The sequence below is a fragment of the Panthera leo genome, chromosome C2 (assembly GCF_018350215.1).
Source record: "Panthera leo isolate Ple1 chromosome C2, P.leo_Ple1_pat1.1, whole genome shotgun sequence".
Classification (NCBI taxonomy): Eukaryota; Metazoa; Chordata; class Mammalia; order Carnivora; family Felidae; genus Panthera; species Panthera leo.
In genome coordinates this window covers 142418262-142479209 of record NC_056687.1, presented here as the reverse complement: position 1 = coordinate 142479209, position 60948 = coordinate 142418262, and the positions used below count along the sequence as shown (strand labels likewise).

Genomic DNA, 60948 nt, shown 5'->3' with positions numbered 1-60948 from the left:
CTTCCCAGAAAGGATAACCCCAGGTTCTCCTTACCTTTTAGGTGTCTCTCACCAACATCCTCCCCAAATCACCTTTCCTAACTCACTAAGGACGATTTCCTTCCCATTTCCAATGCTCCCTACATACTGCCATATGGCTATAATCAAACTAGCATTTGCATGGTGAACTCAAGTGTGACCATCTAAAGGCTGAGACCATGTGTTGGATCTTCAACTCCCTAGCACCATACCAGACAAAAGGTGCTCAATAAATGTCTTAGGATGAGAAAGGAAAGAGCATTTTCTAAGCACCTAAGATACGACAGGCTCCGTGTTTGATTTGGGGGAGGTGCAGGACAGGAAGGGAAAGTAAGCAGCCTATGACTTACATCTGGGAGAGTGATAAAAATAATGAGAGGATGGGCAGAGATATTATAATAATAAATCATGCATACCGAAAAGTCAAATAAGCCAGAAAGTCCTCAAGTCTTGGGTAAAATTTAATAAATCACGGAAAGGAAAGCAAACTAAGGGTAATATTAAGGAAATCAGAACTTTGACTCCAAATGACTCCCCCTCCCTCAGTGAATGAAAGGCCCCTGGAGTTCTCACCATTAAAGCCTCCTGGCATCTTTGAGGATGGCCATGATAATCAAGCATCTAGCATAGGGGCTGGATTAGAAAATGTACATGTTCCATAACAGGGGAATCCTAGTAATCATTTCTCAATGATCTGTGGAGATATTGAAAGGAATTCTTAAGCAGATGGTTTTATACCTATAGAATTTAATCATAGGTCCCAGCAAAATCATTCTCTTATTCTCTGTAGCATTGAAGTCTGACTTTTAGTGGGTAGTGTTGGGAGGTGAAGCAGGACAAACAAGTAGCAGACAGGAAATTATAACGAAACTTGAAGACTATATTACGGAGTTAATATTTTATCAGGAACCACTAAAGAGTTTTGAACAAAGTATATCACAGTCACATTTGCAGGCTAGGAGTCTGACGCTGTATGCAGGATGGATGGGCAGTGTAGAGGGGTGGGGATAGGGAGAGCATTTAGGACTCTAGGACAATATTCAAGGTGAGAAATATCAGTGTTTAGAATCAAGACAATAGAAGGGTGGATGGGGAGACATGTGCCTCTAGAAGGAGACAATTCTAAGGTCTAAGTTAAGTCATCTAATGCTATCTAAGTGACACATTATATGATGGACTCCAATTTCCCCTTCCACGTGCTAACTCAGTGGGGTGTCCCTAGCCCATCAAGATTTCTATGGCCAACAGAACCCCAGCCCCACTGTGACAAGTGCAGTTGGCTGCCCAACCAACTTTTCCTCCCCACCATTCTTACAACAGAGCCCATAACTCACTGTGGGAGCTGCAAACCTGCTTTCCCAGCAGACTTTGCAGTGAAGGATTAACATCACACATGGCTGCAGTCACTGGAAACTAAGGGGAAGCTTGGTGCCAGGAATTTTTTAGTGAAGGCCTTTTTCCCTATAAAAAAAGAATAACAAGAGGAGAAATATCCCTCTTCTTCTACGGATCATGCCCTTTGTCATGCCTGTGTGTGACGCCTAGAACTGTGGCAACCATCCTGAGACCATGAGAGAAAAGTGTGAAGACAGAAGCCATTATGTCAAGGATCGGAGAAGAAGAATGGAAAGAACCTGGTTCTTTATTGAAGTCATTTGAGCTTTTTAAACCCACCCTGAAACCACATGTCTCCAAACTTCTGTTATATGAAATAATACAAAGCCTAGTTTTAAAAGTTCTTGCTACTCAGAGGGTGGTCAGTGGACCAAGTCTCTCAATGTAAACTGGAACCTGTTATAACCAGAGAATTCTGTTGTAACCACAGAATCTTGGGCACTAGCCCAGAAAACCTGAATCAGAATCTGCATTTTAACCAGATCCCCAGTGTCAGTTTAAGCTCCTTTTCATTGAGTATTGTGTTACTTTCCTTGAAGCATCCTAATTAATATATCATTACATACAGCTCCCCCTATAACTAGAAGCAATTGTGTTTTGTCCTGTTATTCCACAATACTTGACCACCTCTCTGCCACAGCATGCCTTTTATTTTGTCATATATACGTAGTAGAGTTAGAACTATCTGTGGCAGTCTGATCGATACAACGTCATAAATTCCTTAAGAGAAGGCCCTATATCCTACTGGCCTTTCTACTCCCCCTTCTGCCCAGCATTAAACTCCGTGAAAGCAAATATTCAAGTATTTATTGAATGAAAGAATAAAAAGAGTAATAATTTCTTTGTAATTCTTCTTGCCAATGAGAATTTTAGAACCTCCAGTAGATAGACAAAATGGACTCAGAGGTATGCTCATGATCTGCCTCGGGCTATAAATGTATTTTGTTTTCTTATTCAACCATTTTTCCAGGTAGAGCCATGCTCAACAGAGCTCTTCAGAGGCAAAATGCTCCATAAGTCTGGTTTTTTCCTCATGGTGGGCCACATCCTTGCCGTCTTTCTAAAGCTTAATTGCCTTATTGTCATTGGAATAATGGAAGTCATCCCAGGGTTGGCCCTGTCCAAGTCGCCAGATGCAGCCCTCTGGGGACCACTTTTTCCATATGCTGATTAATTTATAGTAATCAATGCCATAAATTAATCCACCATTTAGCATCGAACGTTGACCACTGAATATGGCCAGGAAAGAAATTCCTGGCCATCTAGAAATCAGGAAAAGCCAAAAAGAGGCAGGCACATTTAGCTGACTCTGCTTTCCTTAAAAGGTTCTGGCGGTGGCCAAGCTTAGAGAAGCTAGAAGGCAGGGATAAATGTAGAAAATTGATTTATCTTTTTCATTTAATAAAAAGCATCCATAGATTCTATAAAGTAGAAACTCTGCATATAGGTCACCCAAATAGAGGACGCACACGGGGAATAGATTTTAGCCTTCTCACAACACATACAACAAATAGAGAGCCATGTGGTTTGACTTTCTGGTTTTTCCATGATTTTGTAAACACACCTTCACAGCCCACTGCATATCGGCATGCTGGCCTCCCCCCTCAATATCTGGCAAAACGGCAGTCACTGTAGGTGTAGTGAGCAAAACCCAAGACCTAAGGCAAAGAGGCTTAGGATCTGGTCCCAACTCCATACCAGTTAAAGGTAAGAGGTGAGCCTATCCCAGCCTGTTGGTGCAAATGAGTGCCATCCGTTTGATTATGGACACTCCTCAATCCCAAATTTTAGGGTGGATAAGAAAAACCATATACTTATTTAAGGGAAATAGTTTCACAAAATTCACGGAGGTTGTATGAGATCATTTAGAAGAGGTCGTACTAAATTTTTCCATCTGTTCCAACAATTTCATTTATTTACTGACAGCCCTAATTGGGCAAAGGAGGGGAAGACGTGATGTAGCAAAATAATCCCTAGCAGTGCCTGCCATAATTCAACATTGTCCACTGAAAGCTAAACTTTATTGGACCAAATTGCCCAATAAGGCCCACAGAAAACCACACATGGACAGCTGTGGTTTTAAGTCCCCAATTGACTTTGCAAATAGGAAAATTGCAGAAGCTATTTCAGAATCTGGGAATGCTTATTAGCAAATTTTGCCTGTTCAAATTATGGCCTAGATTGAGAAAATCAGTCTTATAATTGTTGGGGGCATTTTTTCACTCCCAGAAGAAAAACTAATTTTATGTTTATATTAATAAGATTTTTTGAGACACTGTTCATTTGAAATTGAGTGGAAGTTAATTCCCCAGAAAGGAGTTGGTTAACCAATTTATAGACTTACCAATTTGGGTTAACAGACATCGTACTCATACTTCTGATAAATGCACAGCAAGAAACAGAGCCCTGAGCAGTTAGTGGCTTGCCCAAGGTCACTCAATTAGAGGCAGAGCTAGGACCACAGCCTCATTACCTCTTTTAGAGCAGTGGTACTCAACTGGTGGTAATTTTGCCCCCCTAAGAGACACTGAATAAGGTTTGGATACATTTTTGGTTTCACACTAGGAAGAAAGTATTACTCACATCTAGTGAATCGAGCACAGGAATCCTAGTACACATCCTATAACGCACAAAATGGCTCCCCAGCATAGTAGTGATGAGGCTAAGAAACCCAGGGGTGCAAGTATCAATTAAATAATAAGGCTTGCATACACACACACACACACACACACATGCAAACACAGAAATGACTAGAAGATAAGATAGCTAGCTACATTACTTCTAATACTTCTTTATAAGCAAAACGGGAACAGAAATGACAACAGAAAACCTTCGACTTTTCCATAACTTCTCCTCTTTCACCCATCTTACTTCCAACACCAGCCCATCCTGCCAGCTCCTCTTTCAAACAATATTCCCAAAAGCAACGGCTTTGGGCCACCTCCACTGATACCTCCCAGACCTGCCACCATTCTCTTTCCCCGGGTCTACTTCAACAGCGTTATCAATGATTTATCTTCAACCTTCCACCTGTTCAATCTGCTTTCTGCTCGGCAGTCACGGTAACCTTAACAAAGCAAACCTGATGGTGTCACTTCTTGTCGTAAAGCTTAGTCTCCACTGGGACTAATTCCACACATAGCCCAGTGTGCTACTGGAAATAAGTAGGGACGTATGTTGGCTTGTCCTAGTAAGTGGGGAGCTACTAGCCTTTAGCACCTGGGGGGCGGAGGAAACGTATTGCCCCATAACAGGAGGGCTGTGAAGAACTGACTCACCCAAACTGTTGAGCGCCTCTGGTAAGATCCTGTGGCCTCACTGCCTCACCCGCTCGACAGGTCACTCTTGGTGCTCTAGCCAGCGCACTTGCCATTGCTGGAAACTTCCAGGTGTGTTCCATTCTCAGGGATCTGTCACTAGCTGCTCCCTGCCTGAAAAACACCGCCCAACATATCCATAGGTCTCGTTCCCTTGCTTCATCCAGGTCTCCACTAAATTGTCATCTGATCAGAGAAACATCACATCATAATCTTATCTAACTTAGCATCCTCCTCACTAAGGTGAGGAGTTATTCTAATCGATGTTTCTTTCTTTCACTTACCAACGTCCGACACCATTGTACGATGTATATTTTTCAGTCTCTTCTGTTTCCTCTCTGTCTCCCCTTTAGTAAGTGAGGTCCAAGAGGGCAGGAGGTTTTGTCTGTTTTGCTCCTCTTTGTATCTTCAAGAGCCTAGAACAGCACCTGGCACACAGAAGGCATTAGACAACATCTGAGAAATGAATAAATGAATGTATGTCTTTACTTAGCCAAAAACTATCCCTCTAGAAATGTGTGATCAGAATAGAGAGAAAAATCATACATTTCCCCTTAATTTGATGGCTGTATATATTTTTAAAAACCTAACATTACTGGGGAAAAAAAAAACAAGCCTGCGTTCACCAAGGACTGCTTGGAAAATTATACTTAGGAAGCCGTCTTAACTGTTATTTTAACTATTTGGTCACCATAATCTGTCTTTGTGGACTGACTGGTATAAATAGGTTGAGCTATTTCTCAAGAACTTCAGGAATCACGGAAGAAAAAAGACCTATTCAATAAGATATCCTTGATAGCCTTATTAAGGGATGCAAAGATTCATGGGCTATTTTGTGCTGATGATCTTAAATGTATGAATTCAACAGGAATGGTGAAGTAGGAATCCCTCCCCACTAACTTTGATGGGAGCTGGGTGCCAGACAAAACCGCGATTGCCCTGAAGCCTAGTTTCCAGCCAAGAAACAAATGCTCCCCTCAGGGAGAAGGAGGAGTTTGGAGAGACAGTCCTTTGATGGGTAGGCAGAACTCGGCTTCCTCTCTCTGATCAGTTTCTGAGCTCTGACTAGCCCCCCCCCCCCCCCGCCCCCTCCCCGGGCTAAAGAACAACAGGAATGTAGCAAAGCAAGGAGGATGTTATAGGAGAAGTACCTACAATACTCATCACCATTTGAATTTGCTGACCCTGTGTGTTTTGGTCATGTTCCATAGGCCCAGAGCCCCAGTGGGTATTTCTGTGTAAGTGATTTATTGGGTGCTCCTCTCAGGAGAAGGGCAATATAGGAAGCCAGACAAATTAGGGAAAGAAATCTAAGCAAGGATGTCATTTTTGGCTGGAATTTAGCTTCAGTCTGATCCCCTGGGCAGATGTGGAATACGAAGTGTACCAAGGAGTTGATCCTCCTGAGGCAAGGGGACCTGATTTTCATAACCCTTTGTCGGTCAGTCTTGGGCCTTGGAGTGCTCAACAGGGTGGGGCATGAGCCCCCTGGGGGCAGCTGTGCACCCTGGCCAGACAACAATCACAGAGGCTGAGAGTGGGGTGCCCCTATCCCACGAGGGAGATTTAGATGAGACACCAAGAGCATTTGCTTTATGTCTGCCAGAGTCCAAAAGAGACATGAATCACAGTTAAAAAAAAAAAAAAAAACAACCCCAAAGCACTTCTCCAAGTATCACTGCCTGGCACAGCATAATTCATAGTGGCCTTGAGAATCATGTCTGGCATCTTGAGTTCCCTTCGGAGGGAACTCTGCTAACGTAGGGCAATGTGGACACGGTATTTGCAATGCCGAATAACAAACATCTCCTTTTCTCCTTGAAATGTTCCAAGCATTTTACAAACAGCCATATTAATGAGTCTCAGACAACAGTGGAAGAGGTTAAGAAGAGATGTTAAAACGTTGAACTTCAGGATTTAAAACAGGAATTCATTTTATCAGCAACGTTGAGTAATCATCAACTGAAACCACTGCAGCGAGTCCTTTAGAAATGTTATTTGCATATATTTTCTTTTCACTTATTTTCCTTAAACCAACAAAAATACCTCCGAAGCAGCATGGTCTAGTCCAGGGTTCTCAATCTTAGCACTATTTACATGTGGGGACAGATCATTTGGGGTTGTTCGGTGCCTTTTAGGATGTCTACCAGCATCCCGGCCTCTACCTACTAGAGAAGTCAGTGGCACCACTGATCCCCCTCCAGACCCCACGAGGCCAAATGTGTCCTAGGGGCAAAATTGCCCTCCCCACCCCTCCCCCTGGGAGAACCACTGGTAAAGCCAAAGAGACTCAGGATAATAATCTTTGGAATCACAGGAGGGCCATAGACTATGTGTCTTGAGCTAGCTTTTTAAAAAAGTTATCGTAAATCTTGGTTCAATCATACGTGAAGGGAGGACAATACCTGGCTTACAGGACCTGCTATAATGATTTCAATGAAGCACAGCAGTGTGGCCTGGAACCCGCCACACTGGTCAGTATGTGTGTTGAGTTCTCGTCCCCCCACTTCCGGAGTAAAATACTTCCAAAAGTGCTCTGCATTCTCACGTAAAAAGTGAAGGAAGGAACACTTTGTACAAATTAGGACACAGAGTATGGTTGCGTTCCAAAGATCTGAGGTTGGTAGAGGAAAAACTAATTGGAAAAGATGTCATTCCCACTTGTCCCGTTCAGTTTTTACTGAATATTCTTTGGCGAAAGCATATTGGAGATTTAAATAGGCACTTACCATAACTAACCTTTTCTAGGGGGCGCCTGGATGGCTCATTGGGTTAAGCATCTGACTTCGGCTCAAGTCGTGATCTTGTGGTTTGTGACTCTGAGCTCCGCGTTGGGCTCTGTGCTGACAGCTCAGAGCCTGGAGCCTGCTGTGGATTCTGTGGGTGTCTCTCTCTCTGCGCCTCCCCAATCACACTCTGTCTCTCTCTCCTTCAAAATAAATAAACATTAAAGAAAATAATAACTAACCTTTTCTCGATGCTTGAATGTATACCAGATAGTATTCTAAGAACATTTTGTGGATTATCTACTAAATAGATATGAGCATATCTGCTCAATTCGTAGCTGAGAAGTAGGAGAAGAGAAAGATGAAGTGATTTCCCCAAAATAACAGCAAATGGTGGCTCTGGAATTTACACTGAAGAGGTCTGTTGGAAAGTGGAAGAGCCAGGTCAGCATCAACAAGGCCAGTTGGTGGTTTGAGAAGGGTAATACGGCAAGAAGGGCGTCCATAATAAGTTGCCAACCCTTTGTTGACCTGTCTCTCAAGTCAGTCCCGCAGGCACACTTCTTCCTTAAATTAAGAACTTCGAGGCCCTAAGCATGGAAGGGTTGCTGCCACAAACCATATGCAATTCAAATTAAAATAATAAACAATATGAAATTAGGAAATCCCAAGAAAGTACTCATTTTTCCCATGATGAATATCTTGATGTTTTTTTTTGAAGCATTTAATATCACATTTTTTGAAAAATATTTTCCCCATGTTTAGCTTGTCTGTTGTGGGTATAGTACTGATCACTCTGAGTTTCTTCATCCTCCTGCAAATGTTTCAATATTGAATCAGTGATCTTGACCTTGACCTTGGACTGGAACACTTCGCTTTACTCTCCTAACCTTGGTTAGACCCCTTCATTGCTACCCTCCACGTTCCTTTTGAGCTAGGGCAGACACCAGTAGAATTTGTTTTTAAAGGGCCAGATAGTAAATGTATTAGGCTGTGTGGGCCATGGGGTGGGTCTCAGTCACAGATAGTCAGTTCTGCCACTGTAGTTCAAAAGCAGCCATGGGGCGCCTGGGTGGCTCAGTCGATTAAGCATCCAACTTCAGCTCAGGTCATGATCTTGAGGTTTGTGGGTTTGAACCCTGCATTGGGCTCTGTGCTGACAGCTCAGAGCCTGGAGCCTACTTCGGATTGTGTGTCCCTCTCTCTCTGCCCCTCCTCTGATCATGCTCTGTCTCTCAAAAATAAATAAACGTTAAAAAAATTTTAGAAAAAGCAGCCACAGATAGTAAATAAACAAACTGACATGGCTCTGTTCCAGTAATGTTATACATACACACACACACACACACATACACACACACACACACACACACACACACAAAAGCAATGGTCCAGATTTGGCCCAGGGGCCATAGTTTGCCAATCTCTGATTAAGGATCCTGTTTTGCAACATTGTGCAAAATTATATAATAAAAATAACAAGGCTTATGGGCAAAAATGGAATTAGGAGAACAATAGTCAAAAACCTCATCACATATGTCTCAAAAACACATAGAAAATGATGCCGACCTAATTCATGCAGTGTCACAATTTATACATGTTAAATGGTTAAGCAATACACACACAGTAGCACAAATGCTACAATAAATATTGAAAAATACCTGACGTTTGCCTGGAGAAAGATGCTTTGGAACCATCACACTTGGTGAGTGATTGTGAAGTGGTAGAAGGAGCGTCATGAGATGATTCGGAAAGTTGTAACACTAGACGTGGATAGGTGTAACTCCGGACACATGCGATTCAGCCCAAGGTAGCTGGTAGATGTGTGAGGCGGGGGGGGGGGGGGGGGGGGGGGGGGGGGCGGGGATCCCTTTGTGGCTTGGTTCAGCTGGGTACGGTTTTCTGCATTCGCCGAGTGCTTCTCGTGGCTGAAATCACACATGAGCAAACACAAAATTCTTGTTTCGCTCAAATTGCTCCTTAATCTATTACTATCACTGGAACAAAGTCAGATGTCTCGCAGGCACCTCAGTGCCAACACGTCCTACCCTAAGGCGTCCAACTGCTTTCCTTCGCCAAGTCTTGCTTTCTCCATAAACCTGCTGACGCCATCAACAGCTATCCAACTGCCTTGAACAAAAACTTTGACGTGATCTTCAGCTACTTCTGTCTCACTCACTACATTCAACTAGGCATCAACTCTTGTCGGTGTTACCCGATAAATATGTCTCAAATTCATCTTCTGTTTCCATTGTGTACTTGTTCACACTTACATCTTTTCATCTCTTGCCAGAACTCTCACAAGAGTCTTTTTTTTTTCTTCCATTCCCATCTCCCTACACCTGACCTTCTGTGTATTCTGCGCAACCATCATAGTGATCTTCCCTGGAGCAAGGCTTTCTAAGAGTAAGGGCCTCGAATTTCAGTCCTTACTTTGCCCTGCTATCTGTATGATCTTGAGTAACTTACTTAACCTTTCTACCCCCTCAGCTTCCTCATCTAGAAAATGGGAATGATAATAAGTCTTGTGTCATAGGATTGATGTGAGGATGAAGCGTTTAGCAGACTGTCCGGTATACCATCATTATTATATGTGCTCAGCAAATGGCAGTTCTGATCGATACCATTATTCTAGTCGTTAATGTCACTGGTATCGTCATTATTGTCACCATCAGGATAGCATCATGCTGGGAGCATCTCCCCAAGCTGTAAAACTGGGCTTTTACCCTTTTTGTCATTCATTTGAACTCAATGCAAAGGAAGTGACATTTATTTAGTGACTACTGCATCCAAAACAGCATCAGGATGGATACTAAGTTGAATGTTACCACCTAGGCTGAAAGAACATCGTATTAATATCTTTAATTTAGAGCAGATTGTCATGATGGCTATGTATAAAATGCAAAGGGAATATAGGCAAAGAGAGATTCTGGTGGAGGATTTGGGAAGCCTTTGGGGGAGATGATAGGATTTGACTGGTCCTGAAGGATGGGAAGGGTCTTGAGAGGCAGTTATGAGGGATACGTTCTCCTTTAGAACCATCCAGTGTTGGGTGTGGCCATAAGAGGGAGGGTTTTGAAAGGGCAGGTCATCCACTGCAGCTGCCCTATGGATGAGGAGGGAGGAAATGGGATACAACGCGGATCGCTGATGGACTGGGTGGCGGGGAGGGGTCGGCAGGTACTGCTCAGTGGACTTCCAAGTGAAGTCCACGTCCACTCATTCATTTTCATTTCCACCATTAGGAAGTAGACTAAGGTGAAACATTCTCTGGGGATAAGGCATTCCTGGTGGAGGAAGGCACAGGCCAAACCTCAGTGGTGGGGATGTGCTGTGACTCTTTGTAAGTTGCTGCCAAACTGGAGTGACTTGAGCGCAAGGTCCAGGGGTAGAAAAAGAGTATCTAGGAATAGGAAATATTATTATCTTTGTGATTTATTCGGCCTTTTAGAAGGAAGAGTAAATGCTGAGAAGACGACGTCACGCCTAGCTCTCTCCAAGCCAGGTGAGCCAGGACCATCCTATGACAACGAGTTTCCAGAGGATAACGGTGTTGAGCTGACCTTGTGAGCTGCCCACGCCCACCCCAGTGAGTGTGCCCCAGCCTGAGAGCAGCCCCTATATCTTGCTTCCACCAGTTTTATGCTGAGCTCACCAGAAATGTCAGCCCCAGTTTTCACTCACTGGAGTCCTTCTCAGTTGAGGCTCAACTCTAAGCATTCCTGAAAATGTGTTTGACATCAGCAACTGGACTTCTAGTCTCTGACGTGTGCTTGCCCCATGGATGATGTTTGCAATAGCACATGTGGGAGAGACCTACAGAGGACAGGTTGTTCACCCCGAGAGCCTGGGGAACACTCTGTGTGGGTCACACAGGTGTCAGTGTAGGGGCAGACAGGCTCTGGAAAACAAGTCTCTGGTAGTACGGCCCAAGAGCACTGCCCTTTTCCAGAACTTGCTCAAATTACTTTCTGAAACAACTGGAGATATGTGGCTAAATACTGACCAAATTCATCATCCTCAGGGTGCCCGGGGGGCTCACTAGGTTATGATTTTGGCTCAGGTCATGATCTCACGGTCCTGGGATCCAGCTCCTAGCTGGGCTTCAAGCTGAGGATAAAGCCTTCTTGGGATTCTCTCTCTCCCCCTCTCTCTGTCCCGCCCCGCTTGTGGGCCTGCTCACGCTCTCTCTTTCAAAATAAATAAATAAAACTTAAAAAAAATCATTATTCTCTAATTCCTAACTTCGGTAAGCCAGAGCTATAATAAATAGTAACCAGGCACTGAAATATGACAGCGAAGAGACATACTGGCAACGTTGCTTCCTCACACTGGAGAGAGAAGCAGACACCGCTCCTGACAGGGGCTTGGTAGATAACCACCACCCAGCATTTGAACCCCTGTGCAGAGATAATTCTGAGGTGCCCTGCACTGTCTCCAGAGTTCCCAGAAGGGCAAGTTTTTCACAGCCGGGCCCTGATTGAGAAAGCGCCCTCTACTGGCTGCCTCACTTCCCCACTTGGCCCGTCCTTGCTTTCTGGTATCTTCTGCCAGGTAAACTGCTTGCCCTCAAGCTCTTCTCACGTCTTCCAAGGGAATCCACCTCGGCCAGGAAACTTGTTAAGGGTAGAGGGAAGCTTTTATTGAAAACTTAATGGGAGCCGGTTCTCTGCCTGACACTTGCTTTTGTATCCACATTCTTTACCCCCTCGGCACTCATGGAGATTGCTCACCACAAATTCCTTCCACGCTCTGCCCAGCGCTGGACTTTTCCAGCCATAGGAGTGCTCTGCTACAAACTGGACTCGACTCAGGGCTGACACAGAATTAATGCTCCTGAAGCAGCCCTCAACCACTAAAAGATGGCGGCCAGTCCCACATGCCGAGGGCGACACAGCTTTCAGGTATGTCTCACCCTATTTCCCCAAGGTCCCCACAGGCTTGAGTCTCCAATGCCCACGGCAGTGACCCGACCACTAACACGCACTTTGACAGCTGCCTTTCCTTCCCTCTCCCACTTCTTGGGTCCCTACAGTACCTCCTAAGACCACCTCCCTGATACACACTTGCCAGAGGATCTGCTTCTGGGGGAGGCCGGCACAAGACAACACACACCGGATGCTGATAAACAACCGAGTGTCATAATGTACTACTAGTAATGATTATTCATTTTTCTAAGTGCTTTCCACATATTACCTCATATCATTCTCACATCACCATAATGATCTGGGTGTTAATATCACCCTCATTTATAGATGAGGAAAGCAAGGCATAAGACATTGATTATGATGAGGGAAACAAAGGCAAGAAAAACGTAGTTTAAATTAAATTCCCTTAGAGCCTGCAGCCCACTGATAGAGGCCAGAGACCTGTAGTGTGGAACACTCATCAAGAAGTTTATGGCTGCCTTAATGCCTTAATGTTTACATTTCCTTAAAAACTAAAAGCAACCTCATCTTGACAATAGCTAAATCCTCAGGGTCCTGTGAGACTCTGGTTTTTGGCATCCAGAAATTCCTTGGATACCTACGTTGTCTATACCTTTCCCCCCTCCACAAACTTAAAAGTATATAATCAGTCACTCCTCACAACCCAATACAGCTCTTCCTGCCCACGGGTGCTGCCCCTGTGCTTTAATAAAATCACCCTTTTGCACCAAAGATGTCTCAATAATTCTTAGCCGTTTGCTCATGAATCCCACTTCAAATTTCAACAGTTATGAGGACATAATTGCCCAAGGACACATGACTGGTTAGTAGAGCACCAGGTCAGGCAGCCTGGTCACATTTTCACACAAGGAACCTAGGCTCAGAGAGCTTAGTCAACCTGCCGAAGGTCACACAGATGGCAAGTGACAAGGCTGAGATCAGAACCCATGCCTGCCTGGGGCCAGTGCACTTCCTTGGCCAATTAACAAAAATCCTCCTGGAGGTCCCTGCATGCATTCAGTCTTCCACTTGATTCTCTGAAGGCACAGGCCTGGACATTTCACCTGGAGCCCCATCTGGTGGTACTCTGCCTCATTCCATTCCACAGTCTTGCTCTGAGAAAGATGTGAACCTAATGAGGTAGGGGAGGAGGGAACCCCCAAGCCACCATGTAGCCTGAAGCTACCCCAGCTTTCACCTGGATGCTTTCCAAAATGTGAAACTGCTTCACAAGAATTTGCTTCTTACACGTTTCTGATCCTTGATCCTACTCGAACAGCTGGCGTTTGATGAATGTATTGTTCTTCCAAAACAAGGGGAAAAAGAATAAGGTTTGGGCTTTGAGAGAACATCAAAGCCTTCGGTTTTCAGAATTCATCTCTAAGTCGCCCCTAAATCAGTAGCCACATCAGTAAGAAGACAGCACTAAAGAATCAAACACATTGTAGTGGGATGCCTGGTTCAAGGTGGGGCTATGGCACTTCTCAGCTGTGTGAATTTATGGAAATGGCTTTACCACTCTGAGCCTGACCTTTCACGAGATGAGGATAATAGTGCTGGCTCTGTCAGCCTAAGGTGAGGATCATACGGGGGCAAGGCATAGGAAAGATTTTGCAAATATTAAAATGCTATAACATACTAGGGATACTGCATTATTGCAAAGCAGGGTGTGTGTCTCTTCTTTTAATGTTGCCAATATTAACGAATGCAATAAATATTTACGGAGTACATATGAGGTGCCAGACTGTATTGTAGGCTCTGAGGACACAGGGTAAATGAAACAAGCAGAATTTATTGCCACACATCCTAGTGTAAACAAAATAAGTAAATACTTAGTTTGTTAGAGGCTGGTAAGTCCTAAGGGGAAAAAGAAAGCAAGGAAAGGTAGAGGAAGTATTGGGTGGATTGTTGCATTTTTAGATATCGTGGTTAGGAAAGATCTCTCTGAGAAGGTTACATCTGGGTCAAGCCTTGGAGAAATGAGGGTACAGACCATGAAGGAATAACTCAGGACAGTAGGACATGCTGGGGTTCCAAGGAGCACACTTTGGTAAGCACTGCCCTGGTGGCCAGACCAGCCTCACTACATACTCTTGCACTCCATGACTGTGGCCCTTTGGAAGAAGCAGAATGTGTCTCAGTCCAGCAAAAAGAGAAGTGACCTTACTTGGCCTCCATTCCAAACATGCTATTGTATATTATGAGGTTCAGGACATGCTACCCCAAATATGACACCTCAGCATATTAAGTATTAAGCCGAAGGATTTTCTTTTTTTAAAAATGACAGGAGCAAAAAGGTCACTGTGACCCCCAACGCTTCGCCCTTCATCTCTGAAAGCATGAGATAAATCCCCCATGTGAAGGGTACCCGACCTGAACCTGGAGGGAGGGAGACACTCTTACCATCAGAGATGGAGAATTAAGGGCTGGGAAATCTGCACAAACCTTGTGAAACTCACTCTTCTCTTTCTGGTTACTTCTTCACCATTTACTACCCCTGGCCCAAACACCTCTGTCTTGCCAATTCCTCACAAGTTCATTGTCCAGTTGTCTAAAAAAGTATAAAAGCTTTCTGCTCTGGTTGCCTTTGGGTCTTCATTCTCTTGTGAAGTTTCTCGTGTGCATGTAAAATTCAAGGACATGGATATGTTTTCTGCTAATCGATCTTTGTCAGTTTAATTTTCAGACCGAACCAGGGACCCTCAGGGAGCTGAGGAAATCATTTTTGTCATCTACATAAGCTACTTGCCATCCCATAGTTTCTCTTATCTGGAATCCCAGTTCAGGAAACCTGAGAAAATAGCCCAGAAAGTTTTCATGAACTGGCAGCTCGATAGAATCATCTGCAAAGCCTGCTAATTTTGCAGACGCTCAAGCTCCCATGAGGGCTGTAATCATGCGGGAACATTCGCCATGCGGAGGGGGAGTGTCCGGCTGGCAAGTCCTGCCCAGTCCAGGCTTCTCCTGCCATCCAAAAGTAGAAGGGACCTGTGAACCCTTTCAGAAGCCCAAATGGCACAAAGCGAAAACAACTGCCATTAATTTATATGGAACAGTTTGTGAGCATTCCAGATTCCCCCCAAATAACCTCTTAGGCTTTTCTGATACCTGAGGACACATCTTGCTAATGGATGCACGAGATAAATCGAGAGAAAGCACAGATGCTCAGAGACGCAGTTCAAAGCTATGGTGGCCTGACGCTAAGGTGCCGTCGTGCCCCGGGGAAGGAACTGGCGGGGCCACTGCCGCTGCTTGGGGTACCTGCCGCATCCATCTCGGCTCACTCCCAAACAAATGCTGAGTGTTGCTTGCGCTTTCTGCCTTTTTCTCATAAGAGCAAAAACCCTTTCCAGATTTCTTTTGTTGGCAAAAAAACAGGTACTAACGTTGGTCTTTTCTAAAAGCGAAGTGGTATAACGCGAACTTTTCGAGAAAAGTGGGGGCTACTGCACTGTCTGCATAGGGAAGCCATGCTTTCTAGGCAACTGCTTCTGACAGGAGATAGTCAGCAGGGTCCCCAGTGCTGTAGAACCAGGATGGGTTCAGCAGCCTCCTCTGCCATCACAGAGGAGGCCCGCAGGGTCCCCAACGCCACAGAGGGAGGCATCAGGAGGTCAGTAGCGAGCCCGGAATGATGGAGCTGGCCCCACGTTGGCCAAAGACTGCATCTGGACCGCCTGAGGGCCAGTTAGACTTAGGGTGTTCGTCACGGCTAGAGCTCCGCATACACTGCCTTGCACGTGGAGAGCACGAAGCCGAGCACTGGGCAGGATTCCCAGGCAACACGTCTGGCCTGAATTTTACTTAACGTGTATCGGGCTTCAAGTGCTACGCTCAGCTCCATAGTCCCATTCCTTCCAGTAGAGCAACACGAAGGGATTGGATGTGTCTCAGCTGCCCTGGGATGTGTTCTTGCCGCTCGGGGATGAGGTGAGAGACTCGGAGGTAGAGAGCAAGACATGTTTCCAATCCCAAGCATGTCTAGCCAGGGGCCCGTGGCAAAGGGGGTCGATGCTCTGAGCTTCAGTATTTCTACCTGTAAAACGGGAAACCATTTCTTCATCTCTAATAGGCATTTCCCTGAGGATACACCATCTTATTGTCAAGAATGATTATGTTGCTTAACATAGGGTTTGATGATCAGTCGGGTGCAGACACAAAATAACACCAGAGAGGCCTACGAGAGCGAAAGAGATCTGTTGCACTCACGAGTCATAGAAGAGAGAGGCGTGGCGGGCCGCCCCGGGGCCACACGGGAGGAGGGGGCAGGGAACAGGCTCCGCCAAGCAGGTGGGGAGCCGAGAGAGAGCGAGGACCTCTGGGCAAGTGCCTTTACTGGAGGTCAGGGTGTGGTGCACAACAAGCAAGAGAGGTGAGGAATTTCACTGGTGTGGTCACTGGTCACAACCAGGAGAGGGTCAAAGGGGGAGCTTTGGCAGGGACTAGCCTTACCACGCTGGTGCACCTGGTCACGTGGGTCAAATGCTTCCTGCCTGTTTGTTTGTGGATCTGTTGAGGTAGCAGGAAAATAGGAAGTCTTAAAAATCTATAATGCGACGTCTTCCAAGGGGAGAAGATGCTGTTTGAGTCTACCTATGAGGGACATCCCACCAAGGTACAAACCATCACGCAAAATATTTCCAGGTCCTTCCGGCAAGCCAAAAATCTCTCTGTGGGGATTTATATTAATATGCCAATTGGCAACCACATGGGCGGGGCTAGAGAGTAAGATGTTTAGTGGAATAAGTCAGGCAGAGAAAGAACAGATCCATACGATGTCACTCATATGTGGACTTTAAGAAACAAAACAAACGAGTAAAGAAAAGTGTGGGGCGGGGGGGAGAGAAGCCAAGAAATGGGCTCTTAACTATAGAGAAAAAAACTGATGGTCAGCAGAGGGAGATGGGTGAAATAGGTGATAGGGATTAGAAGCACACTTCCCACGGTGAGCACTGAATAATGTATAGAATTGTTGAATTACCGTATTGTGCACCTGAAACTAATAGAACACTGTATGCTAACTGTACTGGAATTAAAATAAAACTGAATGAAATGTGCAAATGAGACAGGCCATGGGCCCCTTCTGGACCACCAGACAGCCAACATTTTTACCCCCCCTCTCATCCATCTTATCTGTACTGCTCATTGGATCCTCATTGGTAAATATGTTTTCTCCAACCGCTTTCATTAGAAACTAGTTGTATACTACATGTAGATAAAAGGTGTGGTTTTTTTTTTTAAAAATTAGATTTATATTAGATGTTTCTTTAAATTAAGTAAGAATTTTTTTTTTTTTTTTTTTTGCCATTTAATCCTATCTCTATGAGGCAGGAATCATGAAATGAAGTTGACATTTTTACATGAGAAACCGGGGGCTCAGAAGGGTAGGAACCCACAGAGGTCACCCAGCTAGAAAGTGGCAAAGCCAATCCCGGGTGGTTTGATTTCAATTCCCTGATCTAACTGTAAAGCTATACCAATTAATTATTTCTGCCCAACAAATTACCCCAAACCTTAGCAACTTAAAATAACAAACACTGATGATCTCACTCGGTGTCTGAGTGTCAAGACTCAGGGAGCATCTCAGATGAGTGGTTCTGGTTGAGGTCTGTCTTAATGCTGCAGTCAAGACGTTGCTTGGGGCCGCAGTCATCCCAGGGCTTTGTTGGATTAGAAGATCCAAACTTGTTCCCATGGATGTCCTCAAGAAGTATCAGTTCCTCACCACGTAGGCCTGCACACAGGGCTGCTTACAATGTGACAGCTGGCATCCCCAGGGTGAATGACCGAGAGGGAATGATACCCAGATACATGTCCTAGGAGGTATCTAACCTAATCTCAGAAGTGACATGTCATTATTTTTCTCATAAAATGCAACTGGTCACAGAGACCAACCCTAGGAGAATGTCGAGGGCACCATACAAGCATATATCTTCCAGGAGACAGGGACTAATATGGGCCACCTTGGAGGCTGGACATAACTGTCTAGCAGAGTTTCGAGTTATCGCTCGCAAAGGACTCCACAGCCCCCTTGGCTCATGGTCTCCCTCAGCTACACTTCAGCATAGAGGATGTAGGGGGAGGTCTTTCTAGGCATCTTCTCCTTAATATAGAGACCAGGAAAAAGGTTGAGAGAGGGACTGCATTATTTTTTCATCTTTCATCAGTGCCTTCAAAACATTGGACATGATACGTTGAGGATAGTTAACCCTTCTCAGGACATGCACACACTCATTGTTTTTTAATAAGAAACAGAAAGAAAGGGGGTGGGGGAAGGGGAAGGGGCTGACTTTTCCAGTCTTCCCGGACACAGAGTCCCCATCAGATTTACTGCTGTTTTTCTCATAACATGGCAGGACATAATCTAGCTCAGAAACTAAGAAAAGCTGATGGGGAGAGAAAGGGAGAAATGAGCCATAAATGTTGGCTATATTCCACAGCACCAACAGATGATAAACTCCCGCCACTCCTTGCATAGAGCTGTAACCACAACTGCACTTGCCCCTTTTAAAAATAGCAGTTGGTGGGGCACCTGGGTGGCTCAGTCGGTCGAGTGTCCGACTTCGGCTCAGGTCATGATCTCACAGTTCGTGGGTTCAAGCCCCGCATCGGGCTCTGTGCCGACCTCTTGCTCAGAGCCTGGAGCCTGCTTCAGATTCTGTGTCTCCTTCGCTCTCAGCCCCTCCCCCACTCACGCTTTGTCTCACTCTGTTTCTCAAAAATAAATAAATGTAAAAATAATAAAAAAAAGAAAAAAAAATAAAAATAGCAGTTGGAGTGGAGAGTGTTTCTAAGATAGTAGGGTGTCACCTTCATTCTTAAACATGAAATAAGCTACACAAATTAAGCCTGTGGGGGCTACACCATCAGGCAAGAGAGAGTGAGAGCAGAGGAAGGGGCAGACTTTGTCGGGGGGTTCTAGAAAAGAGTTGGTTATTCATTCACTCTTTCAACTAGCATGTAGATAGCCTTTGTTATGAGATGTAAGCATTTGGGGGAATATTAAAATATATGGAGTACAGGCCCTGCTTTCCAGAAGTAGAATAGTATCGATTGATTCTCACAGATTTAGGAGACAGACGTATCCTCAATCACTTATTCTTTCACTGACCAAATACTGCTGGGTCAGACAGACACCGGGGTGGCAAAGATAAGTAAAATAAGGTGTCTGTTCTCCAGAGCCTACAGTCTCCTGGAGGGTCAGGATTCAGGTGGATCCAGAATAATCAGGAAAGAAAGAAGAAAGGAGGCACCTCATTCCATTTGGGAGAGAGGATGGAGAAGTTTCTAAGGGGAAGTGTTACTGCTGCTGAGTCTCAAAGAGTTTAAATCATTCTTTAGATGCATATAATGTAATCTGCATATAATGCACAACTGACTTGTATAACTGATTTTCCATCTGTCTGTCCGTTAAGGGGGTGTGGCTTAGAGGTGACAATATTGGGCTTTGGTTTGGATCCCACTCCTGCCACTTGCTAGTTGTGGAACCTTAGGTAAGTGACTCTCTTGGTGCCTCAGTTTCCTTACCTGTAAAAACAGGGATGATATTAGAGATTACTCCCTATGATCATCATGAGAATTAAATAGATGAGTTAATGTCTGCAAGGTGTTCAAAAGAGTACCAAGCCCAAATAAGTGCCAAGAGTACCAAGCCCAAATAAGTACCAAGTTCTATGTAGGCATTACTTATTTCTATGTACAGAGAGAGGCAGCAGTAAACTTTTCCACTAGAATGCTTCCCAGTGATACTGCTGGGTCATGGGAATCAAAATCAAGACCCATGAAAAGGAAAGGCCAAGATGCTGGTTTCGAGAGCATTCCTAAAGACGAGGTGAGGAGTCTTTATGGCTATCCACTGGAAAAAGCCAGAGTTGCAAACTTTTTGGCAGGAAGCAGAGGCAAGAGCCAGGCATCTCAGATCTTCACAGGATCAGAGGCCTTGAGGTGGAATCTATTGTCCTGATCTCTCCCCGCACCCCCCCCCCCCCGCCCTGCCCCCGCGCCCCCCCGGCCCCCCCCCCCCGCCCCCTGCCCCCACCCCCCACGAGGTTCTGGCTTAACTGACTGCAAGAAGGAGGGGCCCAAGTGCTTGGTTGTGTCTCCGGCAGCCTCCTACCGGGTGGACAATGGCAAATAAAAAACCTGTGCTGCTTTCAATTTCCGTGTCCTCATTGTTTCTCCCCTTCCCCACTCTCTCGCTTTCGTTGGCCCAGAGACGGAACCCACTGGGGAAACGAAGGCTGCAATCAATGTATGGCTTGTATCCTAGTACCTGCTCTACGAAGTATGGAGTGGGAACCCTTATTTGTCGCACGAGAAGTAAAACCAATTGTTATGGTATTGTGTCTACATTGTGGTACCATGTTATATATGTATCATTCCGTATTTAGCTTCAAACCAGCCTCCTGAGGAAGCAGATACTATCATTCCTGTTTTAGAGTGAGTAAAGACAGATGCAGAGCAGTCAATAACTTCCCCAATGTTATTATCAGTAATTGGAAGAACTGGGTTGTGAGCCTAGATCTGTCTGACTCTAAAGCAAGTGCGTGTAACCTCTGTGATATGTGGTGTCAGAACTAAGGAATTCTAGAATTTCAGAGAAGAGTAGAGGCGGACATAGTGAGGATTTCCCCAGAGACTATTTGGTTTGAGTATCAGACGTGGGTGGGGTTGCACATGTGAGAAAGATGGAGTAGGTCATTCTAAGCCAAGAAATGTGAAGGTTATGGTGGCATGAGGGTTACGAACTTCCCAGGGATATGGGGAGGAATCCAGTGTGGCTGACACTTGGGCATGTGGTGCACACAAAGCCGGCTAGGGTCAAGTTCAAAAAGGGTCATTTGTTCCCTCAACCTAATAAAAATGCAAGCTCTTCTTTAGAGTGAGGTTGTGGGCAGGGGCAATGGAGGGAGACGCTGTCTCCTGTGTCCTACCAGGCACCACAGGGAGGCAGCATTCTGTCCCAGCAGCCTCCTGCCCGTGGATGCCCAGTTTCTGCATCACTGTCTGAAGACAGTGGCACGACCTCTAGACACTGCAAGGGACCCAGCTGTCTGGATTGGACTTGATGATGTGAATGGAGAAGCAGAAGAGAAACCTGTAAGGAGCTGAACCTTAGACCCTAGCCTGATGGATCATGAAGCAGAGGGCTATGCCAGGAAGTAACCTCTTCTGGCTCCTGTGGGCAATACTAACGATTGCAGAGACGCCAGTTTGGATACAACCATTCCACAAAGAGCCCATGTTTTTCCAAATTGTGGTTCATGGAGATAACGAGCCTAGGATTTGTTTTTAATGATCCTATTCTCTCCCAAATGATCCTTGACTAGAAATCATCCCCAGGAAGCTAGCATGTCATTTTCAGAGGTACTGTGAATCCAAAACAACAAAATTCTGACTATTCACTATGAGAGTAGATATGGTATCATCAAAAAAAACAATAAAGTTGTAACCAACAGTTCAGATTCATACCCCAGCTCTTAGCACTAAGCTGTTCTGTGACCTTGGACAAAGTGCTCAACTTGCCCAAACCTCCATTTTCTTAACTGTAAAATAGGGCTAAGAAAGTGTACCTCACAGGGTAGATGTGAGCAGAAGTGAAATAATGTGCATGAAAACACACTGCTATTTTAAATTAAAAAAATTTTTTTTAATGTTTATTTATTTTTGAGAGACAGAGTGCAAGTGGAGGAGGGACAGAGAGAGAGGGAGACACAAAATCTGAAGCAGGCTCCAGGCTCTGAGCTGTCAGCACAGAGCTCGATGTGGGGCTCAAACCCACAAGCTGTGAGATCATGACCTGAGCTGAAATCGATGCTCAACCGACTGAGCCACCCACGGGTCCCAACACGCTGCTATTTTAAAGCCTTGAGCTTTGGGACTGCAGGAGAGTTAACAGAGTCGTTAAAGAATCTGAGGGAAATGTAATGTGCTTCTAACATCAGGACCCCTAAGGTATCCTCTTGGACACTACTTTGTGCCCTGCCCTGTTAGGTCCCCCGCAAGTACAGTAGAGGCTTCCTCCCAGGGACCAGGCAGAAGAAAGAAGAGTTTCGGTCCTGCTTTAGACAAGGCCTCTCATCACCTTCACGTCCCTCTGTGTCCAAATGTTAGACATGGTGACAAACCAGGTGCATTTATGTTTAGATGTGTCTGGAACAAGAGCACATAGCCAAAATGTATCCCTCGCCACTGCCCCCTGGCATGGCTAGTTACTCTCTGTTTGTGGTTCTGTAGTCTTGAGAAAGTTATTCAATCTCTTAACGCCTCAGCTTCCTCATCTGTAAAATGGTGATATTAATAGTATTTCCTTTGTCATACTATTATGGCGAACGATACTTAGGATACTATATGTAAGTGGAATGTCTGGCCCATAAAAAGCACTCAGTGAATATTAGCTACTGCAAACATTGTAATTACTGCACTACGTCGCAATCACCTCCTCCCTTTACGGCGGGGGGAGGGGGGGGGGTCTCAGCCCCACAGGACTGCATGTCTCCTGGCAGCTGGGCGAGGGCAGAGGGTCTGCCCTACAACAGATGATGAATAAATGAACCCAGAAAGGCCAGCCATCCCCGTGGACAGGAATGGGCAGAGAGCAGGAGAGGAGAACTACTTGGAGGGGCAGAACACTGAGCTGAGACTCAGAAACAGTGGGAGTCATTGCCAGGTAAGGAAAGGTGGCCGGTGCACTCATTCCAGCCAGGGCCCAGCGACTGACAGGAGGGCAGGACTCCACGCAGCCCACAGGATGACAGCGAGGCCAGGACACGCTGGTACTCAGGGCAGCTGGAAAGTGAGATGGGAACAGACAGTGGTGGCCTTGAGCGGCACGTTACGCAGCAGGGATTAGGTCCCGTGGGGTCAGTGTTTTCCAAACTTCAGCCAGTGTCACCTGCACAATTTTTGCCAGATCTAAATAATGCAATATCTCTCACTTAACCTCTTAATGTTTTCCTTAATTTACCCGTTCTTTGTATTTATTCTATTTTATTTTTAATTTTTAAAAAATGTTTATTTATTTTTGACAGAGAGAGAGAGACAGAGCATGAGCAGGGGAGGGTCAGAGAGAGAGGGAGACACAGAACCCGAAGCAGGCTCCAGGCTCCGAGCCGTCAGCACAGAGCCCGACTCGGGGCTCGAACTCACAGACCGCGAGATCGTGACCTGAGCGGAGTTGGACGCTCAACCGACTGAGCCACCCAGGTGCCCCAACCCGTTCTTTTTAACTTAACTAAACCTGCCATCTAAGAAAACTCTATTACTATTGTAAATAATAATCCATGTCTTTTGCTGTAAACATAATGGTGAAACGAGTAAAGTAAAAACAAATTACTTTCATAAACCCTTGCTAGATACTTTCGCCTGCAAAGGCTCTGAGCCTACTGTCTCTTGGCTAAAAAGGGAAATCAGTAGGTTTTCGAGGAGTGTGAAAACCATCAAGCACATATGGCAAACTTTTCACTTAGAAAGATGGAGAGGAAGCTGGGAAGGGAAGGCGCTTGGTGCTGTGGAATTTGATATCAGGTAATGCTGTCACCATGAGTTTCTAAAAGCATCCTGAGAGCTGCCAGTGGCAAAGGTCCCACAAGTAGGGGAGCCATCTTGGGGTGATGGGAACATCTCTTAATGGTTTTAGGGAAGCAAAGTTACCCTTTTGGAACACCTTTCTGGTGATATTGAGGGCTGTGGATTTATGGGGGCTGAGACTGGTGGCTGGGGGAAGGAAACAACCACAGCCCAGGTGAGAGGTAGTGAAGGTCTGAGGGAGAAATGCTGTGGGGCTGGGGAGGAGAGAAGCCACTGACAAGATATACACGGAGCCTGGACCGTGCTTGTTGACTGACTAGGCAAAGAGTCTAAGATGCCCCCCCCCACCCCCCCTCAAAGGATCAGCTTGGGCAACAGGGAATTTGATGGCACCACGGTGAAGGAGAATTCTTCAGACAATGTTCCCACTTCTCTTTTCTGAACTTGTCCATCATCTCCTTCCAGGTTCCCAGATTCTTCCAGCTGACTTCTAGGTACTCAGAACTTCAGGAAGCCCCCGGTCAGAAGAGTTTATTGTCTAAACCCGTTTTACTACCTAGGACTATCCAAGGTAGGGGTCAGGCTGAGGACAAACCACTCTACATGTTGCTCTCCCCATTCCATTACTATTATACAGTTGAGAACTAGTTAAAAGGAAAATCAAGCATGGGGGCAAAAAGACGTTCAAAAGTCACCCAGAGAATCCCCCAAATCCAGGCGTGGTTTCTAGGATTTCACAAATTTTCTTTTTCCACTTGGTGACTAGGTGGGGTAGAGAAAATCAGAGGCGAGTGCCTGGGTGGCTCAGTAAGTTAAGTGTCCCACTCTTGGTTTCTGCTCAGGTCATGATCTCACAGTTAGTGGGATTGAGCCCCACATCGGGCTCTGTGCTGACAGCATGAAGCTTGCTTGGGATTCTCTCTCTCCTCTCTCTGCCCTTCCCACCCCCCACCAGTCTCTCTTTCAAAATAAATAAAATTTTAAAAAAGAAGAAAGTTAGAAGCTAAGTGTATGCATTTGTGTCTCAGATCATGTCTTAGAGCTGTTGGAGGAAGAATTTCCTTGACCCCAGGCTTCCCCACACTTCACTGCTCAGACAGACCCCTTTAATTCCAACAGTGGAATTCTTGCCCTGTCCTTGAGGGGCCAGTGGTCTTCACATCAATTTGCTCTATCCCGGAAATGAGACTATTCGTCTTATTCTCCCTGATCCAAATGAAAACATCAGCTGGCAGTCACAGCAGAAAGTGGCTAATGAACCAGCTCACGCTATGGTGTAAATGACCGTGAATAAGTTAACTGTCTAACATTTAGCAACAAATTAATCCAAAGGAATAAATATCTTCTGCCGAGTTTCAGATCCATGGGGCTTTATTTTGAAGTAGCAAATACATCTTTTCCCTCCTACGAGGCTACCTTAAATCAACAGACACCAAGGCACTAAAGCTCCATTGATTGGGTAAGAGTGGTCTATAAAAGACACTCCCAAGAGTGTCACTGGCTGTCTACTTCCAAGTCCGGCCATGGAGTCCATTAAGTTCCAAAACAAACACCTTCTCCTATTTCTAAGAATGATCGCACCTATTTCAAAACGAAAACTTCTCCTTTGGTGATGCTTTAAATTGGAAACACACTAAAGGTAGTGGCAGAATGCATAAAGGCTGTCAGTGGAAGATCCAAATATTTCCGCGTAACTTTGTGTGAGTGAGTGGACTAGTGATGTGATCTGACATTGTACAGGCCACTCAAACGTAGTATCTGAATAGGAAAATGGAAGGGAACACAGGTGGAAGGAACAAAGCTTCCAGGAATTATATAGGCAAACTATGGAGTTCGCTATTTTCAGAAAGTGATGATTTCTCCTTCCCTCATTATAAATATGTCAATTTCCTTTAAGTGGACTCCTTTCAATTTGCCCTTGTTGACAAATTTCCTATTTGAAGCTACTTGAAGAGATTGAAGAAGTTGTTCCTAATTGGATTTAAAAATACTTCTTGACTCTGCGATGGGAGGCAATAGGTTTTGCAAACTGTGACCATTCAGAATCCATAAGGCCAATGTCAGCCAGCAGGTCTATTTCCTTTAACTTTTAGAAGGAGAGTAGCATAAATATATAGCTGTATTATGGTCTGCTATGTCAGAGGATCAAAATTAATGATATGGGCTACAGAACATATTCTTTCTCCATCCACCAAGTCATGTTTTTCTAACTCAGAAGTACCTTCTTTGACATAGTACTTGATTATTCAGCCAAATCATAGATTCCTAAGACAGAAAGGAACTGAAACGTACATATACCCCATATTGTTACATCTAAAATAATGGTTTCCCACCCTGGATATTCATAAGAATTCCCTGGGGAGATTTTTTTTTAATGCACATGGCTGAGCCCCACTCCTCAGCTACAAATCATTATCTGTGGTAGTTTGAGCCCAGGCATCAGTATTTTTGAAAGCAACTCCGTGACTGTGATAATAGCCACGGTCAGGAACGACTGACTTGGAAATTAAACTCACCCCTAGTGTTGAGATTTTGCTTCTAAGTGGTCAAATTCAAGGAACACTCCATTCCCTAGAGAAAACAGTGAGTTTCCCTCTCTTCTTCAAGGTTCTACTAGCAACATCTGATGAAGACAACTCAGGTATGAGCAAAGACTGGGAAACTAACCCACTAGATCTTGTGTCAACCCAGACCAGCCTGGACTTTGTGCCCTATGGTTGCCATACCTTTGGCTTGGGCAATGTATTTCTGCCTGGGGAGTGAGCTACAAGGATCCCTCTTAGCCTATGTGCCTTGAGGCATGTGTTATTCTCAAAAATGATGATCTAGCTTTTCTTTAATTGATTGATTGATTGATTGATTGATTGATTTTTTTTTTTTAAATTTTTTTTTTTCCCAACGTTTTTTATTTATTTTTGGGACAGAGAGAGACAGAGCATGAACGGGGGAGGGGCAGAGAGAGAGGGAGACACAGAATCGGAAACAGGCTCCAGGCTCCGAGCCATCAGCCCAGAGCCTGACGCGGGGCTCGAACTCACGGACCGCGAGATCGTGACCCGGCTGAAGTCGGACGCTTAACCGACTGCGCCACCCAGGCGCCCCTGATTGATTGATTTTAAGAGAGAGAGAACATGAGTGGGGAGGGGAACAGAGGGAGGGAGGGAGAGAGAAACAGAGAGAGAGAGAGAGAGGGAGAGAGAGAATCTTAGGCAGGCTCCAAACCCAGTGCAGAGCATGACACAGGGCTGGATCTCACGACAGTGAGGTCATAACCTAAGCCAAAAGTAAGAGTTGGATGTTTAACTCACTGAGCCACTCAGGCACACCAATCTATTGAATATAATAAGTCAGTGAACAACTGTTGAACTTCTACTGTGCTTAACACTGTACCAGGCACGTTCGTGAACAGAGAGTAGGAGCTAAACCCTGTCTTCAGAGAACATCTGTTTTGTGCACCTATAAACCAGTGACAAACAAATTGTGACTTGAAAGAGCGGTGATCTCTCAGATTTTAGACACTGACCAAAATAGAAAGTACACATAGCAGAATAACAAAGAATAGACTTGGACCCAAATGGGGAGATATTAGAAAGCGTCGTGGGAATCCGACAGAGGAAATTACACTTGGTAAAGAGAGCCATGGGGGGATTTGGTCCTGAGGAATACCCCACTGGCACTGTGAGCCGTGGTGCCAGCAGAGAGAGGGGATGGGCTGGTGGAACACTCAGGAAGGTGTCTTCACATGACTTTGTGGCCATGGGATCCCATTTTAAATGGAAAAATGATAAGAATTAGTCTTCGGGAATGGAGAACAGTGAAGAAGAATGAGCCCAGATGCAAGGTTTCTAAGGTAAACGTGGGTATGGATATAAACAGTGATGCTGGAAAGGAACCAAAAAGTTGGCTTGTAAAGACATTGGGTTTGAAGCCATTCTAGGACATCTGAATAAAAACTCCCAGTTGGTAGTTGAGGATAAGAGGTTAGGGTCTGAATAAGGGAGAGCAGAATGATGGCTTCTTTAAGATTGAAGACATAAGGAAAAAGGAGCACAGAGCTGCAGAGTCTGTGGAAGAGCCTTGAGAGAAGAGATACATTAGTGAGGTCTGTGCATGAGAAATATGCTTGTGTAGTTATTTATATGTGTAAATGCCTCCTACGTGGTTTGATTGAGATTGAAATCTCAGACTTTTGCCCAAAACAACTCCGTCTTGTGCCATCAGTTCAAAATCTTCCACACAGCATGAAGTTCCTTTTGTAGATTTGCTTATGCTGACCAATTAGCTGTAACAGAACATTTTGTCAGACAGAAAAAATATGTACAGAAAAAGGGTGAGACAGTTGCCTTTTAGAACTGACCTTTCATTTTTCATATTTTATTCATCCCTTGTTGCAGATAAGGTTAAACTCACTGTTATTTAAACTGTGTGACTAATTCAGTGAATTCATGGGAAAACATTAAAACTTAATAGTATGGAGGATTTTAAGCATCTTATTTTTAATGAACCAATTATTACCTTTTCTCCAATTATCCATCAATCGTAGCTCTTTTTTGTTCCAGACTGTGAAATATGGAGTAGTCTAGTATTTAGCAGAGAATCTGTATGTAATGGGATTCAACAGGAAACGTACAAAATAATCATTATTTCTCTTTGGAACTCTGAGTAATATAACTAACCCATCTGGGACAATTTCACTTCATCTTTAAAATGGACCAAACTAGATCTGACTTGTTCATCTAGTAGGTTTTCTATGAAGGCTAACGCTAAAAAAAATGGAATAGCATATGAAAGAACTTTCTAACAGTGTAAGCCTTAAAGGCACGAAATTTTTCACTGTTGTAAACTGTATGATGACCATGAAGAGAGTTCTCTGTTAGCATAATGCTAAGGCAGACGAAGGAGCATTTGGCTGGGCTCTGGGTGACACAGAATGTGGGTGCATCTGAGATTGTCCTCGTTTGGGTAGTTCACAGAAGGTGGCACTAAAGCAAGGGTTTTTATCCACGTGATTTATCTGGGAAGTGTTGCGAGGGAGCGGGGAAGGAACCCAGGGAGGAAAGGACAGCAATAGAGGATGCACACATGGGCAGGACCCTGTGGGCAACATGGGCCCGGTCCCATAGGGGATCCTCTGAAGGACTATGTCCAGCACTCCTCAGAATGACCCACTGGGGTGATGAAGCACAGGTACTCAGTCACTAACTCCCATCCTACACTGGAGGGTTGTTCCTGGGGCCTTAACTCCTGACGTTTCCAGGCTGTGGCATGTAGGGGCTGCAGGAAACCAGAATATGTCACCCCGAAATATACTTCTTTGACAAAAACTTATTTTGAGCCGAAAGCAATTAATAAGCAGCAAAATCAGAAGAAAAGCTCCCTCTGCCTTCCTCCTTTTCTGCCTAAAGGCAGGATGTAAATTCTGTTTTACAGGAGATGGCACCAGAGGAATCTACAAATAAACCTGACTCCATTAGTTTCTTTCTATATAGTTACTTTCCCACAACTTTGCCATCCTTGGAAGCCAGAAAACCACTTTCTTTTGTCCTGTCATTTTCCTGCAAAATTTATTGTTCTTTGTTGAAGGTGCTGTGTAACCCAGAGTTCTAAGCCACCTCTGTGTCACTCATGCCCGGGTTCTCCTGCGTGTTACATGTGCGATACACATGTTGACAAACTTGTTTTTCTCTTGTGAGTCTGTCTTTTGTTACAGGAGCCCCACTTAAGACACTGTAACATGTTTGCTCCCCTACGTAGCTAAGCCCACTCCTTCTGGCCAGAGAGCACCCTCCAAGACAGAGCTCCCGGAAGCCACGGGCATGTGCAGAACGTCTGTTGGTGACCTCGAGGGGAGAACAAGGCCATACAGAGGGGGGCACCAAGCCTCTGCTTTGCAGCCAGACAGACTTGGTTTTGAATCCTGGGTCTGGTCCCCGTAAACCAACCTGCTTCAGCACATCACTCAACTTTCCTAGCTTCAATTCCTCCAGCTGCGAACTGGGGGCAACAACACTACCTTGCAGAGTATCAAGTAAGTTATTATGCATTCTTTTGATGGCACATACAATAACCACTGTTATTCAAAAATATTAAATGTCCTGGGACAAAGCTCCTGCTATCAAATTAAATGAATACAGGGGCACCTGGGTGGCTCAGTCGGTTAAGCAACTGACTTCAGCTCAGGTCATGATCTCGCAGTTCGTGGGTTCAAGCCCTGCGTCGGGCTCTGTGCTGACAGCTCAGAGCCTGGAGCCTGCTTCGGATTCTGTGTCTCCCTCTCTCTCTGTTCCTCCCCTGCTGGTTCTCTGTCTCTCTCTGCCTCTCAAAGATAAATAAACATTAAAAAATTAAAAAAAAAATAAATGAATACAGGAAGTCATATTTATTTGCACGATGAGTCCACTTGTATAAAGTACATCCATTTTATGCATAAGGATAAATAATTGGGGCAAAACATACTAAAAGATTAAGAGTGCTTATTCTGGGTGGTAGGAAAATAGATAATTTCTTATGTACACTTTTCTTCATTTTTAAAGTTTTCTACAAAGAGTATATATTACTCCATAAGCAGATAAAGGCAAATTTCACAGAAACTATTCTTCAGGGCTCTTCGGGGAAATAACAGAGAATTGTACCAAAAAAGTATTTATTATAGTACATGACACAGACTATGTGCTCAATACATGATCGTTATAAAGGCAAGAAAATGCTAATAATAAACATGACTGAGCGCTTACTGTGCATTTATTTCCTCTTTTAATTCTCAAATTAGTCTTATGCAGTATGTACTGGCCTCACCACAATTGAACAGATGTAGGATACTGAGAATTATGAAGAATACTGAACCTTATTAAAGAAATACCTTTCTATGTATCAAAACCCCTCAGGATGGCGTTGACATCTTAAAATAAATCACTCGGGGGCACCTGGGTGGCTCAGTTGGTTGAGCCTCCAACTCTCGGTTTCGGCTCAAGTCATGACCTCGCGGTCTCGTGGGTTCGAGCCCCACAGCGGGCTCTGCACTGGCAGTGTGGAGTCTGCTCGGGATTCTCTGTCTCCTTCTCTCTCTACCCCTTCCCCACTCTCTCGGTCTCTCTCAGAATAAATAAAGACACTTAAAATTTTTTTAAACAAATAAATCGTTCAGAAAAAAAATCACTTTCCTACTTTTTTTTTTTAACTTCAGAGATTAAATACAGTTTTAGTAACTGCTACTTGACCAGAACAGTGGTTAAGGGTAAATGTCAAAGAGTAGCTCCTATAGGTGACTTGCATGCCATGAGCAGATCGTGTGGCAGAAATCAGATGGACCCAGGAAGCTTTCGGCTTGTCCTGCAGGGTAAGAGTCCTATGCCTCTCTGACACACAGTTTTCTTTTCTAACAGCAAAGGAAAGCCGGAGACAGCATTTCAGCCTGCAAAGACCTCATACCCCGGAGATGAGAAGAGACTGCTTCCTGGACAGTTCTGTGGCAGGCCACAGAACCAAAAAATACCCTGGATGTGCCCAATATAAGCACAGCCTGAGAAATAAAGAAAGGAAGATTTGTATTGGGCAGAATGGTGTTACTTCGTTGTATCTATTTTGCTGAGAGTAAAGCCAAGGCCCTTTTCTTGTTTCTTTGTTATTGTGGCTAGTGTGTATGTTCTACAGAAGCATTGAGGACTTAATTAAAATAGTTTCAATGGCCCTAGTCTGTCAAGCTTCCAATTCCCCTTGAAAACCTCTCTGTTCTCCTTCTTAGTGAATTTCATTATAAGGAAATCGAAGAGAAAAACTCTGGAAATTGTCAAAAATAAATGGGGCAGGGGTGGTGGGGAGGGAAGGAGGTGCTGGCACCTGCTTGAGTTTGAATAACAGCAAAGCCATTCGTAATTTTCAGCTGAATTCTTTTCAAATGGCATAGAGCTTCAGCTACTATTTGTCAGAGGTGGAGGCCTTTGAAAATACACAGGAGAGCCCGAAGTCTATTTTCCCGGCACCTCTCTGCCTCTGTTTCTTGTTGGCAGGAGGGGAGTGGGGAAGGCGAGAAAAACAGCTTTGCCTACTGCTGTTTTGATTTGAGGTGGCACAAAAGTTTGCAAGCCCTTTGGATGCATGCTCCTATGAATTTGATGGAGGCTCTTGTGTGGATGAGCAAAAGACCTTGCGTCCCAGACAGAGGACAAGCACGGGTGTCTGGGGGCTGTGAATACCGGGGCTCCCACTAGTGAGCTTAGGTTTGTAGACTGACTCCCTTGTGGTATTAGAATTAAATGGTATTAGAATTAAGTGGTATTAGAATTAAATGGTATTAGAATTAAACTTAGAATTAAAATGGCCTGCTATATTGATTTTGGTATCCTTCCTAACTTCGTTTTGTGACGCTTTCCTAGATTTTCCCTGGACTTTCACCACCTTTCTAAAAAATTTGTATTCTCATGTGTTATTTTATGCATTATTGTGAGCTACCTTAAGCCGTTTTTAGAAGAGAGTAAAGTATAAAGAATGTTAAAAGAATTGCTTGTGCAGGGCTCCCGGGTGGCTCAGTCTGTTGAGCATCTCACTCTTGATTTTGGCTCAGGTCATGATCCCAGGGTCATGGGATCAAGCCCCAAGTTGGGCTCTGTGTTGAGTGTGGAGCCTGCTTAAGATTCTCTTTCTCTCTCCCTCTGCCCCTCTCCCCAGCTCATGTTCTTTCTCCCTCTCTCTAAAATAAAATTTAAAAAAAAAAATAAAAAATAACAGAAATTTTAGAAAAGAATAGTTAGTGGACGATAATGAGGGGTCCACTCAGTACGTGGAAAAAAGGTTGTCCTCTAGGAGTGAAAACAAAGGGGACACTGTGTCCCAGGGCATGGCTATAGATTACTTGTTCCATCCGGAGAAGGAATGTTTCAGCTGAAAGGGGTAATGTGGATAGAAAACTGGTTCCAATGTGCCAACTTGACAGTCTACCATTGTTTCAGAGAGAGTTCCTAAACCTGGGGGTGACAGGAATTCTAGCCATCAGCCAGGGGTGCCTCTAGTGTGGGGCAGAGGGGGTTTATCAGGCCTCACCACGGCCTGGATAGATAGCTCTGTGAACATCCACTTCCTTTTGCCCTGTATCAGTGCCGACCTGACACATTTCTGATTATTTTATTGAGCTTCAGGCACCCCGATGAAAGTACAATTGACAGAAGAGAAAAGCATACTGATTCCTGGAACAAACTCAGTCTTACTATGAGGTTCTCCAGTGAACTTCTGGCATTGAATTATTAGTCACGTGTACTTAGTTAAGAGAAGCTGAACTCTAAAACACTCATCACACCAGTGAACTGAAAGTCTAGTTTCTGTATCTGTATGGTTGCATCCCCAACTGAGTTTACCAATTCATCTAGGAAATCGAACCCTATTGTGCTTTGAAGTGGTCAGGCCTCAGCACTCCCTTGGTTGTGGCCTCGTGCTAGGATCTGCCTGTCTTTGATGGGGTTCCCACAAAATCCCGAGATAATGATTTGTATTTGGAAGATGATCCTTAGGAGCGCTGGAAAGACAAAGGAGGAAGGAGGCAGAGATGGGAAGAAACCACCATGGTCCCCTGAGACTCCGTCCTTTTGGGAGGCTTTGGAAGATGATGTTGAATATTTCAACTTCATAGGAGAGGTATTTACCCTTGATCACATCCCTCATTGCTGAGGATTGTTCTAGGGGAATTAACTCCTGGAGACACTGCCTAGGTGGAGTAAACTTCTGTAGCCAGAGGAAGCCTCCACCATAGACACAGAGTTGTTGGCAGGGCGGTAGGAAGCCCTTGGGCTATATGGAACAGCGAGCTCTACCAAGATTATAGAGTGGGCTTTGCCAGTGTCTGCTATAGTCCCCTTTAATAATGACAGCAAATGGACTACACTCTTGCATTTCCTGCACCTGCCTACTGCTGCCTGATTTATTTGCTGTGTTCATTGATTTTGATTCTGAATTCTGTAGTAAACTTCATAAGAGTGGTCCATGTTGGATCACTAAAGAACACTAATTGAGGGCTTAGGGCACTAACAATGCTTAAAAAAAAACAACTTTCAGAAAAAAAGTATTGCAACTATGATCAAGGGAAATAACACAATTTTACTGACTTCTTTTCATGGATATTATGGTTAGAATTGTTTTCATTTTGAATCATACGTGGTGATTGGAGAACCATGGTAACCAGAGCTCAGGGCTTCTAATGTTGTTAATATAGCCCTGAGGCTAAAGGTGAATCCAATCAGGGCATAATTAATTTCCTGGCCCTAAGTGTGCTGGAGTTGTCTCTCCAACAACCAAGGAGCTGCCTTTTCTAAGAATGGCTTCAGCATGTAGGAATGAAGTTGATCCTGCCCTTTTGTCATTGTGACTGGACATCTGATGCAAGTTGTATCAACCAGAGTTGCTCTCTAAAGAATCTGAAGTTTGGGATGAAGAAATACATAGTAAGAGGGATTGGACCTGAGTAACCTTAAGACGGTGGAACTTTGGAAGGAAAGTCCACGTGCCCTTCTGGAATGAGATCTTGATTTTTAATTTCCATTCCAAAACCAAGGTCATTAACTAAGACTCCAAGATAGAGGGTGGTGGACATTCATTTGTTGCCTGGTTAATGTCTATCCCCTAATTCCCACTATCTAACAGGGCACTGGTTGACATTCAGGTGTCTGTCTTGTGGATAAGGTGATCCCACACTCAACCAGATATGGACATTAGTAAGACTAACCCAATCAGTTAACCCCATTTCCTTTATCACAGTGACTAGTTCAGGCAACCCAGATCAGGTCACTTCCCAGGCCACAGGGATTACTTAATTGTTGGTCACATCACCCGATTTAGACTCTTATCCTTCAAATAAAATGTATTGGTTCCTTGTATTGGCCATGTACTGAAGGGCACGAAATCATGGTGATAATGAGCCATGGTGTTTGTTTTTTTTTTTACAAAGTTCAAGGAGTACTTTTATGTTAATGCTATAATAGCTGGGGAAATACTCTGAAGAATCCAAAGAATGATGCGGTCATCTGACTCTAGGGTAGCCTCCAAGGACTCTCCCCTTATGCTATTTTGTGCCTTTTTATAGTCTGTAAAACACTAAACAGAGCTGTCCTAGGCAGCAAATAAGACATCGCAGAAATTATGGAATGCCACTTATAAGATTAGGTCATAAAAATCACTGTAGCCTCTATCTTGTTGTCTCGTTTTCACTCACTCTTGGAGAAACCAGATGCCATGTCATAGGGAACTCATGAAGCTGAATGGAGGGGCCAACATGGTGAGGAACTGAGGCCTCCTACTAATAACTAGAATTACTCACATCTATGTGAGTGAGCTATTTTGGAAATGGATCCTTTAGTCCCAGCTTTAAAGATGATAGCTCTGGCTGACATCTTGCATATGTATTTGATAAGCATTCCCAAGCCATACAATTCACTTATGCCATTATTGAATTCCTGACCCACAGAAACTGTGTGAGATAATGTTGTTTTAAGCTGCTAAGTTTGAGGGTACATTTTTATGCTGCAATAGATAACTAATACATATGGTAAACCACCCATATATAAACACACATTAATACAATGATATAATTTATATATATTATATATATTATACTTATTATTTATAAATATAATTTATATAATAACCACTAATATAATATAATATATAAATGTATATACACATACATATCTCACAAGTAGAAATATATTTTTCTGAAGAATCAATATATTTTCTTATTGGTTTTGCTCATCCATCCATCCATTCATTTATTCCCTCATTCATGGAGTGTTCACCATAAGCCAGGAAACGAGCTAGGCACCAGAGATACATGGTCCCAGCATTCCATCTATAGCTACAAATTTCCTAAAAATCCTTGGGTTTGCCTCCGGTTTATCAGCTACCGGTCTCAATATTCACAGAAAACACAAAGCTGATTGGAAAAACAATTTGAACATTGAGCTAAAAGGCTGAGCAAAAAAGAAAAATGTTAAAGTGAAGACAGGCTCTCTAATCAAATGCACATGAACACATCATTTTATCAAAAGCCAGCAAAACTGTCTCAAAACTGATGTCCTACCTTAACCTAAAGGCGCTAGGAAAAAAGGTCACTACAGTGGTTGAGCGATTTTGTTTGTTTGTTTGTTTATTATTTACAAGACTTCTCAATTTTGACTGGACATGTTCTCAGAAACAGTAAATCCACAGAAGATGGAGATAATCATGTACAGGGCTAAACATGCTCTCTGTTCAGTATCTATTCCACACACACAAGCACTTAATGCCCTTTATTCAGATGAGAATGATGATCATAATCATCAGACCCAAGTGCAATACTCCAAAAACTCAAGAGCACAGTCAGATCAGAGGATTTGGAGGCTCTGATGTTAATTTTCCCAGACAAATTTCTCCTCTCTGAATACAGAGTTAATGGGGAAGCCATAAAGAAAACTTGTCTCTCTAGAAATCGAATCTCCCCCCATTCCCACAATGTATGTATTTCTTTCATTCCTTACGTTAGGAAATGTAATACTAGAATTGAGCTCAAGAATCCTGCCTTTTTTCAATCTAACTACTGATTGGTTTTGGATGATACGAATGGCATGTAGCCACTTATTAACGTGCGTGGTTTTAGGTGGTATGCATAATTTGATAAACATCAATAAGTACCAGCTAATCAAACATTTTAACAGTTTGCTAATATGCTAATATTTTTATGCATCATTTTTACAGCTTTCTAAAGGCATATTTGACATGTACTAACGAAAAATATTTAAAGTATACAATTTGATATTTTGACATACGTATACACTGGGGAAAACATGACCCCCAGGAATATAATGAAGGTGTCTTTCTCGCTCAAAGCCTTCTTTTGTAATTCTTCCTCCTGCCCCTCCCCACTAACCCTTAATGCTAAGTAACCACTGAGTCACTTTAGCATTATGGATTAGTTTACATTTTCCAGAATATTACATAAAGAGGATCATATACTATATATGTTCATGGTCTGGTTTCTTTCACTTAACACAGTTATTTTGAGATTCATCTTTTTTTGTTTTCCTTTCTTTTTCCCAAAGAAACAGCTTTTTGGTTTTTATTTTGTTTTGTTTTGTTTTCATTTTTGTTTCTTGCACAGTAATATTCCATTCTACGGATATAACACAATTTCTTTTTTTCTTTTTTGTTCTGGGGGTGTCTTCAATTTTTTACTATTACAAATGAGACTGCTATGCACATTTGTGAACAAGGCTTTGTGTAAATGTGCCATCGGTTCGCCTGGGCAAAATCCTAGAAGAATGGCTAGTTCATGTGATGGGTGTACATTTAACATGTTAAGAAATTACCAAAGTGTTGTCCAAGGCCGTTGTGCCATTTTGCCTTCTCATCAGGAATATATGGAAGTTCCAGTTGCTCCATATTTTTATCAAGACTTAATATGGTCCAGTTTTTTTAAAATTTTAGACACGCTAATAGGTATTAGTGGTATTACACTGCTGTTTTAATTTGTATTTCTCTAACAACTAATGATGGTAAACCCCTTTTGGGAACTTATTTGCCATCTGATGCCTTTAAATATTTGCTCCTGTTTTGATTGGGTGTTTTGTTTTCTTATTGCTTTGTTTTGAGGGTTCTTTATATATTCTGGTTAACAGTCCTTTAGTAGGTGATTTGCAGATACGTGCCTTTAATTCCCTAAGAATGTCTTTCAGAGAGAGATTTATTAAATTTGATAAAATCTACTTTATAAATGATTTATCTTACGGATTGTGATTTAGACGCATATAAGAAATCTTTCCTAACATAAAGTCACAGAGAGTTTTCCGGTGGTTGGTTGGTTTGTTTTAATAAGTTCTATAGTTTGAGGTTTTACATTTAGCTTATCGTGTATTTGAATTATTTGGGGGGCATGATTTAAAGTATGAACCAAGGCTTTTTGCATTTTTGGATATTAGTTTTTGTTTTTGTATTTTTGCATATTAAATTGTTCAGGTACCATTTGTTGAACAACATAGTTTTCTCCTCCTCTGAATTGCCTTTGCACATCGGTCAAAAATCAATGGACCATATATATGTGTAAGTCTACTCTGGGGCTTTATATTTTGTTCTATTGATTGTTTGGTCAACATTCATGCCAATATTACACTGTCTTGATTGCTGTAGCGATGTCATACATTTTGAAATCATACAGGCCAGCCTCTCTTTGCTTTCCTTTTCTTTTTTTTTTTTTTTTGTTTTGTTTTTTCAAAGCTGTTTTAGCTAATCTAGGTCCTTTGTATTTTCTTTTTTTTTTTTAATTTTTTTTTTTAACATTTATTTATTTATCAGACAGAGAGAAAGAGAACATGAACAGGGGAGGGTCAGAGAAAGAGGGAGACACAGAATCTGAAACAGGCTCCGGGCTCTGAGCTGTCAGCACAGAGCCCAACGCGGGGCTCGGACCCACAGACCGTGAGATCATGACCTGAGCCGAAGTCGGACACTCAACCGACTGAGCCACCTAGGCGTCCCAGTCCTTTGTATTATCAACTGCCTATTGAGTGAGGCAGCTTGTCAATTCCCACGAGAAACTCTACCAGAGTTGTGTGTGGTATTGCAGTGAATCTCTGCATAAATTTGAGAAGAAATGACATCTTGGTCTACCAAGTCTTCCAACCCATGAACAAGATCGGTCTCTCCATTTATTTCGACCCGTCTCTACCTTCTTCCAGCAACGTTGGGTAGTGTTCAACACTGCATGTCTTTTATCAAATTTATCCCTAAGTATTTTACGTGGTGCTGCTATTGTGAATGGTATTTTAAAATTTCAACGTCAGCTTGTTCATTGCTAGCATATCTTAAGTTTAGTATGTTTTTCTTGATCCTACAAACTTGCTAAACTCACATATTGCTTCTCATAACTTATTTTTTAGTGAACCTTTTAAGATTTCCTTCAAAATCAGTCACGTCAATCTGTGACTAAAGATAGTCTTTTTATCTCCCTTTGCAAGCTGGATACATCTACATTTTTTCTAAAACAGTTTTAGAGTTACAGAAGAGTTGCAAAGATTATATTAAGTATTACTCATTATTCTTCACCTATTTTCCTTCAATGCTAACAACTTACATCTGTGATACATTTATCAAAAGACATTAATCTTGGCACAATATTATCGACTAACCTAGATATTAGTATAAAATGTACCACTTAGTCTCCGATAATATTCCTTATCTAGGAGTCTACTTTCTGTGATACTAATATAGCCTTTCCAGCTTTTTTAGACTTTGTGTTTGTAAGATATATACTTTCTACTTTCAATTTTTACTTGTGTGAATATAGTTAAAATGCTTTATATAGAAACTATATTTGGGTTTTGTTTTCTAACACAATATGATAATCTCTGCTTTTATTTGGACTGTTTAGATAATTTGTATTGATATCTGTATAAATATGAACACAAAGAGTAGACAATTAGGGTTTATATCTACCATTTTACTATTTTTTTTGTTTGTCCATTTCCTGCCCCCCTTCCATCTTTTTCTGAGATTCCTACCCGCCCCCCTCCCCCCAACTCCCACCCCTGCCACTTAGAAAATAGTTACTTAGAGAGCAGTCTGATTATTTGATGTTTGTTTTTAATAGTATCTTTTTTTTAAATGTTTATTTACTTTTGAGAGAGAGAGAGACAGAGACAGAGCGTGAGTAGGGGAGTGGCAGAGAGAGAGGGAGACACAGAATCGGAAGCAGGCTCCAGGCTCTGAGCTGTCAGCCCGGAGCCCGATGTGGGGCTCAAACTCACGAACCGTGAGGTCATGACCTGAGCCGAAGTCAGACTCTTAACCGAGTGAACCACCCAGGTGCCTCTGTTTTTAGTGATTCCTTAGGGAAACCTCTCTCTAGGGCTATTTTACCCCTATTATTAACATTGGATCCTCTTGGTGTCTCTACTAAATGCCCTGAACCTTCACTGAGATCTCATCTCTCTGGCTGGCCAGCGCTGGAAATTGCTCAGTTTGCAGTTGCCTAGTAACTGTTCTTTGCTTGAAATTTGTTCTTTTTCTAGTAGTTGTTCTGGCGCATGAAATTTTCCCCTACATGTTCACCATTTTGTCTTCAGCCAGAGACTTGAGGGGCCGCTGCTGCAAATTTGAGGAGTTCTTTTCTCTACACAGATCCCTTCCCTCTGGTACTCTGCTCAGACAACTTCTATCCATGTCAACTCCCCTGAACTTTGATCACCGTCTCCTGAACTTCGACCCCTGGGCTCTGCTTCTGTTTCCCCTTCCTCCACGGCATCATCTATTTCTGCCCCTGGGCAGAAAGCCAGGGTGACAAGCGGGCTCAGCCGTCCTATCCCCTTTTCCCAAGGATCGCTTTCTTTTGCTTCCTGCTGTCCAATGCGATCATTTCATTTATTTGTCTCGGTCTATACTTGCTTGTCATCATTGAGCAGTGTTTTCGTTTGCTCCGCCCACTACAGCCAAATAACACCAACTAGGGGACTTAGCAACAGAAATGTACTGTCTCTCAGGTCTGGTGGCTAGAAGTCCAAGATGAAGGTTTAGAAGGGTGGGTTTCTGAGGCCTCTCTCTCTGTTGGCAGATGACTGCTTTCTCCCCGTGTCTTCACATGGTTTTCCCTCCGTGTCCATGTCCTGATCACTTACAAAAACATCAGTCACATTGGGCCACAGCTCACTCTAACAGCCTCTTTTTAGTTGAATTACCGCTTCACAGAGCCCGTCTCCAAATGCATTCACATTCTGAGGTTCCTGAGGTTAGGGCTTCGGTACATGAATTTGCGGGGTTGGGAGAAGGGTAGAACATAATTCACCTATAACAGGCGATCTACAAATGGCCACTCTTTTATGCCAGCAGCTGAATTTTTGAATTTCACTATTTGCCAGTTACTTTTTAAGAATGTTAAAGACTTTGGGGCGCCTGGGTGGCTCAGTCGGTTAAGCATCTGACTTCAGCTCAGGTCATGATCTCACGGTTCAGGGGTTTGAGCCCCGCATTGGGCTCTGTGCTGACAGCTCTGGGCCTGGAGCCTGCTTCCGATTCTGTGTCTCCCTCTCTCTCTGTCCCTCCCCCACTCACACTCTGTCTCTCTCTCTCTCTCTCTCTGTGTCTGTCTCTCTCAAAACTAAATAAACTTTTAAAAAAATGGTGCAGACTTTAATCCACTTAATTCTCCCAATTTCCCTGTCAGGGAGGCATTAGAAATCCTATTTTAGATCTAAAAACATTGAGCTCTGACACTTACGTAATTTGCCTAAGATTCTATACTGGAAGAGCCTGGAGTTGAATCCATGCATTACTTCAAAACTCTACCTCTTAACCACTGTGCTTTGCTTTCTTTTAGGACACGCGTGAAAGGCAGGACTAATGTCTCAGGATCACACTCTCAGAACCGGGGCAGGTATTTCTGAAATACTTAGCCTTGAAACATGACTGGATACAAAGTTTTACTTCTTAGCAAGCATGTCACAAATTTTCCCATGTCAGGAAACAGAGAAATTCTAGAGGACACCCCAGGACTCAAATGACATAATCATTTTTTACTTTGTTCAACTTTCCCACTTGAACTCTTATTTCATGTATGTTCGTGTAACTTTCCTTAGGATATTTTTTAAATAAGCAAAATCTTGGAATATTTATAAATTAAATGTCACAAACCATAATGATCTAATCATGCTGGGTGACATTAACTTTCCATCTGAACTATCAGTTAGGTAGTGATAGCTGACAAAGAAAACTCTCATCCTGTTGGGGGATAACAATTTTTTCATCGGTCAAGTAAAAGGGTTCATTTAGGCACCAAGGGAAGTAGCATTGTTTAATGTCCTTCTATGGGCCCATTTTTGTCAAGGATAATTAATGCTCGTCATAATGTATTATGACAGCAATGTTTTCTATCCTGAATAATAGATTAGACTAACTCTTGGCATCTACATTTTAGTTTTTGAGATGTATCTTATGACAGCAAGAATAATCTGAGCAGAACAGAGAGTCCTTGCATGGGGCAGAAACAGACACAGTAGTATGTAGTGAGGATTCTAATGTCAGTATGCCGTTTGGGGGCACTGCAATGTGATTTCTAAGCAGATAATGCTGTCAGTGTATCTATGGCATTGATTGTCAAATGATAGTGAGCCCAAGGGCCCAACTTGGTTGGAGTTCCTCTTATAGAACCGATCCTGATCTTAAATATAAATATTTCCACATTCTCCTTGCTCAAGTAATGCTATTTTTAACCTGTGACTAAAATGCCACAATTTTACTTATGAAGGATTGACAAATTAAAGGAAAAAATACCAACAATTTTTTAGACATCAAGGTTTTCATCACTTCACTACCAAAACTCTTTGCTCAGCTTGCGTTATAGATCAACCTAGAAGCTAGATGTTGAACTTGTGCACACAAAGTGCAGATGCTGATGTGATAATGATGAGAACCGGAACTTGAGACAAGGTCTAAGATGAAGTTAACTCTATTTGGGAAGTCATTCCTGGAAGCAAGAATGAGGAACTGAGAAGAAGGAAAAGAGAACTTATCAGAGGCAGTCAGAATGCATAACTTACCTGTTCACCACTACGCAATGAGGTTCATGCCCAGGTTACCTCTGAGGCATTGCCTAGAATGTGCCTCTCTGAAGCACTGCAGAGCATAGGTAGCATGTACTCCAATTTCATTAATTGAGGGTTGCCCACAGGGCATTAAATCCTGCTCAGTTCTAGCCTGGGTGCTTGGTCACTGGCTGAGAGGGCTTGCTAGCATCTAGAGAAAACCCAGAGACAGAAAAACAAGTGAGCTAGAAGGGGGCATGTTTTCAGTGGCCAGTGCATGGCGCCTTCCACCATGGCTACTCTGGGGTCACGGTGGGATATGATATGGGCCCATGTAAAACATCTGCCACAAATTGGGTGTTTGCTTTATTTTAAAAATGTAGATTCCTCTTTAAGAGTGAGCTTCCTGGTGAGCACACTTCTTTCCAGTGAGGCACACAGCACCTCCAAGTAGAGGCATTTGTCCAGTTTTCTAAAGACAGATGATGAAATTTAATCTCCCTCCAGACACAGTGCCATCTGGACCTGGGATTAATGACCACAAAGATGAGACCTTTAGAGCGTTAATCCCAATGCAATGGCAAACGCACAAATATAAACACGTGTACAGATTCAGAGCTAAAGAGTCTTTAATGACATTGCTTTTAAAAGAAATCTGGAGAGAAAAGATTAACCATGACCTTGCAAACAGATAAAATAGGTGGTCATGTTGAACCTACATCTGAGAACTTCCATGCCTGGGGGAAAGAGGCTGCACTGGAAATTTCCCCATCCTTAATCAGGGGAATTTTCATCATGATGATATTTGTAATGGCTTTAATTGACACACAATAAATTGCATATGTTTCGATTGTACAGTTTGATCCATTTTCACGGATGGATGCACCTGTGAAGCCACCATCACAATCAAGATAGTGAATAGATCCTTCACCACCAAAAGTTTCCTCAAGCCCTTCTGTAATCCCTCTCCCACCCCTCCACTCCCAGGCTGCCAATGATCTGCTTTCTATTGCTGTAGGTTACTTTGCATTTAGATAATTGCATAAAAATAGACTCATATGGTATGTACTCTTGTTTGGTCTGGCTTTTTTTAAAAAAAATATTTATGTTTATTTATTTTTGAGAGAGAGGGAGACACAGAACCCGAAGCAGGCTCCAGGCTCTGAGCTGTCAGCACAGAGCCTCGAACTCATGAACCTCAAGATCATGACCTGAGCCAAAATCGGACGCTTAACCGACTGAGCCAACCAGGCGCCGCTGATCTGGTTTTTTAAACTCAGTACAATTATTTTAAGGTTAATTCATGTTGTTGCATGTGTCAATAATTTATCCTTTTTTTTTAGGGCTGAGTATTTTCCAATGCATTAATACAACACAAATTGTTTATCTGTTTATCTCCTGATGGACACTTCAATTTCTGGCAGTTGCAAATAAAGCTGTTCTGAATATTGATATACAAGTCTTTGTATGGATGTATAATTTCACTTATCTGGCATAAAAGAGGAATGGCTGGGACATATGGTATGTGTATATTTAACTTCTTAAGAAACTGCCAAATTGTTTTCCAAAGCAGTTGTACCATTTTTCATTCTCACCAGCAGCGTATGAGAGTTCCAGATGTTCCACATCATTACCAACGCTTGGTGTGGTCAGTGGTTTTACTGTAAGTGGGCTATGTAGCAGTATCTCTTTGTGGGTTCAATTTGCATGTTCTTAAGGGCTAAGACATTCAGTATGTTTTCATGGGCTCATTTGCCATCTATGCATCTTCTTTGGTAATGTGTCTACTCAGATCTTCTGCCTATTGTTTTCTTGCTGGTTTTCTTATTACTGCGTTTTGAGTTACTTACATATTCTGAATACAAGTCCTTTATAAGTATCTGAGTTGCACGTATTTCCACCCCGATGTGGTTTGTCTTCTCGTTCTTTTCATAGTGACTTACAAAAAGCAGAAGTTCTTTAATTTGATAACGCTCAATTTCTTCTATGTTTTTATCTATTATAGTTTGAGGTTTTATATTTAGATTTACAATGAATTTTGAATTTTTATGGGGTATGAGTTATAGATCGAAGCTCATCTTTTTTTTCAATTGTTCAATCACAATGTAATCAATAGTGGGGGCACCTGGGTGGCTCAGTCGGTTGAGTGTCTGACTCTTGGTTTCAGCTCAGGTCACGATCTCACAGTTCATGGGTTTGAGCCCCATGTTGGGCTCTGAGCTAACATCACGGAGGCTACTTCCGATTCTCTCTCCCTCTCTCTCTCTGCCCCTCCCCTGTGTTCTCTCTCTCAAAATAAATACATAAACATTAAAAAAAAACACACAATGCAATCGGTAGTAGAAGACGCAATTGCAGCGATAGGCTAATTAACATGGGTTTCCTTGAGAATGGAAGGCGGTAGCCTTTGTCCTTTATAGTTAGACACTCTGCCAGATGCTTGGAGGTATCATCTCGAATCTTAATCAAATCTGGAAAAAACGGGTGCAGCTGGTTGGTCCCCAGTGGCATATCTCCTTGACTTACCTTCTATTTAAGTTGCTGCTGCCATGGGCATTGTGGGCTCAGTTTAGATTCATTTCCATTGCCATCTCCTACCTCGGCACACTCCGCATTCCAGCTCAGGGGTTTCTCTGAGGCCAAGGAGGCTGCTCTCACCCAGCATCGCAAGCAAGGCCTCAAAGGGCAGGGAAGCTAATGCTGCAGCGCAACCCTCAGCCAAAACAGACCAAGAACCGACAGATAAACGCTCCAGTCCCATGTCCTTCAGGTGAGCAATTCCGAGAGGCATGCTCTCAGGAGTTGTCCCAGGAGGCCATGGAAGAATCAGGCTCTCACCGACCCCAGTACAAACTTAACAACATACCCTGCTGCCTTTCCCTCGTTCTTTGTTTTATTCACCCCACTCCCTCCTTGCTGCTTCCTGGATTATCTTCCAAATAAAGCACCTACACTCAAGTCCTTATCTGGGCTCTGCTTTCAAGGGAACTCAAACTAAGTGAGTAGTTATTTTGTTCTCAATAGTAGAGGCAATTAAATACCACAGAGATAAAATAATTGCTGTATGCCACCATGCTCACAAAGCAGTGAAGCTGGGATTTGAACACAGATCTGTTCCCAGAACCTACATTCATTCCTCATCGGGATTAACCTGTCCATTCATCAGCACCTTGGCAAAGGCAATAATGTGTAGTAGTTAGGAGTAGGGATCCTGTCTCAGTCACCACTGGCTGTGAGGCCTTGAGCAAGTCACGTAACATCTTTGTGCCCCAGTTTTGTCAGATGTAAAATGGGCGTACTTTTTTACTTTTATCTCAAAGGATCAAATGAATTATTATTATAAACTGCTTAGAACAGTGCTTGGCATATGGTGCACATTACGTGTGCTATGATTGCTATTATTATCGTGCTGTTGCTGTTGCTATAACCAAGCCATACATAGCCAAGATATCTTCCCCAACATAGAACCTGCATGTAGTAATCTTCCCAGTGGGTATATTCCCAGTACAGTAGCTATATTCCAGAGACGTGGAGGGGAGGGCAAGCTTCGGAGTCTCTACTGGCACCCTAAATAATCAGAGGATGAAGACTTTAAATATTACTGGACCTTAGCAATACAATTGCTATGAAATGAATCCTGCCCCCACTTTCGAATTCATGTTGAAGCCCTAACCCCCAATGTGATGGTAACTGGAGATGGTACTTTTGAGAGGCAATCAGGTTTAGATGAAGTCATGAGGATGGGACTCTCATCATCATGAGAGGAGATTAATGCCCTTATAGGGAGAGATGCCAGAAAGCTTGTACTTACACTCCTCCCTCCCTCTTTCCACCTCTCACCCTCCTTCTTTCTCAGTGTCTTCACCAGGTGAGAGCACAATTAAGAAGATGATTGTCTGTAAACCAGGAAGAGGCCCACACCAGACCCAGCCATGCAAGCACACTGATCTTGGACTCCCAGGTTCCAGAATTGTGAGAAACAGATTTCTGTTGTTTAAGGCACCCAGTATATTGTATTTCGTTATGGCAGCCCAAGCTAGGACAGAAATCATGCAACTTGAGTTAGATAAAGTCAAACGGTTTTGCAAAGTGCTTACGTCAATTTACACTCCCACGAGGAGTATGTGATAATTAAGATGGTCTGGGAAAACACATCTATGATAGCAGAAGCCGTATCCTTTGAGAAGCCAATAGGGGCCACTTAGCGCAAAGACCACTCCCCGCTACCAAGTCATTCTGTTACATTGTGAACACAGATAACAGCCCACAGTTGTACTGGCGGTACCTGCAACCTTGATACAACTGAAAACACACATTTTCACATTCTCAAATCAGAGTTTTCACAAACCTCATGAGATACTGTTTATGCTCATTATCACTTTGAAATTATAGTAATTATCAGACCCACTGCTAGATCTTATTATTTAATTCATGAATAAAGAAGAAAACATAATCCCATCATAATTTTTAAATGTTGGGATGACTATCTTTCAATAGAATTCATTTCCTTGGTGATTCTATGTGCTTTATTTTATGAATTTAAAAACATTCCGAGAAGAGATCCACTGATGTGACCCAATGATGAGAGGTCTATACCTCAAAAAAGGTTAAAAACCCATGTCTTAGCTCCTAAACTAGGCTGCTTTTGTTAGACTTCCTGGTACAAAATTTTGCTGGTTGATGTGGAAATATATTTTTACTTCACCAAGAGGTTCTACTTAGATAATGTTAAATATAATAACCCTCTCAGACCCCTAATCAGGAGCGGATTCTTGCAATCTGTCATTTATTTGGTGGGTTCAGTCATGGTGAGTGTTTCTTATGTGTAGTTGAGTATTTCTGCATCAAAATAGGGATTAAATGGATATTCTGTGCATTCTGAAGTTGGTCCAGAAATCATCGCTCTTCAGGAAGTGCATCTATCAGGTTTAATCTAATTAAATCGTGTTAATATTGGCAAATTAGCCTGTCATCAGTATTGCGGTGCTGGATGGATCCACACCTTACAAGGATTTCTGGGCCTCTTTGTGAATTATTTCTCCAAAATAAGTTTAAAGTTGATTTCTTTATCTACTTCTTTGTTTTTAATGGCTAGTAAAGCAGAAAGCAAAATTTTGGAATAACCTCAGCTCTTTAAAATTGAAGGTAGATGAATAAAAAGTTCCTGGACAGCAGTTGTATTTGTCTATCGAACATGAGCTTGTCACATGATTGGGTAGACGGATCAACAAAACTTCGTGGCTAAACTAGTTGTTTATTGGTTATACATTGTGTAAATATATGCCAGAGAAATATGTCAAACCGCGTTATTGTAGAAGAACTTTCCGATAAAAATCAAAAAATATTTTATACGTAGTTAAGAAAACATTTGAGTTTTACTCCATGTTGAAGAGAAAATTGTCTGTTCTTTAACCATAAAGCAGTTGATGACTCAGGATTGTCACTATCGCCAACTGTGTAGGATAATGTTGTACGGTATTTGTAACCTACTCACAACTTTATATGCCCCAGCTGCCTGTAAACATGTCTTCCTTGTCACAACTGTGTGTGTTCATGCTGTAAAGAAGGGCTGAGTAGATAACAGTATACTTTCGGTGATCCGAACCAGCAGTTGAGGCAAAGGAAGATCACAGGGTGTGTTAGTTTGGATGTTTGGGGTTGCCACTAACCAAAAAAAAAAACCCCAAAACCCCAGTATCTAAACTGATAGAGGATGGTTACCTTGTCTATTCTGCTTTAATGTTTCTCATCACTGGAGATGGTAAAAAGGGCTTTAAGCCTGGCCTCGTCCAACACTTAAGCAATGGACGAAGCACCCAAATTCTCTTTTCCTTAAAGGCTTCTTCATCAATGATCACTTTCCTCATGTTGTCATGCAGTGGCTGTGCGCATTCAGAGGGCTACAGTTTTCTTTGATTTGAGGCTACCGAAAAGAAAAAGAGTTGCCCCTGATTGGCCTGGATCATGTGCTCATCCCTGAACCAACGCCTGCAGGAGGTGATGGAATAGGAGGATTAGGTAAAATCAATCACGGTCCATACTTGGAAAAGAGGATGAAGTCATTCCCTCCCAAACCAGTGAGCCTGAGAAATTCAAAGCCTACTGTAAAGGGGAAAGAAAGGTACTGGTAAGCTTCTGAGAAGCATCACTTCTGCAAGGGAAGAGTGTTCTTAGGCAAAGCACAACGCCTAGGACTCAGGTTCTCCAGCTTGATGGAGCCTACTTTGGCTTCCTACACTGAAACTGGAATGGAGGTGAAGAGGTGAGGGATAGAAGTTTGGCCATGGGGGAACAGAGGCTGGGCTTAGGTTGGGGGATAGAGAATGGGGCTTGTGGGAGTTGAGAGTGGGGAGCTGTTATTGACAGAACTGCTCTTCATGTCCTTTAGTTCCCCAGCAGGTTGAGAAAGTTTTCTTGATGATGAGACAGATGGTATGCCTCTGATTACACTCCCCTGGATTTTTTTTTTTAATGTTTATTTACTCTTGAGGGAGAGAGACAGAGTGTGCGTGGGGGAGGGGCAGAGAGAGAGGGAGACATTAGAAGCCGAAGCAGGCTCCAGGCTCTGAGCTGTCAGCACAGAGCCCAACGCAGGGCTCGAACCCATGAGCCTCGAGATCATGACCTGAGCTGAAGTCAGACGCTTAACCGACAGAGTCACCCAGGCGCCCCCACTCCCCTGGATTCTAAAAGGATTAGTTCAGTCAGCCCTGTTATGGTGGAATCCATCCTCAAGCCTAAGTCAAGTGCGTGAAGAATGAACCAAACACTAATCAAGTGGTAAGTGCACGGCTTCATGCATGCAGGCCCGTGTTAGGGCTGGGGGAACCTAGTCCATGGTGCTGGCCATGCTCTTTGGCTTCCTCCTTTGTTTCCTGTGCTCAACTGGCAATTCTCAAATCGTGGTGGGTGTTTTCTTTCCTATGGGGATGTAGCAGCTGCCTCCATTGTTGCCTACTACCAACACGAGTTCGTCTATAGCTATTGATATAGGCATTCTAGCCAATCTCCCACTGAGTCTGCGCATTCACCTCACATCATTCATAAAGTCACAAGTACTTACATTTTCTTGCTCAAGATCATAACAGTAATGTTAGTCAACCTTTATTGTGAACTTGTTATGTGTCAGGTACTATTACAAAAACTTATTATTCATTCACTCATTAAAAAAAATAGCATCTTTCAGGGTCTCTTCACTGTCTAAAAAATAAAAAATATCCCATTTAGCAGAGCATCCAAAACTCCCTGTGATCTGAAACATGTTCACTTTCCTGGTCTGTTTCCACACACTCCTATAGTTCAGACACATAGAAGATCTCTTCTTCTCATGTTTGGCGTTTTCTTTTTTTGCTTTTTTTCTTTTTACATGTATTTATTTTTGAGAGACAGAGAGAAACTGAGCACAAGTGGGGTAGGGGAAGAGAGAGAATGAGACACAGAATCGGAAGCAGACTCCAGGCTCCGAGCTGTCAGCACAGAACCCGATGCGGGGCTCGAAGAACTCACAAACCGTGAGATCATGACCTGAGCCGGAGTTGGATACCCGACCGTCTGAGCCACCCAGGCGCCCCTCTAATGTTTTACATTTTCTAGCAATTTACTCACTCTGCCAATTCCACTTGAAAAAAATCTTCCCACTCCCCTCCTCTCGCCACCAAAACCACCGTCAAATGTCAAACTTTCCACAGAGCCTTTGTCAATAACCCCAAGTGAAAACATGTCCGTCTCCAGTGGGAATGTAACATTTGCTTGACCCTCTGATTGCCACACAACTGGAAGCGTGCTGATACATCTTACTATATACGGGCTCATTTAATTTAGCACTTTGCTACCTAGGTGCCTGTTCATTGCCAGGAGTACAAAGATGAACGAGGCATGGACCCTGGCCTCAAGAAGTGTGTGATCTAACATGAGGAAAAATATAGGTCACAATGTGGAAGAGTTGTGCACATTGGGATGATATACAGTTGCGGAAGTATAAAACTGGTGCAGACTGATCGAAATACTATCAGGGCACACTTGACATTGGAGGGAGGGCTGCGGCAAAGAAGAGAAGGTTACCAGCACATAGACATAAGAGGGAGGATTTTAAGAGAAGGCCCACCAAGCAAAGGCCAGGGCGTGTCAAATTTCCTACGATGCTTGGAAAATCTTGAGCAACGTGAGAATGGTTTGAGAAGAAGGCATACCGATGCTTACGAGCATGGACGGTAGAATAAATAAAACCTGGATTCAAATTCCAGCTTTGTGACCTAGGATCGTTTGGCATTGAGCAAGTTAATTTCTTTGATCCTAGCTTTCCTCGTCTATAACATGAGGAAACAGTAATGTTCATGCTTAGGTAGAGATCCAATAGGATAAAATGGGTCAGTACTTAGAACAGCGCCTCACACACAGTGGAGGGCTTCACAAATTGGAGCTCTGGAGGTTTTGTGTCTTTTGCGTCTTTTGCCTAATGCTTTAAGGAGGACTGTGTCAGTGCTTGGAGAATCTCCAGACCCTCTCAGATAAGTATTTGACAGGTCGCGTGCCCTCTCTGGCTTCCTTGGACTTTCCATGGCCAGAACTTGTGGCTATTCCTCACAGAACTTGCTTCCGGCTGCTGGACCCACATGTCTAGTAGGTGCAGGGAACAGGAAGAGCACCACTGGGGTGGCAGCTAATCAACGACTGGCCTGTGCAGAAGTGCTGGCTGTGGAGTAGCAGCAAACCTAGATCTAAGAGGGGGGGCATGGACGATACGTGGGGCCAGACGTTGTGAGGAGCACTGAGGAAGTGAGATTGGGGGGCAATGCAGAGGTTAGGAGATTCCACTGCTGGGATGTTCTTTCTGCCTAATGGAAAGTAATTGGTGCTTTAGGTCAAATCCGTTCCCCCATCTTAACACCATTAAAACATCATTTGCTGAGAGCACTGAGCTGTGTAAACTTGATGTTCTCTCTGAAGGGCCAGTTTCCTTGGTTGAGAGCAGGCAGTGGGCTGGCTGTTCCGAGGTGAGGATTTGGACAAATGCCCACCACAGCCAGAACTACATAGCTCTAACGCATGGGTGCTTCGGACAATACGCCAGCCCGGCTGCTCTCAGCACCTTTTCTGTCTTTTCTCCACGGGGCTCCAGTGCCCATCAGTTTAACTTAATTCTGCTGTTAGTTCATCGTGCCATAATCAGCCTCATCCCCAGAAACTCCACCAATCCATTGGAGACCCAAAGCACTGTTGCTTTCGAGAAAATCCCTGCGCATCCAGGATAAATACCAGTACGAGTTAAATTTGTAACTTCGGCCATTCTCACCACCATAACTACAACAAAGAGGGCTGTTGTCATATTGCAGATATCTGTGCCTACATGTGTTGCTGGCTGATGTGAAAATCCCAAATCCAACCAACACTTCCAGTCCCTGGATGGGGACTTTTCTTAAAAAAAAAAAAAAAATGGGGATATTATGCTAAGCAAAATAAGTCGATCAGAGAAAGACAAATATCATATGATTTCATTCACCTGTGGAATTTAAGAAACACAACAGATGAACATAGGGGAAGGGAAGGAAAAAGAAGATAAAAATGGAGAGGGAGACAAACCATAAGAGCCTCTTCAATATAGAGAACAAACTGAGGGTTGCTGGAGGGGAGGTGAGTGGAGGGATGGGTTAAAGGGTGATGGGCACTAAGGAGGGCACTTGTTGGGATGAGCACTGGGTGTCATATGTAAGTGACGAATCACTGGGTTCTACTCCTGAAACCAATCCTACACTGTATGTTAACTAACTTGAACTGAGATAAATAAGTTTTTTAAATGGGAATTTCTTTAAAGGTTAGCGAGCAGGAAGGACTTGTTAAATTTAACTAATTAGATTAATTTTCAAGTTTCCACACACCATCGCAGACACAAATATCATAGATGAATCAGCATGAGGGCCTATGCTCTATATTTGACAGTACAGTATCTCGAAATAAAACAGATGTTCTCTGTTTTTTAAACAAACTATCACTTGATTTTTAGAGAATCGGAAGAGGACATTTTGGTTGGGGTAAAAAAATATGTTTTCTTTGGCTAAGCCTGGATCATTTTTAATTAAATAAGCATATTTGTACATTCTGTAAATGAAACCATAAAATATATCGACCAGCAAGCCAGATTCCCCCCCTGTGCTTGGAAAGTGGACATTTGACTGGTACCAGTTAGCCTTGAACCATCAATTTCACTGCTCCCATCATATCCCTGGGATATGGGAGCTCCCAGGGATGTGGGGCTCCCATCATATCCCTGCTGTGTTATAGCAAAAGGAACAAGTAAGGCCACCAAAAGTACCACATTCAGAGGAAGCATGGATTTTTTAACAGTGACTATATTTAAGGCCGTTGCAGCTTATTCATTTTGTCAAGGCCAATACCCTATTCTTGAACCACTGGGTATAAGAGACATGGGAAACCAGAACCATTTCTAGGAAATAATCATAGCTCATAGATGGGAGTCCAGGGAACCTGATTTATCATCTTTGTTTAGCCGGGGTTTCCTGAGGGACTTCCTGTGTCCTTTTTGGTTTTACAGACATTAATTAACTATGTGATCGACTCTAATTTCTGAGCCTGGGTGAGAGAAGGACAGGGTCTACAAATATAGCCACATATACAGCCGAGTTCACCTGTTGCGTTCGTCAAATGGAGAACATAGTTCTACGGAAATACAGTATGTTACTAAGCCCCATGCCCAGTGGGGCAGGAATGTCTACATGAATCTTGCACTCATCTTGAGGAAACCAGAGAGCTCCTGTTCTCCTGCCACAGTGCTAAAGATGTGGGGATATTTGAAGACTGGAGAGAGCTCTGACATCATATGAAGCGGTATGTTGCCTTCACGTTTCGAAGCCTAGTTAGGATCTGCATTATCGATCTCCTCCCTGCTCCTGGATCAGTATTGTAAGCGTACAATCATACTCTAAAGAGGAGTTGGCAAACTCTAGCCCGTGAACTGACGCCGGCCCATTCACCTCTTTTGGTCAATAAAGATTTTTTGAAACCCATCCATGCTCATTCATTTATGTATTGGCTGTGTTCACTTTCATGCGCAACAGGAGAGTTTAACAGTTCCAACTGAGACCAAGTGACCCACACAGCCTAAAATATACGGTGCTTTAACAGAAAAAGTTTGCCTACATCTGCTCTAACATATGTCATTAAAGGAAAAGAAAAACTTAAATCTTTTATAGCACTAGGTCAAGAGAAAATGTATCAACACATTGAGAAATAGTAATACACATGTATTATTTAGAAATTTAAGGCAACGAGAAAATACAACCAAAAGAATTCAAAGTGGCTGCCTCTTGGGCGGGATCAGGGCACTACTGGGTTGTTTTTTTTGTTTTTTTTTTTAAGTTAAGTTTATTAATACTATTAAATTTTTCAAAATAAGAATGTAACTACTTTGATAAACAAACAAACATGTAATACCGGGAACAACCACAATACCCTTCCTTTACCCCACCTTTCTCCGTCGTCATCACTCCCTTTCTCTCCTTTCATGCCACAATTTCTTGAGTTAAATAAAATCTGTCTTCTGCCCCCTCAGTCTAAGGAAACTGTTCTTGTCAATAGTATGGACATCCTCCGTGTTGCCAAATCAAATGAACGTCTTCTCCATCGTCTTATATGATTCTCAGCAGCACCCAACACAGTCCATTCTTCCTTCTGTCTTGAAATACTCTACATTTAGCCTCCTAATTTTCCTCTCCCTCAGAAGCTGTCCCTTGCCACTGTTCTATGCAGGCTCTTCTGTGCCACCTCAACCTTTTTGAATCAACTTGTCTCAGGCTTTAGCCAGCACCCTATTACACTATCAATACTCAAGACCCAAGAGGTCTTATCCAATCCCAAGAATCCAGTCCAAATCTTTCCTTTCACCACTTCCTTGACATTCTGCCAGGTTTTGCAATACTTAGTTATTTATTTAGTTTATTATGACTAAAACCAGAGCCCCTGATAATTTCCTACAGTCCTCACCCCAGGCCTCCTTCCACCCTGCTTTGCTTCATTTATTAAACTGCACTCCCTGGTAGCTCAAACCCCAAATTCAGGAGTGATTCTTGATTCTTTATTTTTTTCATGACCTCCTCGAATCAATTACTAAATTCTAACCATATTACCTTCAAAACGTATCTGCAATCTGTTCACTTCTCTCCAAGACCACAGCCAGCATCTTAGTTCCACCAACCATCATGTCTTACCTGGTCCACCGCAATGGTTCCTAAGTGCTCTGTCAGCCTCTGTGCCTGCCCCACCACTGCTCATTCACCACACGGTGGCCAGAAAGATCTGTTTAAAATAAACCAGTTCATCTTTAACACACAGTCCAATCGATGACTTCCAACTGCTCACACAAGAAACTCCAAACCCTTTATCACAGTCTACAAGGCCCTGTGGGATCCACTCCTGCTTCCTGCTCCCCCTTCACCTCAACCTTCTTCTCACCCCTGGTGCTCTGGTCTCCAGTTCTGTGAACACTTCAAACCTCGCTCTGCCTCCGAGATTTGTACTCGTCCTTCCTGGAATGCTTTTTCCCCAACGCTACACAAGGTGGCTCCTCCTTCTGGCCCCAAGCAGGAATGTACTCTGACTGAGACTAATGGGGTAGAGCGGGGACTGTGTAGCAAATCAATCCAAAGCTTAGGGGCTTACAACAGCAATGCACTGTTTTTCATAACTTTGTGGGTCAGGATTTCAGGCAGGTCCCAGGTGGGTGGTTTTTCTGCTCCATGTGATGTTAACTGGAGCCACCTCCTCAGCCTCGTTCAGCCGGCTGCACTGAGAGACGCAAGAGAACTTGACTCCCACGTCAATCCCAGGTCATCCCTGCAGTGTGGTCTGGGGCAAGGCATGTTTGCTCAGAAGAGCAAACATTGATTAAATGAGGCCAGGGAAGTTACTAACCCCACATGACTTGCACCTAACACAGATAGGGAACTAGAAAAAAAGTCAATTAAGTGGATTAAAATAATATCTTTTTCCAAATAAATATGTATGTTCATGCACATACTAATAAATACATTTCTGAATGAATAAATATGTCAGATTTAGAGACAGGTAAATTGCCTGTTCTTGCACCATTATTAACCAGCTCCAGTTGCCCTTTCTCTATAGCATCTCTGTCTCCCTCTTGGAAAGAGAGGTGATTAAAAATGGTTATGCAAGGGTAGAGATGCCAGGCACCTTAGAGACTCTATCAGTGGGCACATCTCCAACTTCTGCCAAATGTTCCCATCAAATGTTCAGACTATCTCTGTATATTAGCTCATGGCGCCTTTCTACCTGGAAATTGGCCTCGGTCCCAGTTGTCCACCTGGTGATGTTCAACACTTACCTCTAGATATGTGTTCTGATTTCATGTTCCCCTAGCACTAAGCACTGCCATCATAACTATTCCATACTTTAGAACTCATTCCATACTTTGTTCACTGAGGATCAGATTCCTTCTTTTATTTTAATCAACTGCACAGACCCTGACTTTGAGCGAATGCCTACAATTCTGACTTTTCTTTTGGGACACTCCAATACTGCATGTCGGACTCCCTATCACTGCTGGACCCATCACCTGCCACGTGCTCCTATCCCTTCATGGCTCCATTCTGTCATTCAGTGGGGCTGCCTCTCATATTCTGACGCTGGTTCTTCTCCCTAGTACCTGCCCCGTGCCAGTGGATGAATCTAGATCCAAGCCTTTTCTTAGCGTGTCCCATCGTGATGTAATGAACCTAATCAAAACTGGCCAAATTCTGACAATTAGTAGGTTTGCAGCATATTCTCCAGTATTTTTTCCAATATGGTGGTACTGACTACTTGGTCGCTTTGAATTTGTTGGATTGCCTGTGACCTCCAGTCTGATTTTTCAAACTTGGCCACCTATTGTCTAAACGTCACAATGATCTGGGGGGAGGTGAAGTAAGCAGGGGGATGGGAATTGAAGATGCCAAAATAAGGTTTTAGAGAAGAGCAGAGTATACTACTCATAACCATGGGAGCAACCCAGGTATCATCAAGACCAAAAATGGTGCAGAAGGTCAACCAAGCTACCCAAACAAGAAGACAAATAAGACAGTCAAATCCAGAAGAGGCAAAGATGAACTTAAAATCTGGCAGAAATACATGGCAGGTCCATCATCAAAGGCCTTGGCCTATTTATAGTACAATGCTTTTGATCTATTCAGTCTGGAGATACATTTAGCAGTATCATTACTAATACCAATGAATTTCCTCTGACTTTATGCAAAGAGATAATATGGTATTAAAAAAGGAACGTGAGCTTTATAAGCAGACAAACTTGTGTAAGATCCTTATTGTTGCTTACAGGTTAAGATTCTCTATAATGTTAGATGGTGATTACCACGTTGTAAGGACTCCATAAATGGCAGTGACCATTAGGCAATATATTCTAATCTGCCTGAGGGAGAGATGAGTCTCACTTGGCTTATGTCCCCAGTGTGTGTCAAAATACTTAGGTAGGTGGTATGTGGTAGGTGTTCAACACATGTTGAATGAAAGAGATACTTGAAAGAACTTGGCCAAGAAAAGGTGAACTGTACTTTCATTTCAACTCACATCTCTTTCACACAATTTTTCAGGATGGACATTCAGTCCTCTTTACAATTTCTCTCTCTCTTGATATTTAACTTGGGCTTGCTCGGTTCGGGTCTTTGGAAGTGGACACATCTAGTTTGTTCTTGGTTCTTAGAACCTCATTGCGATGTTCATGACCCAAGATTATGTTTATTTTGGGATAACGTGTTTTTCTTGTAAAACCTAGCATTTATTCCATTCACTATATTTTCAGTTGCCTTAGTTATGCTTAATTAAGGACAATGACTCATCAAGATCTGGTCCCTCCTACAATCTATCTTGCTTCCCTTTATTATAGTTGGTCTCCAAAATCAGTTGGTGTTATAGTTCAGTACTTCTCAAACTTGTGTCAGAATCACTCAGAGATGTGGGGGAAAACCCAGAATGCAGGGTCCTACTTCCAGAAATTTTCATCCAGGCAGTCTGGATTAGGATCCGATAAGCATTTCTATTAAGTTCCCAGATGTTGATGCTGATGTTGTTGGTCCACGGACTATACTTTGACTAGAAATGCTCTTGCTCTATGATATTATCCAACTTTCCCCCAACACATAAGCATATTTACAGTGCCAAATCTGTGATTTTTCTCTTCTATCTGCCTAGAATATCCTTCCCTGGTCTTTTCTTTCAGGAAATTTCTACTCATCTTTCGGAACCAAATTTAGTATTATCTCCTTGGCAATACTTTCTCTGTTCCATCTTTTATCCCAAAAGAATCAGTCCCTCTTCTTTAGCTTTATCCCTAGTCCCTTTCATCTAAACACAATTGAGCATCTTTCCTCATTGTGTTATAGTTTGCTTTTATGCATCTGTTTTTCCCACTAGATTGTGAGTTCACTGAGGTCAGAGACTCTATTTTGCTAGAGCCACATGTCCCTTTCACCGGCAGAGTTTTGTATACAAAGACATTTATTATGTATTTGTTATTGATTAAATTATCGCTCCTATTTCTTCCTTCCTTAGGTTAAACTGTAATTACATTGCAGCTTCATACCAGAGGTTTTGTTCATTTTTTTCCTTTTAAAAATATTATATACCAGATGGCACCGGAAAGCTTTAGTTTAATTCTCTAGGGGCCTTGGGGGTATTAGGTAACTGCTGTGTACAACAAGGATCACAAGATCACAAGGAGCACTGGCACAGTCTAATAATTACAACCCCCTTTAAAAGCCATTGTTGTCCTCAGAGACTCCAGACAGGCCAGTCATTAGTGACAAAACATCATCAACACACTTTCGAAATAGAAGGATGTAGCCTGCATGTAATGGAAGGAAATTGGACCAGTGAGACTATTCACCTGACCTACCTGAGCTTCATTTAAGGTCGGAACCAATCAAAGCTTGTAAATTAGCTTGAGATTCATGGGGAGTTAAAAAAATATGTCTCGGCGGTGGTAAAAACATCTGATTTACTACTTCTGATTCCTTAAGCTATCACATTAAGGAGATCTCAGCGCAGCCCCATAAAGAAAAAGGATGTTTCCCTCAAAGAGTTTCATTTGCTTGGTTTAAATTTCTCATCTAAGCATTGGCATTTCTAGACAGAAGCAAGGAAGGGTTATAGGGAGCTGGGGGGAAATCATGCATATTAGTTTTACATAATCATGTACCCTTACTTTCAAAGGATGAGCTGTAATATCCTGTATCCTGTGCTTCGGTGAGAACACCTGCCCAAGACTGATGGCAACATATAACAGCAAGGATCCACTGAACTAGATCCCGTCACATAGTTATCCCCCACATCCAGGAAGTTTAGTACCGTTGGCTTAGCCAGCTTCTAGGGTGATTGGCCAACAGATTAGCCAAGTCTATGTTCAACAGGCATCAGTCTCTGGAGGACCAATACCTACTTGAATAGAGACTGTAAAGACAGGAGTTCAATATGAGGGCAAATTGTCTATCAAAGTCAGCCCTACGATGACCATACTTGATTTTGCAAGTTTAATGAAAGCATGGATATTTATATTATACTGTACATTATGATCAAATACAGCTTTACGTATTTGCTCAAATTGTTCCAGGTTTGGCAACTGAAACTTCCTTCGGTTGGCTCCTGTGACCCTTTGACATACCTCCCTATAGTTGGAGGTTTTTATTGTTGTTGTCTTAGCCCTTCCTTGCTTGCTGGCACTACAAGATTTTCTAGGCCATGTTGTGTATTACCTGTCTCGGTCCTAGAATCAGCCATTTTCCAAGGAGACCTGGTTCCCTTTATTGGTGAATGGCATTGGTCTTGTTGCTTCGGGTCTTTTCAGCTGACAAGGCAAGAAAGTATATTTGTAAATACCAATTTGCATATACGTGTATTTGTAAATGTTTCTATATGAAAATGTCTCTATCTGCATTAGCCTAAACATGAATTCATACTGATGCCTGAAACTCTAATTAATTACTACTTGGATCATTTTGACCTTATTCCCTTGCTTATCTGTAAACTGCCACTCCAACAGTGAGAAACCTGGCTCATACAAGCTGATATTAATTTATTTCATCAGTTCCAGTATACATGTATAGCAGTTTCGTAATTTTTAGCCCATACAGACATGGGAAACAACTTCATCAACGAGAGGACAGTGTTTACATACAGTCCACTTTGCCTTTAATCTTAACCGTCTCTACTCGTTTCCAGAGTGACTTAGTTCAGCACATTTTCCCCTCATCGTCTTTATACAGATTCTTCTGTAAACTTTCTGCATTCCATAATTGGTTCCCTCAGCCTCCTAAATGATCACCGTTTATTTCATATATCAATGTTCACTCTTTGTGCCATAAAGTTCTATGGATGTTGGCAAAAGCATAGTGGCACGTATCTACAATTGTAACATGATAAACAGTTTTATTTGCCTAAAAAAATTTCCTTGTGCTTCACATATTCTTTTCCCACCCAGAACCCTGGCAATTACTGATATGTTTACTTCGTCTTAGTTTTGCTTTTGTTAAAATGTCACATTATTATAACAATATAGTATTTCACTTTTTTTCAGATTGGTTTCTTTAACTTAGTAACACGTTTAACATTACCTATGCATTGTGAGGTTTAGATAGATCATTGCTTTTTATTGTTGAATCGTTTTCCATTGTTTTAAATTTTTTTTTAACGTTTATTTATTTTTTTGAGACAGAGAGAGACAGAGCATGAACGGGGGAGGAGCAGAGAGAGAGGGAGACACAGAATCCGAAACAGGCTCCAGGCTCTGAGCTGTCAGCACAGAGCCCGACGCGGGGCTCGAACCCACGGACCATGAGATCATGACCTGAGCCGAAGTCGGACGCTCAACCGACCGAGCCACCCAGGCGCCCCTGAATCGTTTTCCATTGTAAACATACACCAGAGTTTCTTTATAGATTCACATATTGAAGAACACATTGGTTGCTTCCAGTTTCTAGTCATTATAAAGTTACTATAAACACTGCATGCACATTGCATATGTGTATGAGTTTTCAAATTATCAAATACTTAGGAGGGTGATTTCTGAGTCATACAGTAAGATCGTGTTTAGCATTATAACAAACTGCTAAACTATCTTCCAAAATGGCTGTACCATCAAAACTGAACGGGAGCTCCTATTCCTCCACATCTTTTCCAGCAATTGGAATTGTCAGTTTTTAATTTAAAAAAATTAGCCAAAAATAATAAGTGCACAGTGGTAAACTTGATACATAAAAGTAGATACGTGCTTTATGGTTAGATTTTTTAAAAATAATGTTCAAAGGTACGTTGAAGTTTCTTTAAATACGAACCCTCCTAAGTGTATATATCTTTGCTTACATAAAGAAACCATCAGCTCCTCGATGCGAGAAGGAGCATTAAAGTTATTTAGTAGAGCTTTGGTTCATGCACCAACATCACTGTCATCACCTGGAAGCTTCTTAGAAATGCAGTATCTTGGGTCTTAACCCAGACC

General features: G+C 42.9%; 2 long non-coding RNA genes across 3 annotated transcripts in view; both read right to left on the bottom strand.

The window, feature by feature from the left end:
- Positions 1 to 1353: 1353 nt before the first annotated feature.
- On the bottom strand, positions 1354 to 7531 carry LOC122229999. 2 transcript variants are annotated; one of them, XR_006207238.1, is made up of 4 exons: positions 7460 to 7531; positions 5015 to 5158; positions 4692 to 4916; positions 1354 to 1479 (listed from the first exon to the last, which is right to left on the bottom strand). It is a non-coding gene; the product is annotated as an uncharacterized LOC122229999 (long non-coding RNA). The 2 variants fall into 2 exon arrangements; XR_006207239.1 differs by having other exon boundaries at positions 4692 to 4844.
- Positions 7532 to 54591: 47060 nt separating this feature from the next.
- LOC122198403 overlaps positions 54592 to 60948 on the bottom strand; it is a 6856-nt gene continuing 499 nt past the window's right edge. The window contains exons 2-3 of the long non-coding RNA XR_006192969.1: positions 59207 to 59298; positions 54592 to 54746 (exon numbers count right to left, since the gene is read on the bottom strand). This is a non-coding gene — a long non-coding RNA (uncharacterized LOC122198403). The remainder of the gene's footprint in view (positions 54747 to 59206; positions 59299 to 60948) is intronic.